Source organism: Saimiri boliviensis, chromosome 15 (genome assembly GCF_048565385.1).
Source record: "Saimiri boliviensis isolate mSaiBol1 chromosome 15, mSaiBol1.pri, whole genome shotgun sequence".
In the NCBI taxonomy this organism is placed as follows: Eukaryota; Metazoa; Chordata; class Mammalia; order Primates; family Cebidae; genus Saimiri; species Saimiri boliviensis.
In genome coordinates this window covers 24208158-24280246 of record NC_133463.1, presented here as the reverse complement: position 1 = coordinate 24280246, position 72089 = coordinate 24208158, and the positions used below count along the sequence as shown (strand labels likewise).

General features: G+C 35.5%; 1 protein-coding gene across 1 annotated transcript; it reads left to right on the top strand.

Moving 5' to 3' along the window:
* Positions 1–17265: 17265 nt before the first annotated feature.
* On the top strand, positions 17266–67588 carry LOC101034299 (transient receptor potential cation channel subfamily A member 1). The gene is made up of 27 exons (XM_003942617.4): positions 17266–17547; positions 19135–19276; positions 21724–21899; positions 25502–25609; positions 27741–27849; positions 28347–28492; positions 29481–29617; positions 31893–31941; positions 33511–33610; positions 34272–34372; positions 35383–35552; positions 35638–35802; positions 37367–37481; positions 38464–38630; positions 40689–40782; positions 43536–43595; positions 44133–44231; positions 51432–51502; positions 52119–52281; positions 53310–53399; positions 54920–55089; positions 56453–56582; positions 56918–57100; positions 60721–60789; positions 63438–63551; positions 65934–66031; positions 66680–67588. The coding sequence occupies exons 1-27, from the start codon at positions 17437–17439 to the stop codon at positions 66888–66890; spliced, it is 3348 nt and encodes a 1115-aa protein (XP_003942666.1). The 5' UTR covers positions 17266–17436; the 3' UTR covers positions 66891–67588.
* The last annotated feature ends 4501 nt before the right edge of the window (positions 67589–72089 follow it).

Here is a 72089-nt window from a genome sequence, read left to right as displayed (position 1 = left end):
AATACAACCACAATTTTCCATTCTACTAATTCCAGTTTTGTTAATTGTCTACAAGCTGTTCTTTATCATTCAGAGTTTTTTAAATGCATATAAAATGTCAGCTATTAAAATGTTTAGCTTTGACTAATAAATAACTCAATTATATTGTTATCACAGAAGTTGGCTTCAAAATATCCTTACTGATGCTACATACTTTGAAATTTTGTTGTCACAAATTTCACAAGTCATTACTCTTGCTTAGAGTGGGATTTTCTATCATTTTAATATTGAAATTTTAAAATTATTATTGTAAATTTCAACATTCAGCATGACATTTGAGTAATAATAACCTTATGCATTATTATCATCAAGATTCCCAACAGAGATGAAAGCCCTTCCTATGGATAAGTATCAAAGTTAGAACTCCAATAGTTCTGTACTAAAAATCTTTTTTGTATGTTGAAATCATAACCATATTCATTTTAAACTTTGCCCAGTATCACTGTGATAAATATTAAAGCCCTTTCGTCTCTAGAACTAAATCACTTAAACACTAGAGTAAGCTAACACATTTCTGGCATGATTGTGATGCTTTATTTTTTCCAATGTTGTTAAAATGCTTACTATTAATCAATAAATTTAAATTCTCAAGTTGCACTTAGCAAGTCATCAGTGAGATTCTAGTTTCCGTATTGAAAAAAGACGTTTTAGTCTTCATTTTCTTCACCTTTTTGCAACTTTTGCAGTTAATATTTTTCTACCATTTTAAAAGTCTCATTTCATGGTTTTCTCAATGACTGAGTCTTTTTCTCCTCCGCCTCTGTACATACCCTACTTTTTTCTCTCTCTGCACTTTCCTTAGATCCTACTTACACTCATCCCACCCTCAAATTGTCCTCCAAGTTCAGTCATGTCTATATCCTAGAGGTCTAATAAATCCTTCCCGCCCTTAACTTCCACCGCCACAGTTCAAGACTTCAACATTTCTTAGTTTATGACTTACTGATTTTACTGACCTTACTCCTGGTCTGCTTACTTCACCACCTTCAATTCGAATCAGGTGATCTAAAACAAACAAACAAACAAAAAACAAATGGAGTTTTAAACTTTACAAAGTGGACAACTCCATTACAAAAGCATCCATAGTCCTTCATGCTCTCCTTTCTTTCCATTCCTTCATGAGAACCTACATTGCATTTTCTTCGTTTCATCATACTCTTTCCGTTCCGTGATCTGCACATGCTGTTCCTTCTGTCTACAGTGATCTTGCTCGCATTGGTTTTCTTTGCTACTCCAATATTCTCCTCCTTAGCTGTCACTCACCAAAACCAATACAACATGGACATCCCTTTCTTCAGAGAGCCTTTCCTCACCAACTCTCACCCACAGCTGTGGTCCCACAGCACCTGGTAGAGAACTGTTGACAAATATGTTCCCTTTTCCTCGTAGGAACTACACTTTCCAACCTCCCTCATAGTTATTGTAGCTACACGGCCACGACCTGATCCAAAAAAATGTCCTTAGGACTGCTCTATGTTCTTTCCCTTCCATAGTTCAATACAACTGAACATGATGACACAGAAAACCATGAATTGAAGATGAAAGAGTTACTCTATGGTAGAATGCTCGGTCTCTGAACCATCACTTGAAAAAAGTCTCTGGCTGATTAAGAATACTGTTTTGAACTTTGCATAATTGAGATATCAACCCTTATTGCCACAGTAAGTGTACATATTACACTCTGCACATTCTGCTGTGGATAGCTACTTCCCTTTCTTATTAATCTGGGAGTTTCTTAAGAGATCCTAATATACCATGTTGTATATAGTTACTACTCAATAAATGTTTCTGAATTAATAATTAAGAGTGAATAAAAATGCTTTAGGGACAGAAAGTAGAGAATGCATCAGATGAGGCATTTTCAATCAAGTTGTCATATTTGATGTCTAAAGTTAGCTTGATTTAGCAAAATGTTACAGTTTTCACAAGATAATTCATAAACTACTTTCTTCAGAAGTTTATGTTTCCCTGAATTATGTATCTGGGGGGATACAGATACATGTTTGTGGTATGGGAATTTGCTATATTTTATTTTGATACATTCACTTGGATAGTTCAGTTTTGTCCTCAATTTACTGATGCATAACAGATTTTAAGAAGTAAATGACAATGCTGCAGTTCTTCATTTACTCTTCTTGATCATCTGTCTTTTATTTAGTAGTAGGATGGCTATTAGTTTTCCACAAAGGCTATGTAATTCTCCTATGACTACTACTGTTAAATATAGTAGTCATCTTTTTTTCTGAGATTTCACTTTCTGCAGTTTCAATTACTGTGGTCAAGTGCAGCCCAAGCATAGGTGAGTAGAGTGAATAAGATGTTTTAAGAAAGAGCACATTCACATAAATTTTCTTATACATTGATAATTGTTCCATTTAATTAATTTTGTTGTTAATCTCTTGTGTGCCCAATTTATAAATTAAATGTTTTCATATGTATGTATGTGTGTGTGTGTGTATATATATATATATATATATATATATATATGTACGTATGTATAAGAAAAAGATAGTATATATAGCGTTCAGTACTATCTGCAGTTTCAGGCATCCACTGGGGGGTCTTGGATAGTATCTCTCATGAATAAGGGTAATCTACTGGACTTTGGTTTGTGGTTTTGCATTACAAAGGAACCATGGTAGGTGAGACAAACTTGTAAGCAATAATTAAATTAGGTGATTGGTTCTGAGTAAACAGTAATCAAATTTCAAAGTTCAAATTATGAATACATAGTGATCTCTCACTATGTAGTCTAATAAAAAGGCATAATATTGACTCTTAGAATGAACCTCCCCTTATATAATTATATGAGACTATAAAAGTGGGTAAAACCTATTGGCTGTGTGAGGAAAGGAACAGTTCTCCACTTGATTATTTATGCCTGTGTAACATCAGAAACAAGATGCCAATTTCCTTGAGGAAAGGTAAGCATACCTTTTCTTTAATATCTTGTAACTTTACAATTTTTAAAGGATAGTGCATGTTTTCACAGGATAAGTCCAGGTTTCTGATATATAAAATAAGTATAATGATTACACTAACATACACTTCTGAATGCTAGTTTGGGTTTCAACTGTAAAAAAAAAAAATAAGTTCTCCTTTTATACTTAATGTTATTTACTTTCAATCTGACATAGTTACCACCATGAATTATGTGAAATAAAAACTTTCTTATACATCTAATTTTATTTGAATGTTTTGAGCTATGGTTGTCTAGAATTCATTGAGAAACTTATGACTTAGAATCTTAAAAGGGTTTTCCCTAGACTGGGATAAATTAATATATTTTTGAAACAGTCAAACTAGACTGTCTTTATAGATGGAAGACAAACTTTAAACTAAAGACGTGTTTGCTACCTAAAATAAATACAATATTTTTATATAATAAATTTGCTCAGTATTCTAAAAGTTCCACATATAGCAAAATTATTAAAATAAACTGCATGCCGAGCGCGGTGGCTCAAGCCTGTAATCCCAGCACTTTGGGAGGCTGAGGCGGGTGGATCACGAGGTCAAGAGATCGAGACCGCCCTGGTCAACATAGTGAAACCCCGTCTCTACTAAAAATACAAAAAATTAGCTGGGCATGGTAGCTCGTGCCTGTAATCCCAGCTACTCAGGAGGCTGAGGCAGGAGAATTGCCTGAACCCAGGAGGCGGAGGTTGCGGTGAGCAGAGATCGCGCCATTGCACTCCAGCCTGGGAAACAAGAGTGAAACTCCGTCTCAAAAAATAAATAAATAAATAAATAAATAAATAAATAAATAAATAAATAAATAAACTGCAAAGATTCTTTATGAGATAAGAGCTTTGAGCTTTGTTTTGTGGTCTTATTGTTCCAGTGTGAAATAATCTGGGTATAAATTAAGTGCATAGCAAGGAAAGTTGCACCATAACGGATTTTTATAATCAATAAGTACCTTAAATTGTACTTCCAAATCCTATGAAGTATTATTTATACTTGGAGAACTCTATCATCTCTCTCATTCACTGGCAGATATCATGAAAACATATTTTAAATTTTGGCCACTGCTTCAGGTTAAATAGTTAGAATTAAAAACTCACAACAGAAATATTAATTTCATCATCTGAATAAGTAACAAAATATGTGCACACAAGAATTTAATACAAATAAGATACATGTATATATCTTATTTTATTCTAAAACTTGAAATACTATTTGCTCTAACACAGATGAATCTTAGCAAGATTTCCCTTGTCTGGAGGCCAATTTAATTAGCTTTTTTTATATCTCACATTTTAAATACTCTTATCAGATTTGGCTTTTCATTAACTGCTTCAACAATAAACCATGGTTGCCAAGAGTCTGGAGAATTATGCTGCTTTGGGTAACCTGTGTACATCAGTTCGTCTTCCGGGAAGTAGAAAGAGCAAGATATGTTTAGGTTTCTCTGATTCCCAGTAAAAAAGAGCATTTCACAGATGTCAAAGTGGTGTGTGGGTGTGGGTGTGTAATTTATCTTACTACTTACGCATATTAAACAAGATTTTCCATCTGGAACTCATTTGTCACCAAACTAAAGACATGGCTTGATGAGTAGTAGACTCAATGAACATTAGTTCCTTCCTTCCTCCCTGACCCAATACTTTTCTAATGTCATTCAAATATTTCAAGACAGGCTACAAAGTTCTTTTCTTCTTTCCATATGATTTGGAAGAAACAGAGTAGAAGTTTTTAATTACAAAGAAACTAGATGAAAACAACTGGATTGAGACTGCTGTCTAAACACACATGTCTACCTTTGTTCCCATCTGAAATCCTATAAAATTTGAATAAAAAGTAAATCCAAAACAGGTTGAAAAAAAAAAAAAAAAAGAATGCCACCAACAGACTAAAAATGTTAAAGGATTCTGGAAAGATGGATAGTAGATAGGATCGAATATACAAATTTATTAAAATGAAGCAAAGCATGAACTAAACATAGGTAAAAGAATGCTGTGATGGGAAGAGTAAAGGTGGAGCCCTTAACACAAAGTCACTTGCTACAGGATACAAAGACATCAACAGCTTCAAGCATGCATCAGCAAAGTTATTAACTGAGTAATGAATGTGAGAGCTAGGCTGGCAAGTGCCACTCCCCTCTTTGATCTGCACTAAGCAACAGGAAGCAAAAGTGTCTGCCCATAGGCTAAGGGAGAGTATGGCAAGTGGGCCCTGAGGCAGAGCAATGCTCCAGGGAGGACAAGGAGCTGCTGTTCCCAGAATGGGAACTGAGGCACATAGTGCCACCGTCCTAGCAGCACAGCCAGCCTTTGTCATCAGAGGTCATCATCACCTTGGTGACTAGAGGAGGCAAGTGGGCAGAGATACTAAAACACAAAAATGAGCAGATGGAAATTATTGAATATTAGAAGGAACTAACACTATTATAATGAGAAAATAAGGTTAATAGGACAAGCAAAGCAGGACTTTAGAATAAAATAGGATTAAAAATGTGAGAATATGTTACATCGACAGAGACTCAATTGGAGACTTTGAAATAAAAATTACTTCATTAATTTAAAAATATATATATTTGATAGAGCCATATAACTGAAAAACAAAACAGTGAGCTGTAAGATCAAAGGATATTCCCGTAACACAATGTAAAAGGACAAAGAAGAAAAAAATGTTAATGCTAAGCTTAAGATGCAAGGAAATGGGTTAAGAAATTTTAATATGCATTCAGAAAAATCAGAGAAAATGGAAAGTATAGAAGCATCTATATATTTAGCTAGAAATAGACATTCAACATCTTTTTTTTTTTTTTTTTTTTTTTTTTTTTTGCCAATAGCATACTTCAGTTTCCTTCAGGGCAATGGAAACTATTCTTCTCCCAATTTCAATCCATTTTCAGTTTACTCAAATCCAATTTGGGTAAAGCTGGCTCCATGCCTGGCTTCAACAGAGGGCATGAATCTCAGGTCTGGATAATCTGTTTTTCTGGCTATGGTGACTGGCTAAAAAATTGAATTCATAACCCAATTAGAGACAGTCAGACACCATAGAATTTTATAGAGCTGGTAGTAAATTCAGTGTTCATACCACTGGACAGAAACTTGGAAGATTTCAGCCTGAGGCTGTGATAGCTATAGAGGCGAGTTTTGAAGAAGTAGTAAAATTTCTTCCTATAAAAAAAGACATTAAGAGAAAGAGAAAAACAGCTTTAATGAGAATGAGTCCCTGGATAAAGTTTTGTCTTAAATTAGCACCATCATAGGTTATTTTAGTACTGGGATCAATTAAGTTCTCTTTTTGTTAAGTCATTTTAGTTGTGTTTTTCTATCACTTGCCATGAAAAGATGCCTGTGATATGTAGAAATAAATACTACTGCTAATATAATAGAATAAAATTTCCCAAAGCCAAAGAAAGTTAATTACTAGATCGAAATGATATTTCCAAATAATTATTTTAGAGTACAGAACAAGGTAAACAACAGAAGATCTTAATATTGAGTTGTATAGTGGTGATATTTCAGAACACCAAGAAGAATGATAAAAATCCTAAAAGATTCTAGAGAAAATGAAGTAACTTACAAAGAAATGAATTAGAAACAGATTGATATCACACTTACTCTGAAAAGTGGATATTAAAAAGTAACATCAAAGTATTCCAATTTCTGAAAGAAAACAACTTTGAAAGACTGTTGTATCTATCTATAAACAATCATTTAATAGGAGACCAAAATAAGGACAAATTCATTACAGCCAAGGACATGCAAAAACAGAAATTTTAGTACCAACATACCACTTCTGGAATAATTATGTGTGCACAGAATACAGTAAAACTAATATGAATATAAGACAAAGAATGGTACAAAAAATACAGAATATATAAATATGGATGGGAGAAGTGATCAAGGAAGATCTAAGCTTATTATATTCTAAATGAGGAAGATATAGACAATCATTAACTCTTGAATTTGACAAAAATCTTAAGTGTGATTGTTAAAATTAAGGAAAATCATAAGAAAAAGTAGAATGTGCATTCCCCAAACCAGTAAAGGTTAAAAGAAAATGCACAAGGTAAACCTAACCCGGAAGAAGAAATAAAGCAATAAAAAGAAAACAAGTAAATTTAAAAAGTTATATAAGAAGAACAAATACAAATGTATCCATGATCACCATGAATATAAATAAACTAATCTTCCCAAATTAAAAAAAAGAGCCTTTCAGATTGGGTTAAAAACAAAACAAAACCAACTCTAAGCTGCTTACATGAGACACATCTAAAGGGAAAAATAAAGTAGAGATAAATGTTGAAAATTAGGAAAAAACAATGTTAGAAAATCATCAACAAACAGAAAGATGGTATGGCAGTGTTAATATGTAGTAAAAATTAAATTCAAGAGTAAAAACATTAAAGAAGATATATATATTTCATATTGATTAGATTATGATTCATCAAGGTATGAATTTAGCAACATTGTTATGAACATTTATGTACTGAAAACATAGTACAGGTATGTAAATAAATAACTGATTATATACATAAGTAAACTATCAATTCCACAACTATATTGGAATCCCTTACCATAGATATTTGCATATCAAATGAACAAAAAATAATGAGGTAGAAGACTTGAAGAACAATTAATAAAATTTATCTAATGAATTTATGTAAAATTTTATATTAAAAAATACTGCCTTAAAAGGAACTTCAGTCATATATTGGACCACAGAATCTCAACAAATTACTAAAAAGGGTAGGCAATATAATAACTGAGCACTATCAATAAAATCACAAATTAACGAGAAAAAGTTAGTTTAAAAAAGTCCCTAGTCATTGAAAATTTAAAACATCATTTTCAATGTTTGTATTGAAAAGGAAATTATAATCCAAATGTTATAGTAAGAAATAACTCTTAAAAGCATGTTTTTTCAACACTGATAAGACAACAAAATGATTCTCAAATAACATTTTATCACTTTAAGTGCACATATAAAATGATATAAAAAGGATAAAATTAAGAAAATTTTTAGAAAAATGTCAAAATCAATTCTCAAATAATTTCACATGAAAAAGAAGCTAAATAGCAAGGAAAAAAGCAGAAAAAGTTTCATAAGAAACAAAAAAATAGGAAATATAATTACTAAAACCAAAAGTTGTTTCTTTAAAAAATGAAATCTCCGAGAAATAAGAAAAAAAAAAATCTTACAAATCACAAATAAACATTAGAAGCAAGATGGGTGAACCACAGACACAGGAAAGATTTAGGAATTTATGAAGATACTATGAATCCCAATATATTTTTTTAAATGTTTATGAAATGAATTATTTTCAAACAGGAAACTAAAAATTGATAAATTTTACTCAAGATGACAGAAAATGTAAATAGACAGTAACTATACAAAAATCAAAAATACAATCAAATGCTGTGCCCTAAAATATCTAATATTTTAATGGTATCATAGATGAGTGCTTCCAAAACTTTAATAGATTATAACTTACACAGTTTTGTAGCCTAATGAAATTTCAGACAAATAAAATTTAAAATGACTGTAAGAATAAGAAGCAGATGAAATGCCAGATATAAGTGTAGTAGGGATGGAGGCAGTAAACCACCTTGCCATGTATATACCTATGCAACAATCCTGCATGATCTGCACATGTGCCCCAGAACCCAAAGTATAATAAAAAAAAAGAAAACAAAAACAGATTTTAAAAAAGATACATTCATCTATAGAAATTTGTCAGCTTCATCTCTGTGACTATGATTATATGTTCAGCTCTTTTAACTAGTCCCCAGCTTTCAACTCATTGAACAATAAAAACGCAATTATTTTACTTAAGAAATGCACATGAATGTAGACAATTACCCTAAGAATTCAGGATAAATATAAATTTTAAATTAAAAATATCTGAACAGAAACAGAAGTAGCTACAAACCACATGGGAAACAGATTCTACAGTTTAAGTCCAAGAAAGTAACGGAAAAAATTTTTAAAAATTAATCAAAACGTAGAGTTGCTACAATAGTCATCTAAAATGTCTAGTTATAAACAAAAATATTGTAAGACTAGCAAAGAAACAAGTCAGGATAGCCCATACTCAGAAAGAGGAAAAAAGCAGCAAACAGAAATGAATTCTATTTGGTCTTAGATGTTAGATTTAGAATTTGAATATTTCAAATAAGCTTATATAAAGATGTTGAAAAATAAAGAGAATGTTTTTAAATAATTAAATGAAAATACATTGAGAATGATAAAACAAGGGAATTTTAATAAATATAAACTAAAAAAAGAACCAAATGGGCATTTTAGAGTTGAAAAGGCAATAATATAAATGAAAAATTTACCAGTAGGCTCAATAGCAGATGTGAACAATGAAGAATTAGTAAACTTGAAGACAGATCAATAAAAATCAATCTAAAGCAGAGATAAAAAAGATTAAAGCAATTGAACAGAAACATGGACATTAAATTTACCAACATACACATAATGGAAGTCTCAAAAGGAAAAGTGCAACAAGAGAAAGGAGAAGAAAAATTATTTGAAGAAATTATGGCTGAAAACTGTTCAAATTTGAAATAAAAAAGTATTAATCTACAAATTCAAGAAGGTCCATGAACACTAAAGAAGTTAATTTAACACAAAATGTCACATTAACACAAAAATGTGAACACATGAATACCTTATAATCATGTTGCTGAAAGACAGAGAAAAATCTTGAAATCAGAAAAACTATTTATCTCATTGAAAAAAAGTAAGATAATTTGTTGACTTCTCGTTGAAAACAATGTAATCACTACTCTACGAAAATAAATTTAAAACATCTAAACAATCTACCAACGAATTTCTACCAAAGAAACAGAGTGAGAGAAAAAGACATGCTTTCCCTCTAAGATTGGGAAAAAGGTAAGGATATCCACTCTCTCCTCTTCTATTCAACAATGTCCTAGAGCTTCTCATCAGTGATTGAGGTGTTAAAAGAATTATTAGACACAAAAGAAGGCAGTAGAGAAGAAACAGAGTGAGAGAAAAGATGTGATACAAATAAACAAATATTAAAATGGCAGTACCATATCAATAATTATATTAAATGTTAATGATATAATTAGTAAATATTGTAATTAAAAGGCAGAGACTATCAACCTGTATAAAAGAGAAAGATTCAACTATATGTTATTTACAAGAAACAGTTTAAAAAACAAATAGATTAAAATTAACAGAATGGAAAAAGATTTGCCATGTGAATGTAAGCATAAGTGATCCGGCATGATGATATCAGATAAAATAGACTTTAAAATAAGAAATATTACTGAATACCATAAAGGAAATTTCATAATGATAAAAAGGAAAATATAATGGGAAGACAATAATTATAAGTATGCATGCATCTAAGAATAGAGACAACCTCTAAATGAAATAGAAACCCTGGCAGAATTGTGAGAAGAAATAGATAATTTAACAATTATAATTTGAGATTTTAATATTCTCAGTAACTGATAACATAAAAAATAGAAAATCCCTAAGAATATAGAAAATTTGAGCAACACTATGACCCAAGTAGACCCAATAACTTACTCAGAAACTTTACCAAATGATAGCAAAATATACATTATTTTCAAGTGTATGTAGAGCAGTCTACAAGATAGACCATATGCTAGGCATAAAACGTTTCAACTATTCTACGTTTAAATTACATGGATTGAAATCATACAAAGTATGTTCTTGGACCATAACCAGGTTGAATTCAATATCAACAATAGAAATAAATTTGGGAAAATCCCACATACTTAAAAAGTAAGCAACACAGTTCAAAAAGTAATTTATGAGTCAAAGAAGAAACCAGAATGGAAAACACACCAAATCAAAATTTATGAGCTGCAGCTGTTGCAAAGTTTAGAAAGTATTTTGTATCTTTAAATAATTATATTAGAAGAAAGATCCAAAATCAACAACTCAATGTTCTACCTCAAAACGGTAAAGAAAGAAGAGCAAATTGAACCCAAATAATTACAAAGGAAAATCAGAGAGAGAGAGAGTAAAATGAAAGCAAAAGTAGAGAAACAATAGAGAAAATTAATAAAATCTAAAGCTGATTCTTTGAAAAACAATCAATGAAACTGAAAAACAATTATCTAGGAAAGAGAGATGATATAAATTACAAAAATAGGAATGAAAGAAGGGGCATTATTACATACCCTACAATAAATTGATTGACTAAATTGATTGCAAATGAATTTTATGAACTTTATGTCAACAAATACATAGACAACTTAGATAAAATAGACAAACTTCTCAACAAATTATCAAAATTTACTCAAGCAAAAATATTAAATCATAATAACGCCATAAAAGATAAACATTGAATTAGTAATTAAATATCTTCCCAAAGGCCTGCAATGGTGAATTCTACTAAACCTTTAAAAAAATAATACCAATATTATACAAACTAATTCATAAAATAGAAGACAACATTTTTAAACTTATTCAAGGAAGCTACTATTCTACTGATAGTAAAGGTATACAAAGATATTATAAAAAGAGGCAACTACACATCAATATTCTTTTTTTTTTTTTTTTTGAGACGGAGTTTCGCTCTTGTTACCCAGGCTGGAGTGCAATGGCGCAATCTCGGCTCACTGCAACCTCCGCCTCCTGGGTTCAGGCAATTCTCCTGCCTCAGCCTCCTGAGTAGCTGGGATTACAGGCACACGCCACCATGCCCAGCTAATTTTTTGTATTTTTAGTAGAGACGGGGTTTCACCTTGTTGACCAGGATGGTCTCGATCTCTCGACCTCGTGATCCACCCGTCTCGGCCTCCCAAAGTGCTGGGATTACAGGCTTGAGCCACCGCGCCTGGCCTACACATCAGTATTCTTCATAAGACTAAACACAAAAATTTTTGACAAAATATTAGCAATCTGAATCCAGCACCATATGAAAAGGTTGGTTTAATATTAGAAAATCTATTAATATAAACTAATTAGTGAGAAAAGTGTGATCATCTCAATAGTCACAGAAAAAGCATCAGACAAAACTCAACAGCCACTCTTGATAAAAACAAAGTAAGAATGAAAATAATTTTCTCAACTTGATAGTTGGTATCTGTGAAAATGCTGCTTTAATGTCACATTTAATGGTGAAAGATACTGCTTTCCCTCTAAGACTGAGAAAAAGGTAAGGATATCCACTCTTTCCCTCCGAGATTGGAGAAAAGATAAGGATATCCACATTCTCCTCTTCTATTCAACAATGTCCTCGAGCTTCTAATCAATGATTGAAGTGGAAAAAAAATTAAAGGCATATATTTGTGAAAGAAAAAGCAAATTGTCTTTGTTAGCATTGTCTTATATGTTGAAGATTCTAAAATGTCTCTTAAAAGTCTACTATAATTAATGAGCAAGATTAATAACACTGTAGAAAACAAGATCAATATGAAAATTTAATTTTATTTATATAAACAACAAATCATCAGACAATAAAATTAAGAAAATCGTTTCATTTAAAATAGCTTAAAACTACTACTTAGGAATACACTTAACAAAAATATGCATGAACTGTACATGGAATACCACAAAGCACTGCTGAGAGAATTGAGATAGATCTATGTATTGAAAATATGCCATGTTTATGAATCAGAAGACTGAATATTTTTAAAATGACCCTTCTCACCAAATTGATCTACAGACTCAATGCAACATGCATACTGAGGCATCCATCAATCTACTCAAGTTGACACCTAATATTGACCATCATACTACCCATTTGACAAGGGATTAATAACCTGAATACATAAGTCAATATCATGTGGTATTTGCTTCAATATAGATATTAATCAATAGAAGAAAATAGAGGCCTAGAAACAAACCCTTATATTTATGGTTAATTGATTTTTAACAATGGTTCCAAAGCAATTCTATGAGGGATGTATAGGTTTTTGTTTTGTTTTTTTCTTGAGATGGAGTTTTGCTCTTGTTGCCCAGGCTGGAGTGCAATGGCATGATCTTGGCTCACCGCAATCTCCACCTCCTGGGTTCAGGCGATTCTTTTGCCTAGCCTCAGGCATGCACCACCAAGCCTGGCTAATTTTTTGTATTTTTAGTTGAGATGGGTTTCTCCATGTTGGTAAGGCTGGTCTCAAACTCCCAAACTCAGGTGATCTGACCGCCTTGGCCTCCCAGACTGCTGTGATTACAGGCATGAGCCACTGTGCCTGGCCTATAGTTTTTTTTAACAACTAGTAACATTTGTATATCCATATGCAACAAAAATGAACTTAGACCTCTACCCCACACCCTGATCAAAAATTAACCCAAATTTATCTAGTTAAGAGCTAACACTTCTGGAAGAAAATATTGAAGATTTTTAATTTTGCATAGGCAAAAGTTTCTATATACGGCACCCAAAACACAATATAAAAAATTAACAAATTTGACTTTTATCAAAATTAAAAGTTTTGCCTTTCAAAAGTCACCTTTAAGAGAAATAACAGATTCTGAAAAAACATTTGCAAATTATTTATCTGATTAAAGAGTTGTATTTAGAACAAAGAACTCTTAAAACTTAATAGTAAGAAGACAACCCAATTTAAAAAGACGCATAAGAATTTAATAAACATTTCATCAAGAAAATATATGAATGACTAATAAGACATAATAGCATGGACAATATCATTAGCCGTTAGGGAAATGTTAATTAAAGCCTCAATGGTATATACCACTAGAATGACCATAAGAAAAAAGATGGACAATACTCCAAGTTTTGTGAGGCTATGGAATAAGTAAAATCCTCACACACTGCTGGAGGCCATACAAAATAGTACAGCCACTTTGGAAGGCAATTTGGCAGTTTCATTCAAAGCTAAACACATGTTTATCACATGACTCAGCAAGTGTGCTACTACTATGTATCTATGTAAACAAAAGAAACAAAAATGTATGTCTACAGATTTGAATGATAATGTTCATAGTAGCATTACTTATAATGAACCCAAACCGGAAATAATTCAATTGTCTGTCAACTGGTAAACGGATAAAGAAAATATGGTATAACCATACAATGGAATACTATTGAGCAATAAAAAGGAAGAAACTACTGATACATAGTACAATGTGGTTTAATCTCAAGTGCATTATACTAAGCAAAAGAAGCTAGATACTAAAGATTACATGGTGTATGACTGCATGTATCTGAAATTTCTAGAAAAGGCTAAACTACAGAGATAGAAACTATGCTAGAAAGACAGATTGAAGGTTGCTTAGAGGTATGGGTAGGGGCGGGAATTACTGTATTTGGATTTAGGGGAACTTTTTAGATTGATAGAGATATTCTAAAACTGGATTGTGGAGATAGTTGTATAATTGTATATACATTTACTAAAAATTATCATACTGTGCACTTTCCATGGGTACACTTTATTTTATTTTTTTTTAATAAAAGATGCTATTTTCCTTAGTATGTTTATTGGGCCCCTCTTCATTAATAATATATCTGGATTGGTGACTTTAAAAATAAATTTTTTATAATTTATTAAAAAAACCTTTTTTAATTCAAGGAACAAAATTAAGGAGAATTTGGGGAACTTATATTTTTTTTCATAAAATGATATTGAGCAATATATGGATATAACTATATTTTCCCTGAGAATTTAAATAAAATTATTTATTACTTTTTATTTTCTTGAATAAAGTTCTGTGTTATGTCAAATTGTAATTTGATAATAAAAATTACCTTCAGAAAATTTCTCTGAAGGTTTCTTTTCTCTAGTAATTATCATTTTAAAAGTAAAAAAGCTTGTACTTTATTGCGATTTGTCAATAAACTTCAAATGAAATAGGATCCTGATTGTAAATAGCTAGATACCATCTTATTCCTGTCTACATTTTGCATTTTAAGACAAAGATTTGTAATTAATCTCGCAATTAGAGGAAATTGCCCTGCGTACCTATGAAAGAGATTTTTTATGAGTAGGAAATAATTTAACAATTAAGAAGGAACAGTCATGGGAATTCTGAGAGGTCTTAGGAAGACATTGCCTGAAAAGTGCCTAAAATGAACAAGACCCCCGTAATATTTTTAAAAATTAAACTAACTTTTAATCTCTTTCCTTTTGTAAGCAGAAAGCAGGAAAAACTTTTATCTATAATATTAACCATCTGTATTTTTCAGTGTTAAAGCCAGATAAGACAAATTAAAAAGAAAACATGATTTGGGAGATGTCAATGAGGCACAGAAGCAAGAATGCAGAAAGCATCATTCTGTGCTAGCAGCTGACCCCAGGGAATGTTACAAAGGAGGGGTGCTGTCCACTCTTCTCCCAGCATTCCCCTAACCATCCATTGCAGGAGTTCCCTGCAAGGGGGTGGGGGGGACTGCTCCCCACTGGCCAGCGCTACCTCCACTCCTGCTCTCCCCGTCTCTCAGAGCAAACAGGGCCATCTGATGCTTGCTGCCATGACATGCCCACTGCCCCAGCTTCCAAAATGACCATTTGAAGCTCCTCTTTATTCTCTTTTTGCCTTAGTGACCCTTTCCACCTAAGTGTTACGAGAAAAGCAATCAATCAAAATAATCAATGATAAGAAAATAAAAAGTCTTAATATTCCTGTGAGGCATTTCCATTATAAAACATTAACCTGGTATAAGGAAAATGTCAGGTAGACAGCAATGGCTCAATGAGAATTTTTCTTTTTATCCTTTGGATTCTTTCTTTTTTGGTTTGTCCAAATGCATTATCTCCTTCAACTAAATCATAGCAAGCTGTTCAACTGATTCTTATCTTGCACTCCCTGAACACAGATGCTGGAGGAAAAAGCGTGCAAGAGTGAAGGTGAACACCTATATCCTTCAGCAAACCATACTCATGGACTCATGATGTGATAAGTTCAATATTATCCTTCCAAGGAATTCCACCCCAGGGGTAGAATTGATGGCAACCTGCCATATCCATTGGAAGATTTGTGGGGACCTTTCATGGTTCCTCAACATCATCATGCCCATTCGGCCTACCCCCAAGCTCAGCCCACCGTAGCCCGTAGGTTAAGCAGTCCACACACAGTTACTGAGTACACCTCTATGCCAGGTCCTGGATCCACCAGGGTTTTGTGTTAGGTGCTGGAGATGAGCAGGTGACTATGACAATCCAGGGCCTTTAGGGAGCACAGTCTGTCAAAGCAAAAGACTGTCAAAGCCATGTTCTGTCCCGTGCAAAGTATAAACAGCCTTGGAAAGAAGGTTTCTTGCTTTCTAGCCTTGTAAATTTGAGCATACCGTCAACAGTTTTAGAGGCTCCATTTTCTGTACCTAAACGTAGAATTAGCCTCTTTGATTGAGAGAGAACACCTTTTATTCTACACAATTGACACTTAATGAAGAGCAGGCCTATAATTATAAGTTTCTCAGACAAAGCTGGGGGCAATCAAACACCAGTTAACGGTGGTTTACGTTTAACCTTTTTTTTTTTTCTTTTTTTCTTTTTCTTTCTTTCTTTTTTTTTTTTGAGACAGTATCGTCCTGTTGCCCACGGCTGGAGTACAGTGGCGCGATCTGGGCTCACTACAACCTCAACTTCCCGGGTTCAAGAGATTCTCCTTGCCTCAGACTCCAGAGTAGCTGGGATTACAGGCGGGTGCCAACGCCTGGCTAATTTTTTGTATTTTTAGTAGAGATGGGGTTTCACGGTGTTAGCTAGGATGGTCTTGATCTCCTGACCTCGTGATCCGCCCACCTCAGCCTCCCAAAGTGCTGGGATTACAGGCGAGAGCCACCGCGCCTGGCCTAACCTGACCTTTTTATCAACCACCCGTAACCACCAAAGCGTGAGGGGGATCAATATTATTATCCACAGGAAATGGGACCTGAGATTCACAGGAACTTAATCTAGTCCCTCAAACCAGTGCTAGGATTTAGCTATTCTCCCAAATGTTTGGAATGAGAAGTTTTGCTAAAAGCCTTATTTCCAAATCAAAGAAGGAGGTGCACATGGTGGGAAAGACAGGTCCACAGGACTTTAGTTGGGAAAAAATTCTGAAAACTAAAAATCTTTCCGACGTACCCAGTCATTCCCTTGTACTCTCTGACCTGACACACGTGACTCTGGGAGTGCGCTGCCGCAGCTGCAGGACCGCGGGACGCGCGGGGCGCCTTGTCCCTGCAGCGGCGAGTTCCGGGCGCAGCCGACCCCGCCGCGCTCTCCGCGAAGGCGGTCCGCGTCTCTCCGCGCTCCGCGCCGCGCCTGCGCCCTGCACTATAAGTAGCGCGGGCCCGAGCACTCCGTGCAGAAGTTCCCCGGCGCTCCGGCAGAGGGGGCTTCTCGCTGCCTGCGGCGCGGCGCGGGAGCGCTCGGGCTCGGGCGGACTCGGCGCCCGGCGCTCTGACTGCGCCCTCTCGCCCCAGGCGCCGGCGCGCGTGGGGAGCAGCTGCACCAGGTGGCGTCCGAGGTGGTGTCGATGAAGCGCAGCCTGAAGAGGATGTGGCGCCCTGGGGAGAAGAAGGAGCCCCAGGGCGTGCTCTATGAGGATGTGCCGGACGACGCGGACGACTGCAAGGAACCGCTTAAGGTACCCTGGGCGCTCGGGGGTCGGGACGGCTTCCGACCTCGGGGCGGGTGGGAGTCGGCTCGAGGTTTCCTTGCGGGCAGCCCTGGGTTTGGAGGAAGCGTGGGGGGGCCGCGGCGGGGGTGGGGGGTGCAAGCTTTGGGGTGTGTGCACAATCCGAGAGGAGACCCCGCTGAGGACGCGCCGGCACAGCGCCAGCTTTATCTGTTTTGTTTGCTTGTTTGTCCAGTCTGTTCTTGCTCCTAGATGGGCAACTGCCGTCCAGGGAAACCTGCGTCAAAAGTATCTGCATCACTTGGTACAAGATCGGGCAGCTGCCTAAAATCAGGACAGTTTGGACTCTGAGCCGTTTCACTTGGAGCATTTTGTAGATTTTGTTTAGAACCAAATAGCCGAATGACTGTATCTGACAGCCGTTGGATAACTGTTTTAAGTTTTGGGGATTGAGAAGTCTTCTGGTCTAACAGAGTGAAACAGAGAAACCAATTATCTGCACAAAAAGCTTTACAGAAAATGTACCCAGTAAAATGGAGGCAGGAGTGGCGAATTCCTTCTCCAGGAATTCAGTAGTGCCTTGTGAGCATTTGAACCTAGTACTTCCTCTAAAGAGTGTGGAATTGGGTTATTGTTGACAGCACATCGCTGAACAGATCTCCCAATCTGCTCATTCTGGCACTAGGGAGTGGGCAGCATAATCCCTTTATTCCCCAAAGAGTGTATCAAATTCAAGTGCCAGAATGGTTCCAAATAGATTTAGATCAACACTTTCTTTGAAAGGATGAGACATGGAAAAAGACCCTACTTCTGCAAGAACTCTATTTTAAATTTTTAACTAAATATGTGTAAATTTGGAAGTGGTTGGTGCTCATTTTCATATCCTGTAGCCACTAAAGTTATATGTAGCTTATATGGAATTCTTTTTTTTTTTTTTTTTTTCAGTTAAAAAGTAATACATCTCAATTTAAGAGACTACCATAGAGGAGTGACTTGTTAGGTACCATACTGTAATAACAGAAGCAAAAGCCAAAGTTCAAAAATTTAAGAAATTATGTTTTATTGTTCCAATCTGACATTTGCTAAATAAATTCTAATATTCTAAATTCTTAGTTGTATTAAGATACACTAAATAGTTTAATACTTCATTTTAACTGATAATTGCTTTCAGTAGTGAGAAATGCTCTAGTTATCCTTAAAATAGCAAACTGGAGTTTTGCCATGTTATTATGTGACATATGTAAATAGTTATGGTCAATGGTAGAATTAAAGCAAGTATCTGAATCATTTGGGGAAGAGTTCTGCATTTCCTTTGCAACAACGAAGAAAGGCCTTTATATCTAAGCATATATGAATTTATGATCATGATCAAAAAATTAAAAATTTTTATTTTATATACTGGTCAGTCTTGGGGCGTTTTCTCATACCTTCTTTGTGTCTGTAAACATTTTGTGTATTTCAAAAAAAATATTTACCTAATTATAAGGATAATAGTTTGTGATAATAAAAAGTTCTTTCAAGCTATAAAATATTTAACTTTATATCCATAAGTTTTGCATATATTTGTTTGATATAATGGTCTTTAAATATCTCTAGGTGGTTTTTGAAGGAAGTGCGTGTGGATTACAAGACTTTATATTAAACAGATGTGACAATGTGGACATCTCTTTGCATTACGCTGCAGCAGAAGGCCAAGTTGAGCTAATGGAGAAGATCACCAGAGATTCCTCTTTTGAAGGTAACAAAATATCTTCCAGAAATCATTCATCTCATTCAATTCACTGGGAAGAATGAAATGGATTGATTCTTGAGGGTAATTAGTGCCAATTATAAAGAGTCTGTGTATTTCACTTAGCAGTGTGGGTTTTCCTACACACCAGCAATCCTCAACTTCTTCTACTGAAATACTGCAAAGAATATTACAGAGATCTAGGACACCCCACAACAAGCACAGACTTTATTTGAATTTTTACATAGACTGTAAAAATACATATACATTTAATGTACTCTTTTATACTATTTCCACTGAGGTTATATTTAAATTATTATCATTAAGTAAAATTGACACTTCAAGAAAGTGTACCATCCTCCCTCAGTGATGTTTTCCAGATGCCAGCCTTGTCCACTGTACCTTGTTTAAGAAATTCAAGTGCAGACAATGAGGGAGGTAGATGCCACAGAGGTGGAGGCAGTGGGTGGTGTGATAAGACCTTTGCTACCTAAGATAATTCTGTCAATATTGTGGAAGGTGGATTAGAAGTGGAAGACCAACTAAAAAGCTATTTTGGTAATAAGGAGAGGATAAGAGTTCACCAGGGTTGTGAGGCTACAATAAGGAGACAGGGAGAGTTTCCAGAGATATTGGCATGTAAAGTCAACAGTGGGTGACAGCAGAGTGAATGGGAAGAGAAAGGAGCAGGGAGTTGGAACTGACTTTGAAATTAATAATATAATCATCCCCCAAAAGGAGGAATATGAGAAAACAGAAAAGATATGAGTGTGAAGATGTGAGCTTTGGTCACAGTGAGTTTGAAAGGCCCAGGGGACATCCACTTGGAAATAGCCAGCAACAGAAATGCGGAAGGAACGAGGCCGCCCTACTGGTGCATGATTGCATAGGAAGTCACTGAGACAGTGGAAATGTGTGAAAATCCTTCAGGGGATCACAAAATTGCTAGCAAAAGTAGATAAGAGTAGAATGCCAACATTAAGAGACAGATGGCAGAGGAAAAGCCATACAAAGATGAAGAGAGTGAAAATACACAAGCCATGGACAAAGTTACTGGGATAGAGTTAGAAGAAACTTGCCACAAAGAGATCAAGTAGGAAGGAGATCATGATAAAGCCCCTGCATTAGAAGGCCCCAGTGACCTCTGTAAAACTGATTTCTGAAATGTGGTGAAGATAAAAGCCAAATTCAAGTTACTTAATTAGTGAATGGGAGTTTTTAAGTATAGAGCCCTGTTTAAGTTTGGTGCCAAATGGAATGATGAATGGAGTGATTCTTCTTGATGAGATAGAACGGTCAAGGGATGTGTGTGTGTGTGCATATATGTGTGTGTGTGTACGTGCATGTGTGTCTGTTGTTTAGAATGAAGCACTTAGATGAATGAAATGAAATAGTAGAGAGATACGTTTTAAAAAGGAAACAGAAAACATGGCTATGTGGTTCCAAGTATCATAGATGTTCCCCAAATCATATTTATGAGCAAATTTTTTTTCCTTTCCTGGCATAAAGATATACTGCCACTAACTTACAAAGCTGATAAAGCAGACAGCCATGTCTATTTTAGAATAGTTATATGACTTTGCAGGATGAAAGGACATATTACTTACATGCTGAGCTCACAGGGTAAATAGTGCCATGTATCGTATTGTAGAAATACGTGGAAACCACATATGGCATCAGGGGCTCAAGCTCAAATTCTACTCTTGTGTTTTATTTGTGGTGTATCTTTTTTTCTCATTAACATTTTTTAAACCATTGCTACAGGCCAGGCACTCTGCTGTGATCCTTAAAGACATGTTTTAATATTATTGTCCCAGAACATTGCAGCATTGCAGGGTCTCTCTCTATATATGTATTTCTCTCTCTCTCTCTCTGTGCAGGTATATGAATATATGGTTTTTAAATTTTTTTATTTTTTACCAAGTTTGAATACAAGGAAGCTGAGGTTCAGAGAGGTATGGTAACTTTCTTACTTCTTACTAGCTCTTTGATGTTGGCAAGACTTTTAACCTCTCTGGACCTCAACATCTTACTCCTTCTGAAAATTTGTCATGGTGGTACCTTGCAGGCTGTTGGAGGCTTGACTGAAATAATGGTCATGTGAACTTAGCAGAGTGCCTGGGACATAGCTATTGCTTTTATGTAATCCCAGTATTTTATCATAATCCCAAACTCATTTAGATAAAAACATGTAGCAATAGGAGGATCTATTTCTTATTAATGCTACCAATAGAAATTTAACTCAATTGATAATGTCAGTGCCATGCTTCTATATGTTCCCACTAGGTACCCATTAAATGTTTCATTAGAACCAAAGCTGTGTTTTTAGTTTCCATAAAGAAGATGCAGCTGATTTCAGCTGCACTTGGCACTGAGTTTTGAGATGGATTGGCACTCAAGAGGTGTTGAATATAGTCCAAGCAAAATTTAATCCATACTTTGGTTTCTTTTTCTAGTGCTGAATGCAATGGATGATTATGGAAATACTCCTCTGCACCGTGCTGTAGAAGAAAACCAAATTGAAAGTGTTAAGTTTCTTCTCAGCAGAGGAGCAAACCCAAACCTCCGAAACTTCAACATGATGGCACCCCTCCACATAGCTGTGCAGGGCATGCACAATGAGGTGATGAAGGTAAGGCTACTGGCTGGCTCCGATGGGCCTGACTGGCAGCACCCATTGGACCTGGGACCCAAATCCGGCTCTTTCTGCCTGCGCCAGGAGGAGCAACTTCTAAGCTTCCAGAGAAAACAAAATGCAAATATTACATTTGCTTTACTTCTCACCAACTAATGGTGATGATGATGATGATGATTAGTTCTGCCTTTATTAAATAGTTCTTATTTGCCAAGCATTTTTGTAAGAGATTTGTGTGTGTTTGTTTATCAAATTCTCATCTAAGCAAACCCACAATGAAGTAATTCTACTAGTATTCTCATTTCCTAGCTGAGTTCACTAAGGTGCCAAAAGAATTTGCATAACTTGCCTAATGTCACATCACAAGTAAAAATGCAAGACTAAGGAATTTTGTTTTGATCTTCATGTTTTCATGAAGATCAGGCTTTATCACTTTTACCTAACTGATTTAATGACTAAAAGGAAGAAGGTAATGAGATACTCAGTGAAAACAGAAAACATAATTATAATTCGATGTTTTTGTTAGAATAGGTGGCCTGTCAGAAAGATTAGTTAGCAGAAGACATAAGGATACTACTGGGAAACAACATCTTACTGGTTTTCAAGGTATAAGAGTAAGTTTGGTGAAATAGAGAAAACTCTGGAAAATTGCTTAAGGGTAAGAATTAGGCCATCATTTTTAAACTACATCTCAGAGTCTCTCAAACACACTGGAATACAAACATGCTTAAAGAATGAAGAATCTAATTTACAAAGGGATCATGTTCCAGAAGCTCATTTATAAGGTAGGCTGTTTGGAACTTACAATAAGCTTTCTGGTAGAAACAATGTCCAATGAGAGCCTTGAGTTTCAGGCTCTCTTTAACCCAAAACCTTTCTCTTAGCCCTCTAAGACCTTGGCTCCTTTAAGTCTGGCATAAAAGGTGTGAGAGAAACCACTTTCTGCTTTCCTACTGTACCTTATATGTGACTGTATTAAAATTCTTAAGAGGTGATACTGGAATCAAATGTTTATGTGCTTTTCTTCCATACTGGCTAATTATGCTTGAGGGAGGAGCTGTGTCTTACTAATTCAAATATCTCTTATTCCTCAGCACGTGCTGTTAAGTGATGGCTATTGAATGAGTGAATGAGTGATTGAATATGACTATGAATGAATGAGTTAATGGGAGCTCTGTCTGAGAAGAGGGGAGCTGAAGTCTCATTACCTATGAGATAAGTCAGGGTGGCTCCCTGAAGAGGTTACTAGAAAGTCCTGTGGCAACAAGCTGTTTTTTTTTTTTTTTTTTTTTTTTAAATCTGCATTATTCATGATCCTAGTGCTGTTTCTATATCATCTGGGTTGGGCCACTAATGACTACAGGAAATTTTCCCAGAGATGTCACATATTTCTTCACGGAGCTCTGTGCTCCCTTGGAAGGATCTTTTCAAGAACAAATGCCTATTAACTTAATAATGGCTCTGAAAGTGTGGTTTGGAATTCGAAGGCAGGTAACTGTTGAAAGCCTATTGTTAATTAGAAAGCAGAAATCCCCAGACCAACAAATACAGAAAGGTAGTATCACATAGAAATAGAAAATAGAGATCCTAACTGAGTCATAAACTTGGTGGTGGACATAAAACAAATTTTCCTGGTGACACCGGAACAAGCAGAAAAGTAGAGTTCTAAGTAAAATGGACTATTGTGGCTGGTAAGACTTGCTTGGTCTTACCAGCCACAACTATGTCTGAACTATTTTCAGATGACTCTGTTTCAGCGGAAATGACAGGAATAGAAGGAAGAGAAGGTGTTTTGGAGTATCTCCGCTCATGCTTGCAAACAGCAGTTCTCTCCACCTGCCTCTCTCAGTTATGCCCGTGGTCCGGCCTGTATCCACCCAGCCTCTATCAGTTTAGAGGCTCCTCCATTGGCTGCTCCACTAGCTTTCCCCCAAACTTTCCATCCACTGCCTATAATGGTTGTAAAGTTAAAAGAAAATTGTCATCTGTACATCACTTCAAGTGTTTGAACAAATAACCTATGGGATATTGTTATGGCATAATATTCCCTGGGACACCCTGGCCTGGGGATTAGGAGGTGGTTTTGTTGCTCAGTGCCCTGCAGGCCCTAGTCCTTTGGGCTTCACTTCAAAGTATCCAGTTGTTTCACCCCTCCATGAGACTTTCCAGATTCTCATCAAAGGGCCCTGCAGAGAGCTCACCTCTGAACCTTCCAGACTTGCCCAGTCATGACTGCATTTGAAATAGGTGCACAGCTTAGTTGTTCTCTCTGGGATCCCTGCCACATATAACTTAACACAGCTTTTTCACAGATTATGCTTTTGGTCGTACAATAATGGCCCAGTAAATGCTACAAATTTATGATCTATGATTCTAAGGAAAAAAAGAGAGAAAAATACCTTCATGTAGACTTTGGTAGGTTATTTTTCATGTGAATCTAGAGATTCCTAAAAACAGAATGTGATGGTGCCTGAATTCCATAGAAGGAATCTTATGTTCTCATTTGCCTTAATCCATCAATCATTTCTCCACATATTGTTATGTACTAAACTCTGAATTTAATTTTCTTTTACCAGCACAGCTAATTAGTAAACCTAATTCATTTGCTGACACTCACATAGGGCATGCTTTGTTAACAAGATGTTCTGATAGGATGTTGTATACTTTTTTTTTTTTAAAGAAGTCAAGGTTTTTAAGAAACATTATTTAATACATTCTTGTAACATTATTTAATTATAAGGATATGTCATCATTTATCATAGTCTTTCTGCAAGTGGAAAAGCCTCTAGGAGGCCAATTCAAAGATTTGATAAGACATTTATATGAGATAATTTTGTTACATTGAATATAAAAGAAAGACTAGTCAAAGATCTATAGACTCTTGGGTAATAATCATTGGGCAGTCAACCAGGTGAGGAGGTAACAGCTCTTCAGTGAAATTCCATCAAAAAATTACTTGACCATTTTTTCAGGACGCTAATTTCTTACATTGTAGAGAAAGTTTCCATTCCAGACCAAATATGAATTAAATGAGTTACACCATTTACAAAACTTTTCTTTATTAAAGAGAATAGAGTTTCCACTGACATTTCCCAAGATTCTTGTCATCCAGGTAAAAGAAATATAACTAGAAGAAAAAAAAATCCCCTTTTGCCCTTCTCTCTCCCTCCTTCTTTCTCTTTTACTTTCTTCCTTCTTCTCTGCCTCTCTCCTCCTTCCATCATGAACCCATTTTAAACGGCTCCACAAATTTATTTTCCTGAAAATAGTAGTTAACGTAACTCTACTTAATACAAGTCAGAAATATTAAGTGAAACTATGATAACTAGTATCTATCATTCTTATTTTATTTACAATTCCAGAATCAGTATTGCCTGAATTATTGTAACACTGAAATCATGATTATTTCATCCAATGGAGAAATTAATTAGTACCCACAATGTGCAAGATTTTGTGCCAGGTTGTGTGAGAGAAGGATGAATAAAAGATAAACAGACATGGTCTCTGGCATTTGAGAACTGAAAATCTAGTGAAAGACGACAAGTACCTTATTTGGAAATCTGCAAAAATTTTCATAATGATTCTCCCTTTTTGTGTAGGTCTTGCTTGAGCATAGAAGTACTAATGTTAATTTGGAAGGAGAAAATGGAAACACAGCTGTGATAATTGCATGCATCAAAAATAATAGTGAAGCACTGGAAATTTTGGTTTGTATATTAGTCATGTCTTTCTGCTTTCTTTATCTTTTCATGAACACAATATGAATTATTATTGTTTACAAAAGCGCTTTTCTCCCTAGAAAAATGTAAAATATAAAAACCAAGTCAGAAAAAAGTTGTTCTGTGTATTTTTGTGTATGTAGTCGCTCCTTAAGTGGATCTGAGATTGCTTATAGAAGATTAATAGTAAAGCAGTAAAGAAAATTATGAGAAAATCAAAGTGAAAAGAAAATATAGCCAGGAAAAATTGAGATGAAGCTGGTGGTCAGGATAGAATGTAAAATACAAAGTGCATGGCCTGGATCTTATAAAGATGGATTGTACGTATGATTCTGAGCTTCTGAATAGTCAAAGGAAAGATGAATATAGTCAGTTGCAGACTTACTGGGCCCACAAAAGAAAAGGCAAAGAAAACACAGCTCCCAAGACATGAAGAAATTATTGCCATATGTTCTCAGAAACGGAGCCCTGCGTGATATAATGACAAAGGTTCTTAGCTGCATGCCTGAGAGTAGAGCCAGCCTTGTCTCTGGTGAGGCTTCCTGGCATGGTCCAGTGAGGCGATGGAGATGCCTGTCTACATGACTTCCTCCTGCTTCTGGCAGTGTTCTGAGTGTGCTGTTAGAATCCCAGCAAGCTGCCTTTTTTCAAGTATCCCTTAATCACTTTCATGTTATTCAGGCCAGGGTCTTCACCATCCCAGAGAGTAAGAAAATAAAATTAAATAATTTAAAAATATTTGCCTGATGTTTAAATGTGCCATACAAATATGTTTTAGCACCTTTACTAGATAGACTTAGAGACAGGTTACATCCTTTAAGCTGTCATGATTGGACCACAAAGAAAATAAATGACAAAGAGAATAATAAATTAACGAACACTCAAACCAAGAATTTAGGAAAATTAAATTAACCAAATTTAAATTAACCAAAAGAAAATTGGAATAAAGAAATAGTATTGTTGAAAATACTATAAAAAACAATATTTTTAAAAGTCTGGCTTCCTTGCAAATTTAATTTATGTGTATACTATATGACAACATTGTTCAAAAAAGCTTTTACTTATCAATATTCTTAAATAATATGATTTTATAAAGTACATTTTCAATTTCTGGACTCTCTATATATGTAATTTCTGCATGATTACATATAAAGTAAACTGATACTGTCTCTAAAAGCTGAGATTACAGGTAGTATTGGCTGCTTTACACTTTTCTACTTTTTCTTTTTCTTTTTTTTTTGAGACGGAGTTTTCGCTCGTTACCCAGGCTGGAGTGCAATGGCATTATCTCGGCTCACTGCAACCTCCATCTCCTGGGTTCAAGCAATTTTCCTACATCAGCCTCCCGAGTAGCTGGGACTACAGGCTGCGCCACCATGCCCAGCTAATTTTTGTATTTTTAGTAGAGACGTGGTTTCACCACGTTGACCAGGATGTTCTCGATTTCTTGACCTCATGATCCACCCGACTTCACCTCCCAAAGTGCTGGGATTATAGGCGTGAGCCACCGTGCCCGGCCTCTACTTTTTCAAAATAATTTTTTATAGTAATTAGATATATTTAAAACCAAAGGCTAATGATTTACGGAAAATGGTAGTTTAAAATGATTGGATCAGATAAAAAGGTAAATAACATTCAGTTCTTCTAACATCTTTATAGTTAAGAAACTTCATTAGTGAAAATATTTGATTATCATGGTTTAATAAGAGTAGTGGCACATTCATTTATTAATTTTGCATAAAGGAAATAATCTGAGAAATATTATCCCTTTATTTGCATCAGAAACTGAAAATGGTTATAGAAGTAATGATAGTGCCTATAAAAATCTCATCCATCCCATTGAAAAAATGTGTTGACTTTATTTGCTGGGGTATCAAGATTGATATTGTTGTGTTTACATTGTTACTTCTTTGGAAAATATAAAATGTCTGTATTTCAGAATCTTAGCCTACTTCAAAATTACCTTCTTGCCTAGATTTTATCCCATATGAAGCTCTCTATGTACTTTTACATAGACATACAATAGTAAAATGATATGGGAGAGGCACGTCAATTCTCATACACCCTTGTGATTTGGGGTTTAACTGGTGTCATTTTTCATTCTATGCTTTTCTTCCAGCTTACCAAAGGAGCTAAGCCATGTAAATCAAATAAATGGGGATGTTTTCCTATTCACCAGGCTGCATTTTCAGGTTCCAAAGAATGCATGGAAATACTATTAAGGTTTGGTGAGTAGAGGCTTTTCCATGTTATATACTAGAAATAAGTCTATTCTGGTGGATGCTATTCATTTGATTTTTTTTTTTTCAGATGGAGTCTTGCTCTGTTGCCCAGGCTGGAGTGCAGTGGTGCGATCTCGGCTTACTGCAACCTCCGCCTCCTGGGTTCAAGTGATTCTCCTGCCTCAGCCTCCTGAGTAGCTAGAACTATAAGCATGTGCTACCACGCTGGCTAATTTTTGTATTTTTAGTAGAGATGAGGTTTCACTGTGTTAGCCAGAATGATCTCAATCTCCTGACCTCATGATCCAGCCACCACTGCCTCCTATAGTACTGATATTACAGGTGTGAGCCGCCACACCCAGGCTAATTTGAAAAATATTTAACAGAATTAAACCCAAGCTTTTATGTGTCTCAGTGCCCTTTCTTTTTTTTTTTTCTAATAAAAAACCTCCCTATTGTTCATTTTATATATTTGTTATGTTGAATGTTATTTTCTTCTAAAGGTGAAGAGCTTGGGTACAGTAGACAGTTGCAGATCAACTTTGTGAATAATGGGAAAGCCAGTGCTCTCCACCTGGCTGTGCAAAATGGTGACTTGGAAATAATTAAAATGTGCCTGGACAATGGTGCACAAATAGACCTAGCGGAGGTAAGTCTTCATATTCTCTATGACACTTTTATCTTAGAATTGTCATAACCATATAAAATGCTTTACAGCTCTTTTACAGTTAATTTCAATTGAAATACATACAAGAAATATTATATCCTTCTGCTTATAAAGAAGCAGAACAAGAAAATACCCCAAGTTTCAATCTATGTAAAGAATTTTGAGAGCTCCCCAAAACAATTGCAGACACAAATACAGACAGAATAAAGAATATATATCTAGTGCCATTGCCATTAAATCAGTTAAAGCCTACCCTCAGAAGATGATAACGTTCAGCCAGGAACATTAAAGCCCAACTATGAATGTATTTGGTTTTAGTTCTACTCAGAAGAGCTATCATTTTTTAAACTAAGGATCACTTAACTAATTTCTAAGGATAGGTATGTGAAAGTGTTGACTGTGTTTGGGATCCATCCTTATGCCACGCTTCTCTTACCAAAAGTGGAGAGTTTTGACCCTTTTTCCTTCAATGTCTGAGTTTTGGGTGGCAACAAGCTCCTCTCCAGGATATTGTAAATGCCTGTGTTTTCTGGAGGAAGAGAAGATTGGTTATTAATCTAATGTGGCTTCTGAACACTGATCCTAAGTCCCTTCAATATGGAAATGAAGAGCTGCCTTGGGTGGTATGGAGTCTGAAGTCACCTCATATACTTACAGCAATGAATGAGACACTGTTCTCATGTTCCTGGGGGAAAGAATGGCACCCAGACAAAGATGGAGGAAGTATATGCCAAGAGTTGTTACATTAGAAGGAAGCTCAATTGTCAGCTACAATCTGGATATGGATGCTTGTCTTTGCAGGTCCATAAAATCAAGAAGTTTCTGCCACAATTCAGAGGATTAATGGTGATCAGTTTGATTGATACTCCTTGATTTTATGAACCTGGGAAGAAAAAGCTCACAGCTCAATATAAATTATATTCTTACATTGAGATTTAAACATTGATTCTAGTATTAAAACCCTTTACAGAAGGGGAGGTGCACAGCCCTTCATTTTGCTGCCACCCAGGGAGCCACTGAGATTGTTAAATTGATGATATCGTCCTATTCTGGTGGCATGGATATTGTTAATACAACCAATGGAAGTGGTGAGACCATGCTTCACAGGCAAGTTTCCTATCTGTCATTCTGTATACAGATTTTTTGTCTTCATTTTCCTAATGCCAGGAAAGATTTTGTGGTTCAAAAGAACAAAGCAAAGATAACAAAGATCCTGTGGATCAGCTGGAATCTCGTATGTCCCTTGGGAATAAGAATAGAATCTTAAAGAAATTTCACAGAATAAAGTCACCTGGGGTGTTTTCTGATTCAAGTCCAGTGGATATAGCCTCAAGATTAATTTTCTGTATGCTAAAGATGTCTACATACAAGGTCTTCCAAGCCATTTCTAATCTGTTCCAATTTCTCATATTTATTTTACCCCCATTTTTAGTGACAAAAATGGAGCAGATACATATGTTTATTTCACCTTTCCCACACTAATCCTTCTGCTAATCCCCAAATTATAGATAAATGATTTCAAAGGATATAGTTTCAGGAAATTATAACCAAGTTGCCAAAACAATAACCAGTTGATTTGAAGTTTAACAGAAATATACATCAAGCAAAGTGTATTAAAACATAGGCTTACTAGGTTCTGGGACAGAAAACAAGCAGTGTAGACTGGAAATTCAATTCTTGTGGAAAGACAAGTACCAGATGGTACCCATGTGAGTGAAAGAGGTGTCTGAAGTGAGCCTTCACTCTCTTGGTCTCTTACACACACACGCGCGCGCACACACACACACAAAGACACACAGAGAGAGAGAGAGAGAGAGAGAGAAAGAGAGAGAGAGTCAGAGCCCGATACATTTTTAATAAGCAACCAGACCTGGAAATCTACAATATCTCTTAGAAAAAAAGAAACTCTAGCTACCAATACAAGATCTGTTTCTAATAAATGTACACACTAGCAAAACCACGAGGCACAATAGGATATGTTTGAATAGAATGGAACTCCCACTTAGGATGAATTTGCAAAGTAAAATTTTACAGCATGAAAGTAACAAAAAACTATGAAATTAACAAAAGGCCAATTTATTTCCAAGAAAATAGAAATAATAGGTCATTCCAAAAAGAATTTTAAAATAAAGATATTTGAGACCTTAAAATTTAAAGGAAGGAATAATCAGTTATGTAAAACTAAATATATGAAGATAACATAAGATTGTGAAAAACAGATTGTCATATATGAATCCAGTATTGGTGATAAAAAAGTGATTTGGTAAAAAAGAAGTTAAAAAGGAGTCATTAAAATAAAATGAAAACTCAGTAGTAGGTAGACTAACCTCTAGACCGGAGATTCTCAAACTGTTGCATGTTAGAATCATGTGGGCAGCTTATAAAATCCCAGTGCCAATTGATAACCTAGAATATATCAAAATCTTTGGGATGAGTCTCAGGAGTTAAAGAAAAAAAATTGATTCCAATGTGTCACCAATTTCCAAACCCAATGATTTGATTATTATTCAAATGTATCTTTAGAACACAGTCTTAGTATATTAATATGCATAACAAGAAATTGTCTTAGGAAAATGGGGCCTTATGTTAGAATTTGTTCCCTAAAATTACTAAATATAATTAACGTATTTTAAATGTAATGCAACCTCTGGTCAATTCAGGGTGAAAATCAGCAAACCAATTCTGAAATTTATGTATAAAAGGCCAAGAATAGCTTGAAGAAAAGAAATGAGATTTGTGATGGGAAACACAAAGCTTTTAATCATTAGTATTGACATTTGTTATGGTGGTGCTTTAATATAGATTGAAATTTTTACTTGCTTTGTAATTAATGTTATCCTTATGACTGCCCGTGAGATGATACCAAAATGTTTCAGTTCTTTCCGTAATTATTTTTGGCTTCATAAAAACTCAGAAAAGCCAACATTGCCTTTTAACCTTTGCCAAAGAGGAGTCCCTCAAAGAGGAGGTTTTGAACCCTGCAGACGAATTTGAGGCACACCTTACATGTAGCTGTTGCTGTTCCCCAAGATAATAGCAATACCAGGGATTCCCTTGTCTTTTCTATCTTGGGACAAATGTTACTACTCACTTCATAACGTCTTCATGGTGATTTTATAGGAGAAAATAGGTTTACTAAAGGATGAGGAAGAAAATATTGTGATGTATTTGGTGTTTCCCTATTATTATTACTTTGAAAATGCTACCCTAAATCAGAATCAAATTACAAATTTTAAAAGCTTACTAATTCTCTAACATTCTATCATGTTATTCTATAATTGGTTAAATTCACTTTTCGAATATAGTAGCTTTATTAAATACATCTATATTGACATCAATAATACTTTAATTATAATATTTATGATTTTGTGTTTTTTTTCAGAGCTTCATTATTTGATCACCATGAACTAGCAGACTATTTAATTTCAGTGGTAACTATTCCATTTACTGGTTTATTTTTATTACTATTTATAGTTGAAGAAATCATATAATTACATAATAATGGATTTTCAAAAATGAATCAAATTTTAATTTCTTGCTTATTAGCAAAAACAGTGTACAAAAAGATTATTGACACACTTGGAAGTAGAGTATATTGTATATGAATACCTAACAGCCAAACATTACTGTGAAGTCAGAAGCGTCAAAGCGTACTTTTGGATATCCATATCAGTGGTTTTAGAGCAGGAAATTTGCAGGTGCATTGGAAGGAAAGCTGTTCCTGTGACCTGTAACAGGATCCTAAGGGAGTGTGGGCTTGGGCTGTGACCCTTCTTCAGCCCTGGTGGCTTTAAGATGGAGGCAGGACAGGCAGCACTGGGGAAGCTCCTATCCCAGCTACCTCAGTACCAACTTTAAAAACTGAGGAATTGTCAAAGATTTATTATAAGTGAAACTATGAAGCATGAGATCTTTTTTACTCTGGGAAGTGAAATCGGTCAGCTTTGAGTTGAATTTTAATAAGCCCTTTACATGAATGAACATTATTTAAGCCACACTGTATCAGCAATGATGGATTTCCATTTTTAGTGTTGAACATGTGTGTATTGTCAATGAGAACTGTTGAAATTATGATAATTACATAGATGAATACTGGGGAGACTCATTATATTCCATAAACTATATATTCCATTATATGCCATAAACCATAAACCATAGTATGCATGGTTTCCTGCAAAGGCTGCCATTTCTTCACCAGACAAGAGAACTGTGGCAGAGCCTCACCGACCACCATGGAGCTTGCCAGGGGATGCTGTTCCCATTGTCGTCTATATTCAGTGATTCCCCCAAAAGAATAAAGAAATTATTCACATTTAGATTTTAAGCTACTTTTATCACCCTATCTAAAATATAGAATTATTTCCATGAAATTTTAAAAGGACTTTGATTTCTTGTCATATCAAATATTATAATACATAATGGTTAACATTGACTTATTCATTTAAAAAATATATATTTAATGTGATTTTTAAATATAAATTTTCTTAAATAATGTTTGGTTAAAATTTTACTTTAGGATTTAAGTGATTTCAATTCAATTATTTCAGTTCTTCTATTTCAGATAAAATAGGATTTTGTAAAACAAGCAAATGGTTTTTTGTGACTGTTTCTTAAATCATATGTGCAGTGAATTTGGAAGGCTTTTAAAATTGTAGACTTTAAAAATTATTTCTTACAATGGAAACTAAACAATTGATCTAAGTAAAAGGATATTATTTTTATGATTCAAGTAGTAACTAGAGCTATTACCAGGTGTCTGTAAAAAGCCTAATATATGATAATAATTTCTTGTTGAAATTATAAAAGAAGTCTTTGATTTCTGTTGATACAACATATGAATTATGGAAAAATTTCAAATCATTCTATAGTTAGCCACATGCATTGGTGCTAGCCATAATATAGACACTCTATATCAGTGAATTACCATTATTTAGAGATTTCAATATATGCTGAATTATCTGTTTATAAACTCTTTGTTGAATGACTTGTTTGATTTTTAGGGGGCAGATGTTAATAGCATCGATTCTGAAGGACGCTCTCCACTTATATTAGCAACTGCTTCTGCATCTTGGAACATTGTAAATTTGCTACTCTCTAAAGGTACTAAGAGGTCTTTGGGAGTACTGCTCAATTTGGTTAGATGAACATTCATTGTGTACCAAATGAACATTCATTGTCTGCCACCATCTATTGTGTGCCAGGCCCTGGGCCAGGTGCTGTGAATACAAAGATAAGCAGAACACTTTTCATGTCTAGAATAATTTTTAGTCCAGTAAGGGAGAAATTTTTGAAAAGATAATTTCAGAACAATAGTAGATAACATTTATAAAGCAATTGTTATGCCCCAGGCATTTGCTGAACATTTTTAATCAACCTTTCAATGTATCAGTCCTATGTGATGTAGGTACTATAACTATCCCCGTTTTAGATTCTAACCTGGGCCTCTGATAAGAAAGAAGCGAGGTGTTGTTCTCTGCTATCCTCTTCTTTCTTTATCTCTAATGTGTCTATATTTATATTTTATGCTTTAAAAGGTAAGGCCTTGTGTACTAATGTATCACATATTTTCTGTATCACTGACACACACAGACACAGAGTAAGGTAAACTCATTTTTAAATATGTTTAGTTTTCTCGTCTAAACACAATTTCCTGTAAACTAAAGGTCAACAATGTTTTAAGTCAAAATTTTTTTGGTAATCCACATAAACAATGCTTTAAATAAATGAATAGAATTTATATTTACATAGTGATTTTTTTTAGGTGCCCAAGTAAATGTAAAAGATAATTTTGGACGTAATTTTTTGCACTTAACTGTACAGCACCCTTATGGATTAAAAAATCTGCGACCTGAATTTATGCAGGTAATGTATATCTATGGATTTCCATTAACTGAGTTGGGTTCAATAGGAAATAAACTAATTTTGTTTATAAATTTTGTTATTATGTAAACTGATTCTGGAATTTTTAAAATGTTTTAAAATAAAGATGACATATTTGAATAGTTACATCAGTGATGGTGGTGGTGGTGGTGAAGATGATAATTTTACTGAGATTGAGCTTTTTATCTTACAAAGGGATTTCATATACAGTAATGTATGATAAAGATACATTCCTAATTAGTTTGATTTTCTTCATTCTTTGACCATTATGATTTGCATTATCAGTGGAAATGTCAAGTATGAGAATCAATTATCAATACTCCACTATCAATTAAGAAAAATTACTAGCATACTTGATTTGCTGAGGAGAGGTTGAAAGCATTGTTTCTGTATTTATATTCACCAGCTAATACTTACTGAATGACTATCACGTGCATATGAAATATACCATATTTTTATCATAAATAAAGTTCAGTATTGTCACAGTCTTTAATAAAGAATCAAAAATACATATGTATTTGAACATTTAAAAAGCAGAATGTTAATTGATAGGCTTAGGATACTCATTTATCATTCATTTTTTATTTGCCATACATATAAAAGATAAAGTAAACCTAATGTTAACATTCAATTCGTTTTACCTAACAGAATATATTAACATGAAGCTGTTGGGTGTTATTTCGGGGTGGGAGGAAATGAGAGGAAGGGCAGAGGGAACCCATGATCAAATATGTTTGAAAAAATGTTAAGTACATTTTCCTATTTGCAGGATCTCTCATATCCTTTAATATGGTAATGTAGATTACATGGAGACAGGGCATTCAACTTCATTCAAATTTATTTTACTCTAGAATCCTTTAGATTTTTTAAGTTTTCGGCTCCAAGGAATATATATTGTCCCTTGTTGAAAAATATTTTCCTACAGAATAGTTTGAAAACCATCAAATTAGCATAATAGCAGAGTTATTTGTATAACATTATTTTTTCTATAGATGCAACACATCAAAGAGCTGGTAATGGATGAAGACAACGATGGGTGTACCCCTCTACATTATGCATGTAGACAGGGGGGCCCTGGTTCTGTAAATAACCTTCTTGGCTTTAATGTGTCCATTCATTCCAAAAGCAAAGATAAAAAGTCACCTCTGCATTTTGCAGCCAGGTAGGAGTCAGTCTAGCAAGGTATGAACATGTCTTCTTTCTCTTTAATATTTGCCTTGAAAATATGAAACCTAATTTTTTCCAAGTTATGGGCGTATCAATACCTGTCAGAGGCTCCTACAAGACATAACTGATACGAGGCTTCTTAATGAAGGGGACCTTCATGGAATGACTCCTCTCCATCTGGCAGCAAAGAATGGACATGAAAAAGTAGTTCAGCTTCTTCTGAAAAAAGGTGCATTGTTTCTCAGGTGAGGATATATGATTGGAGTGTTTATATAGTCTCTTTAATTTGCTATTTTCAGGCTATCTTTTCATTATATTTTTAATTATATTTTCTAACTTTACATCTCACTAAGTACTTTTATCCATTTTATTTTATCATCAAAACACATATAAGTTCAAAAAATACTGAAAGGGAAGTCAGCATTTTTTCCAGCTGACAAAGATTTTGAAGTTTATAGAGTTGAAGAAGCTTGTTCAAGATCACAGAATAGGAGGCTTTGTGTAGACTCTCTCAGAAACTTTGAAATAGTTTCTCATATTCTACCTCATCATGCTGCCATCTTCCTATGTAGATACGAAGTTGTGGTTGTGTATGTGTGTGTGTACATGTACACACACACACACACACACACACACACAAAACATGTAAGTTCAAATACTCTACTTTTCATTCAATCCAATGAATGGTAGACATAAAAATCTCCCTTTAAGTGACAACAGGAGACAGTAAAACATTTCTGAATTTCATTATACTTAAATGAACTCAAGCACAAGAAACAAAACCAAATTAAAATATGGAAGCATAATAAAATATATGGCATAATTAAATGATACTGTGGTAAAAAAGAAAATCCTGAAAACATTTTATAGTGGTTTTTCATTTGGTATTTTACCACAGCAGTATCAAAGAACTTAGTAGGCTAACGTTCAAAAACACATATCCTTACCAGATTATTAATGCCAGCAAAATTGGTGCTATACCTGCAAAAATGAATGTTGTCTCAATTTCTTCTGGTCTACGGGGAAACACCAAACAACTGACCTGCAAAGGAGACCCACTAGACCCAGACTAGACAGTTGTTGCTTAATTCCATCATAACTGAAACAGCAACATGGTTCTTGCACCCTAAAACATCTGCTCACTAGCACTGAAATTAAATAGTGTAGGGAATTTTTTTCTAATTCAAAAAAGGGGATAACTAATATGACAAGTCTTCATTGTCTTTACATCTTGAATTTCTGTGAAAAAGGATAAACCTTTTCAGAAACAATTGGGTAAGCATCTTTGAGAGCACAAGAGGAAAGTATTTCAGACTCGAACTCTTAGAATAGTAAGTAAAACTAAGCTAAGTATCTTATAGCCATGTACTATATTATTAGTATTATTACCAGTAACTATTGACCACAAAGACTAACACCACTTCATAAAGGCTTTTTTTGATACAATGTTCAATGAAAGAGTAAAACAAGATTTTAATTGATGGATATACGTTCATTATAGCTTTGAAAAAATTATGTATGACACAGACACACTAAGTGTACTTCTACCCCAAAGTGTTTGGTAATATGTTTATATACTTTCATATTTTAAAGCACTAAATAAAAAGTAGTGTGAATCACATTAGAAATAAGTTATTTAAGATCACTGAGCTTGAAATTAGCTCATTTATCACAAATGTTTTATAAATATTTAGTTGGCAGATCTCAGTTATACATTTTGTTGTCATCAGATTTACCTAGAACGAACCAAGCAGAATCCCATCCCACTTGTCATCTGTATGCACACATCTTTTCTTAACTCTTTACCAGTGACCACAATGGCTGGACGGCCTTGCATCATGCATCCGTGGGTGGGTACACTCAGACCATGAAGGCCATTCTTGATACTAATTTGAAGTGCACAGATAGCCTGGATGACGACGGGGTATGTACTGTGGTCCTCACACTTACCCAAAATTTCGACATAGCAGAAACTTCCAGTATTGCCAGAAAACCCTCCTAGACACCTTTTACCTTCCTTGTACCTTTTTGTTGGGTGTTTAGCACGTGGACTCCTAAGGTGAAATATGAGTCAAGGGGTGAATGAATGTTGAGGAAAACCCTAGTCTCACAAAGGCTGGTCCACAGGCCATTGTGAGTTGATGGTCAAGTTTTACTCTCTGTTAGGCCCAGATAAATGAAGGCATGAGTGAGTTTTCATTAAAATAAGTGTTGTTTTGAAGTACATTGATTTGAAATGCTGCCCTTTATTGTGCAACTATGTCCTTCCTTCTTTGGGAGAAACTATTGAAATACATATTTGTTCATAAAATGATGGAGATAGAAGATTCTTGTTGCCTTTTCATAAAAAAAAGTCTTTATGGGGGGAAACTAAAAACTGGCAAACTTCTAACAGTCTGTGATTTTTAAAAACTTTTACAAGCTTAGGAAACCCCAAGTCTATAAGCCACTGCTCTCCAAATGATCAATCTCAGGAGTATTTTCTTCTGTGTTCAACCCAACATCTTTACCCTGAAAAGCTTGCCCCTTTGTCCTTGTCGAATCATCCCATTGCAAAAACAACACAAAACAAATGCCTTGGAATTCATTCTCTCTCTCTCTCTCTCTCTCTCTCTCTCTCTCTCTCTCTCTCTCTCTCTCTCTCTCCCTCTCTCCCTCCCTCCCTCCCTCCCTCCCTCTCTTTCTTTCTCTCTGTCACACACACACACACACACACACACTTCCCACTCCTGCACACTCACTATAAATTCATTATTTTGAAGCTTGATTCTGAACACCAGTTTTAAATGCTACGTATTTTGCTATTAAATAGTTAGTGTTGCTAAGATTTTTTAAGCAGTTTAGCAGTGAAACAAGGCAGATTAGGCATTGTCATCACATCTTCTGTGTCTGTTTTTCTTCAAAAGAACACTGCGCTTCACTTTGCTGCAAGGGAAGGCCACGCCAAAGCCGTTGCCCTTCTTCTGAGCCACAACGCTGACATAGTCCTGAACAAGCAGCAGGCCTCCTTTTTGCACCTTGCACTTCACAATAAGAGGAAGGAGGTGGTTCTTACGGCCATCAGGAGCAAAAGGTACACTGTCTTCCTGCCCACTGTCATTACGTGTTCTCTGGTGTCGGGGATGATTCGAAGTCTAAGAGAAAATAAGAGAAAAGAAATGAGTTTCAGCCATTAATCAAAATTTTGAAATATCAGTTGTTCACATTACTTTTCAAAAAGTTTTTAATTTTTAGCTTTTTTTTTTTTTTTTTTTTTTTTGAGACAAGGTCTAGCTCTGTCACTTGCAGGCTGGAGTGCAGTGTCGTGATCTCTGCTCAGTGCAACCTCCACCTCCCCGGCTTCAGCAGTTCTTGTGTCTCAGCCTCCCAAGTAGCTGAGCCACCATGCCCAGCTAATTTTTGTATTTTTAGTTGAGACTGGCTTTCCCCATGTTAGTCAGGCTGGCCTTGAACTCCTGAGCTCAAGTTATTTTCCCACCTCGGCCTCCCAAAGTGCTGGCATTATAGACATGAGCCACTGTGCCCAGTCCTTTTTATTTTTAATTAGTGTGGGCAAATAGTAGGTGTGTATATTCATCAGGTACATGAGATGTTTTGATGCAGGCATGAAATGCATAATAATCACATCATGAAGAATGGTAGCTATCCCCTGAAGCATTTATCCTTTGTATTACAAACCAATTGTAGTCCTTTACTTATTTTTAAATGTCAACCTAAATTTATAAATAAATTTTTTGGATGACAACAGGCACCTCTCTGATCTTCAGTTTATATTTCTTTTCTTTTTCTTTTTCTTTTTTTTAGATGAGGTTTCACCATATTGGTCAGGCTGGTCTCAAACTCCTGACCTCAGGTTATCCACTTGCCTTGGCCTCCCAAAATGCTGGGACTGCAGGCATGAGCCACCATGCTCAGCCCAGTTTATATTTCTTTAAAAAATAAAATATGAGTACATAAAACCAAGCTTCACAGTACTCTTGTCAGTCTCCAGGGGTTCAGGCGTGTGTAGTGTCTGGAACCATGTTATTGTCAAGCAAACTTTGCACTGCCCTCCCTGAACTTGCCTGACAGATGCCAATAGAAACCCTAAAACTGGATGCTGGTCAAAATATTCCCCAAAGTAAATACACGTGGTTATCAGTGTCCTATAATGGGATGTCTCTTAACACGTAATCTTTATGGTTTCTAAACCATACTCCAAGGAATTTTAATGATGAAGTTAGAGGATAGTTTTTCTTGCTTCTCATAATAACTTTATAATATCACTTTCTATAATAATCACAGATAGATAAGCACAAGGGCCCAGTGTCACCTAGTTGTGGACACAGAGTGAACAATCTCATATTCAAGGCCAATCAAGTCAGTGTGTTTTTGAGCATGAGCAGTCTAAAAACATCTCCTACTAATCATCCCTTTAAAGCACATTTTAATAAAAGTGTTCAACCCAAACTTTTCTTTTGATAATGTAGATATACTAGATGGACTTTATTGATAGAGTGTAACAGAAAATTAGATAGAATCTAGAAGATGAATGGGTTCTTCTTTGCCTCCTGCCATAGATTTAGTTCCTCTTTGGTATGGTAAGCACCTTCTTACCATGTTCAATTGGATGGTGATGAAGAAAATGTGCAAAATTGGAATGTTCTGGCAGAGGCTATGCTTATCAATGTACTTTACAGGTGTTAGTTTGTAGTTTAACTCAATACAGCATGTACACATGTATTAGTTATTAAATTTGGGCCCAGTATTACACTGATGGTGTAGGTATGTGAATGTGGAATCTCTACCCAATGTGGTCAGCTCTATAAGTACTTACCATTTCATGCCTTCAGGAGAAAAAGAAGATATAGTCCTAGCTTCTTTGAATGGCATTTAGATAAAGAGACAGAACAATGATTATAACAGCCATCCTGAAATTTGTCCACATTCCTAATGTCCAATAATGGACAAGAATCCATTTTACTGAGTTGATCTTGATTTACATGTTGGTTGCATTGAAACCAAGGGTAAGCATTGCAGTTCATTAATAAGCTTAAGTTTAGGTTTCTCCTAAAGAAATAATCTTGAGTTTTAGCTGTTGTACAGAACAGAAGGATGACCTGTGATTATCTTACTTATTTATTTTTTACAGATGGGATGAATGTCTTAAGGTTTTTAGTCATAATTCTCCAGGCAATAAATGTCCAATTACGGAAATGATAGAATACCTCCCTGAATGCATGAAGGTAAACTCTCTAAAGCAAAATTCTTCCTGTGTTTATGCCTGGCATATATGATATGAGGATTTATTGTTGTAATCACAACCTAATAATAATAATAATTTCCATCTTTAAATAAAGCTTCTCATTTTCCATAGGCTATAAGGGAAGTTAGATGATAACTATTTAAAGAAGGCCTTCTTGGATTAAAGAATCCTACTAGTTATCATGTGTAATACAGGATAATATGATAAATTTTTTATTTAAACAATCTACACCTATAACAGAGACTAGGAACTGGTGTTTGCTGGCTGAATAAAATCTTCATATATGTTTTGCTTGGCATGCATGCTATTGTTGTTTCAAATTTGCATGAATTGCTAATATTTGAAATCAGGATGCTTTCCTGCTTTCCTTAAGGAGGAAAGTAAGATATACCAGGAGGCAGTAAGATATAGTGACACAGGGAATAAAAGACCAGATTTGGCACCTTTTGGAGGTCCTGGGATTTAATCCTCGTGCTGCCTTTTGCTGTGTTGTTTTAGGCAAGTCATTTCACTTCTTTGAGCATTATTTTCCATTTTCTTTATTTCTAAAATAATGATGCTGATACTGATCTTACAAAGCAATTACAAAAATGGGGGTAAATATATAAAGTTCTAAGGATAATGGTTCATACGTAATATACCTCCTACTGATTTAATACTGCTTATGTGGTTATTAGTACTACTAGCACTTACTGTTTTTATTTATAGAACAAAGACTTATTGTGCACTAAATATTTTGGGCATTTTTTCTTTATGATACCTAATGAAAATTGGAGCCAGACTAATATACAAATGGCATACAGAGTAACTTTTTAGGTGCCTGCATGCATCAAAGGACACATAAATGCTCAGGGTTGAGAACAATCTCAAACTTTCTTATTCGATAATTACAGTTGTTAAAGTTTGTCTTAATGAATAATCAGAGATACAGATTTTTACAGAATGCTTCCTACAACATTATTTATAATTATAAAACAATGTTGGAAACATAAACAGTTGAAATTATACCAAAATGTTAATAAGAATGATCTGTTATGGAATTAGGATTAGTTTTTAATTTCTTCCTTATATGGCTATATTTTCTAGATAATTGTCTATAATGACTTTATTTTCATACTGTGACAACTTTTCAACAAAGTAAATGAACTTAAATGTTTTAATTTAGCCTGACATCATGCATTTGAATTACTTCCACAACACTTCTGAAAAGTTCCTCTTGAAACCTCCGCAGCCCTCACCCAAGGCAGCCCATCCTTTATTTTGCTTATGTTGATTACTACGAAGTTTTCAAACCGTAAAAACCAGACCTGCCTGTTTCTACCTTGCACAGTACTACTAGCTAGTCTTGTCTTTATTTTTCATGATGCTTTTTGTGGCCCCCAGTACTGCCATCCAGTCACCAATAGAGCCTTCCTTGTAATTTTCTTAGTCCCTTTGAAACCTGAGACCAGCCAGGGCCCTATTTATTCCCTCTGGATATAGTTTGACCCTCTACTCTCGAGTTATGCAGGTGGGGTTCACCAGATACCCAAGGAGGTCATAGATGCATTGATGGGGCTATAAGAGGTATTGTGTCCAGTCCTGGTTCCAAGAGAGCATCCTGGCTAAGTGGTATTTCTTTCTCAGGATCATAAATTTGGACCACTGGATTTGGGGTGTCTTGAAATGTTTATGCAGCTCCACAAAAACATTTGTTCCCACACACCATAGGGGTGGCTCTAATGATCCCATAAGTGTTCTTTCCCTGAGTTAAGTATCTAGAGGGTCTTCATCTATTTCTCATTATAACATCTATCCCCCACTATCCTGTGCACCCCTCTCTAAACACATACTCTCTCCATGTTGCTTAGCAAATGAGTTATGGAAGCAAGCACATTACTCCAGACTGGGGAAATTCAGAAGATAGAACTTAAACTATAAAAGACTCCATTGTTAGGATGAAACATCTTGATTAGGAACAATAAGTTGTCACTGTAAGGTACTGAACAAAGGAAGTAGATTGACTTTGCTTTACCCCAACTACTTGGGATCAGAAGCGTGTGTGTGTGTGTGTGTGTGTGTGTGTGTGTGTGTGTGTATGCAAATATTCTGAAATCCAAAACACTTCTGATCCCAAGTGTGTGTGTGTGTGTGTGTGTGTGTGTGTGTGTTTGTGGAGGGGAGAGAGAGAGAGAGAGAGAGAGTATCATAAGGATACCTTAAAAGCATAGTCTGAAGGTAATTTTATATAATATTTGTAATAATTTTTATATAAAATTTGTAATAATATTTCTACATAAAACAAAGTTTGTATTAAGTACTTATGTATAGAATTTTCCACTTGTGGCAATATGTGAGTGCTCAGAACATTTTGGATTTTCGAGTATTTCGATTTCATATTTTCAGATTAGGGTTGCTCAACCTGTAGTCTATATATCCTCTAAGCCCAGGAAGACATCAAATCTTAGGCACAATTAGTAGAATATCTCTTACCCAGATTTTAGTATATGCAATTTTATTCTCAAGCACATGTATTTGTCTGAATCACTTGGTATTTCTGAGGCACGCAGAGGTATTTGTAACATTTTGTATTTTAAACTTTGTTTCTGAATGACATATATTATAATTTACTCTTGAGATGCAAGAAGCCAAGGAAAGGAAATGTGTCTTGTGTGTTATTTTAGAAATAGGATAAAATCCTTCCTAATATCTAGTGTACTGCCCAGTATCTTACCTAGATTTTCTGTTTCAAAGGTACTTTTAGATTTCTGCATGTTGCCTTCCACAGAGGACAAGTCCTGCAGAGACTACTATGTAAGTTCATTTTATCATCATAATTTGAAATTTGTTTAGTTATAATTCTTTGAAAAATATTAAAAATACAATACTGTTACTATTGCTCTGTAATCTACTGTAAGTATTGGTCTCATTTATCATGTTATTATATTATCTACCTGTGAGAGAATTTTTCTATTTTCTCCTCAGTTTTCCCCTAATATTTTAATAGTTTCTAATGGCATCATTTAGTGTCATTTCTAGTCTTTATATTTCCTTGGGTAGTTCTTCCTTAATAATGAATATCTAAGAGATCTAAATGGTTTTTGAGAATTACTCTCTTTCCATGCCTGTAAGATGTAAAGCGATTGAATAACAGTCTTTCGGTATATTTATTTTTAGAAATAATATTAAATAACAACTTCTTTTCTCCACTTGAAATAACTCAACTTTGTTCAAATCACTTAATTTTCAGCAGAATTGTAAACTTGTGTATTTTATTTTTCAAGAATGATTTTGGGGGTTCTATACTTGACTAACTGTACTTTTTAAAATATATATATGTATCTTCTACAGATCGAGTATAATTTCAGATATCTTCAATGCCCATTAGAATTCACCAGAAAAACAGCACCTACACAGGATATTACTTATGAACCTCTTACAGCCCTCAATGTAAGTTCAGTGTTTTCATTATCTAAGTAGTTTCTAGCTCGGTTCTAAAATGTTTTGATACAGTAGTCTAAAACATTTCAATACTTGATGGATGGAGAGAATTCCAGTTTTATAGTTCTATGTCTCTGTCTGCCATGTGATGCAGCCTTCTATTTTTTAATAAAGAAAGCAATCTTTTTTTTTCAATTGCTATAAAGTTCTACACTTCATTTCTAATGGTCACTTAAGGCCTGCTCCAATACAGAATAAAATAAACCATGGACAACACAGGTAACACTTGCCACCTCTATCCACCTATGTATTCAAGAGTTTTCTCCAGCGTAAACCACAGGAAAATGCAAGGGGTGATATTTCACAGCAACAGCTTCTAATTTCAGCCAGCTGCTGGGATCCAAGGTAAAGGCTGACCATTCAGAGGTTCTTAGATCTTAGATTCCAGAGGAATCACCCAATTTGAAGTAGGCTTTGAAGACACAACATTAACTTGAATTTCTCAAGAACCTTTTTAAAAAGAAGCTATTATTTAAAAGATGCTTTTATATTTCTAGCCAGTGAAGCAATGAAAATCATGCTTTTGATCCCTTTCAGTCTAAATCAAAGGTCTCAAACTGAAATAACAACAGAGAAAATAGTAACAGATGAGTAACTTAGGCTTCTGGTTAAAAGGAGAGTGACTACTAGTTCAACAAATCATTGCCATGTGGCAATAACAGCCTACACTTATGTAAATACTGGCAACAAATTAAAATTGTGTCCATGCAAAACAAAACATATTTAAGGACTGGATTTGCAAATTTTGGTCTAGATTTGTGGTATCTCATATGGGAGGCAGTAGTCATATGTGGCTTCCTAAATTAAAAAGTAGTTAAAATTACATAAAGTTAAAAATGTATTTTTCAGTCACACTAGCCACATTTAAAGTGCTCAGTAGCCTATTTGCCTTGCAGCTCTCATATTGCACTACACATGTAGAAGACATTTTCATCATTGCAGAAAGTTCTATTGGACAACACTGCTCTAGTTCAATGAAGAATTTTCATTCACTTTCAGTGAATTCATTTCTCTACATTGAAGCCTTTGGTGCAGACCATGGCAGCAGCCATCACCCAAAGTTAAACCTACAAGGCTTACTGAGTACTTGGAGTGTAAAGGATGCAGACTCATGGGGATTTTATGCTCTAAACAGTGGTGATGGCAACTGACTCACCTTTGCTGTAAGCTCACGTTAGCTCTCCTTGAGTATGTTATATTTTGCTATCAATATAGTTCATAATCGATAACCCAGTGATCTAACAGTAACTACACTATAGCTATACTTAAAAAATTTGTTGCATATGTACATTTTTAAATTATAATTTAAAAAAATAGATAATACTTCTATTAGAAAGAAAATGTATGTATTTTTGTCTCCATTATCAGAATAAGAATAGGAGGAAATAAGATCTATGTAGCATATAAAAAGAAAGAGACAATATATAACAATGGGAAAATTATAATTTAAATAAAATAGGTTCACTTAGATAAATGCAATGCACTAGGTACCAAACCAGCATGTGATTTTATGACGCCTTAATAGCTTAGGAAACCTTGCTTTAGTTATAAATGAGTTCAGTAGGGCTGTTCAAGAAGGCAGCTGGCCTGATGAAAAATTATTGTGCATAGAAAATTTGTAAGTCTAGATGGACCAAATAGAGAACATAAATCAGATGCTGAGATTAAGACAAACTGGAGTCAGTGAGAAGCTAATTCATTAATGGTGCATCCAAGAATAGAGCTACTGTAGAAAGTGTAAAGTCTGATTTACACTTTATTTGGGAGATATTTAAACTCACAATGTACTTGCATGCCTCAAAGGGTAGATTTGTTGTATTATTAGTTTAAAAGCAGAGTTGCAAGATTTCAGAAACATAAGAGGATTGTTTTAATGAAGACACATGGAAAACAAATTTCTGTATGTGTCTCTAGTATGGTGTTTTAAAATACAATTAATAGTAACATTTTGAATTACTCTCACAAATATTTTTCCATATTTTTTATTTTAGCTTGAAGAAACCATTAATTTTCAATGGAAAAAAGTCAATTGTGCATGGAAATTTAGATGAGGTTTCAAAAACAATAGTTAGATCCTGCCAGGTGCCACCCCCACCCCACCCCAGCCAGATGGCTATATATGTAGCTTTATGGGCTCCACTGAGCATCTAGCTGATAATGAATATTTGCAACAAGGAGTTCTTTAGTTCCCCCAGAATATTGTGTACAAATATATCTCAATTACTTTTTAAATGGTTGGGATAAAAATAAATTAAAAAAAAAAAAAGGTTAACCTGGAAATATTCCATTGTTGTTGTCACAGTGGTAGTTTATAAACTGCAATCTGGCTGCTTGAATCAGAATTATTGTGGTTCTTGTGAAAATGAAGTTTCCTAAGGCCCATCTTAGCCCTACTAACCAGTAATTCTTGACGTTAGTCCTAATAATAAAAAATTTTAAATAAGCTTCTGAAGACTGGGTGTGGTGGCTCACGCCTGTAATCTCAGTACTTTGGGAGGCCAAGACAGGCAGATCACCAGATCAGGAGAGATGGAAACCGTCTGGCCAACTTAGTGAAACTCCATCTCTACTAAAAATACAAAAATTAGCTGGACATGGTGGCTCATGCTTGTAATCCCAGCTCCTCAGGAGGTTGAGGCAGGAGAATCACTTGAACCAGGGAGTCCGAGGTTGCAGTGAGCTGAGATCATACCACTACACTCTAGCCTGGTGACAGAGTGAGACTCCGTCTCAAAAAAAAAAAAAAAAAAAAAAAAAGAAAAGGAAAAGAAAAAAGGACTTTGAAAAGAATTTTATGAACACTAAGATTAAGGGAATCTAATGCAGTGCTGATAAAAACTAAAAACTATAGTATAAGGTTTTTCAAAATGTAGGTGGGTGTTTAATGCAAAAACTAGAAGTTGTTTGATAGAATAATTTTGGGAAGTACAAAGTTAATAGAAGGAAGCTAAAACTAGAAATTCCAACTTCTATCTAAAAGTTATCTAGAAAGATGAACATCTTTAAAATCAGAGAGAAAGAAAATTAAAGGATAATGTCTAAGAATTTTCTAGAAATGAAATATATAATTCATCAAATTAAAAAATATACTTCCCCAAGGGCTAAGAAGACCATCTTGGCTGCATCATTTTTAATTATAAAATGTGAAACAATAGTAGTATTAATAAGGAAAGGTCTCAATAAACTATATCCAAATAATGGAATATTAAGCAGTATTTAAAAACAATGTTCTTGATGAATCTTTATATAACATTGATATGTTTCTAGGTTGAATAAGCAAATTGAAGACATAGAGTAAAAACATAAATACAAAATAATTATCCTTTTTCTCTATAACTACATGTGAGTTTTTGAAAATGGATGTTTATGTATAGAAATATAGAAAAGGATTTGGAAGGACACACAAATTAGCAATGGTGATACTACTGAGGAAATGGAGTTCTGCCCAGAACTGAGGCTTGGATGTGGTGACAACTATAGCCTATTCCAATTTTTCAGTAAAGAAGAATTTATTTGGGTATTTCTTTTTTTTTTTTTTTTTCAACTTGTGCTAAAAGCACAAAGTTAAAATTACTGTCTTAACTGTTTTCAAATGTATAGTTCAGTAGTGGTAAGTATTTTCACATTGTTACTCAAGAGATGTCTAGAATTCTTTCATGTTGCAAAGTGAAACTCTGTACTTATTAAACACTAACTTCCCCTCATCTTTCTCCCAGCCCTTGGCAACCACCCTTCTACTTTTTGTTTCTATGAGTTTTCTCCACCTTAGGTACTTCATATAAGTGTAATCTTACAGTATTTGTACTTTTGTGACTGCCTTATTTCAATTACTGTAATCTCCTCAAGGTTCATTCATGTTGCAGCATGTGGTAAGACTTCCTTCTTTTTTAAAGCTGAATAATATTTCATTGTATGTATATACCACATTTTCCTTATCTGTTTGTCTGTTGAGGACATTTGGATTGCCTTCCCTTTCTGACTATTGTGAATAATGCTATAGCAAACAGGGGTATACAAATACCTCTTCAAATCCTGCTTTAAACTCTTCAGATACACATTTAGAAATAGGCTTGCGGGATCATGTGGCGATTTTATTTTTAATTTTTTGAGGAACCTCAATACTGTCTTCTATCATGGCTGTCTCATTTTACATTCCTACCATTAGGGCACAAGAATTCCAGTTTCTCAGCATGCTCACCAATACTTGTTGTTTTTTGTTCTTTTGATAGTGACCATCCTAATGGATGTGAAGTGGTATCTCATTGTGGTGTTAAAGTGCATTCCCTAATAATGAACTGTGTTGAGAATCTTCTCATTCAATAGTCGTAAGAAATAGTGCTTATTGACTATTCATATGTTTCCTTTGGAGAAATGCCTATTTGTAGCCTTGACCCATTTGTAAATTGGGTTATTTATTGTCTTGTTGAATTGCAGGAGGTCCTTATGTATTCTGGATATTAACTTCCTATAAGATATATAATTTGCAAATATTTACTCCCATTCCATAGGTTGCCTTTTCACTTTGGTCATTGCTTCCTTTGCCTTGTAGACATTTTTAACTATGTATAGTCCTATTTGTCCATTTCTGCTTTAGTTGTCTGTCCTGTGGTATCATAGCCAGTAAATCATTCTCTCTTTTTTCCTTAATTAGTTTAATAAAATTTCGTTAATTTTGTTTATCTTTTCAAAAAACCAACTCTTGGTTTCATTGATTTTTTTATGTTGTTTTTCTATTCTCTATTTCATTTATCTCTGCTCTAATCTTTATTAATTTCTTCATTTTGCTAATGTTAGGTTTAGTTTGTTCTTTATTTCCTTGAGTTTTATAGAATTATAGATTTGAGATCTTTCTTCTTTTATAACCTAGGTGTTTACCATCATAAACTTGCCTCTTAATATTGCTTTAGTTGAACCCCATACATTTTGGTATATTATGTTAGTATTCATTTGTCTCCAGATATTCTCTAAATTTCTCTTTTATTTTTTTCTTTGACCTATTTACTGTTTAAGAGTGAGTTGTTAAGCTCCTGCATGTTTTTTGATTTTCCTATTTTCCTCCTGCTTTTGATTTCTAGTTTTATTCCACTGTAGTGAGGAGGATATTTTATATGATTTCAATCTTTCGAAATATTTAAATACTTGGTTTGTGGCCTAATATGTGGTAGTCTATCTTAGAGAATGTTCTAAGTGTGCTTGAGAAGAATGTTTATTCTTCTGTTGTGTCAGAGGATGAACTATTCTGTATATGTCTGTTAGGTAAAGTGGTCTATGCTGGTGCCAAGTCTTCTGTTTCCATGTTGATCTTCTGTTTAGTTGGTTCATCCATAACTGAAAGTCAGGTAGTAAAGCCTCCTACTATTATTGTTTTGCTGTTTATTTCTCCCTTCAGTTCTATATAAATTTGCCCCATATTTTGGGGGGCTCTAATGTGATGTGTGTATATATTTATGATTGTTGTATCTTCCTGGTGAGTTGACCTTGTTATCATTACATATTGTCCTTCTTTGTTTCTTGTCACTGTTTTTGTCCTAAAGTTTATTTTGTGTGATGTTAGTATGCCTGCTTCTTTTCACTTGAGGTTCTCATTTGCATAGAGTATCTTCTTCCATCCATTTACTTTCAGCCTGTGTTCTTATATCTAAAGCGAGTCTCTTGTAGACAGCATATAGTTGAATCCTGTGTTTCATCCAGTCAGTCAATCTTTGTATTTTAATAGGAGAGTTTACCACTTTATCTTTTTTTTTTTTTTTTTTTTTTTTTTTTTTGAGACGGAGTTTCGCTCTTGTTACCCAGGCTGGAGTGCAATGGTGCGATCTCGGCTCACCACAACCTCCGCCTCCTGGGTTCAGGCAATTCTCCTGCCTCAGCCTCCTGAGTAGCTGGGATTACAGGCATGTGCCACCATGCCCAGCTACTTTTTTGTATTTTTAGTAGAGATGGGGTTTCACCATGTTGACCAGGATGGTCTCGATCTCTCGACCTCGTGATCCACCCGCCTCAGCCTCCCAAAGTGCTGGGATTACAGGCTTGAGCCACCGCACCTGGCGCTACCACTTTATCTTTAAAATAATTACTGACAAGAAACAACTTACTATTGCCATTTTGTTAATTGCTTTTAGTATGTGATTGCTTTTTTGTCTCTTTTCCCCTGTATCTCTGGTGCTGTAGCAAGTCATGATACTGGGACACTGCCTAGTATCTGCCGGTGACACAGTATCTTCTCTGGTGCTAGACTAAGTCCCACTGATCTACTTTGTTATCAGTGATCCCTTCCTGGCACCCATTAGTGTCAGAGCTTATATTCAGGCAAGATAAAAATCATTCCATTGGACAGCCCCTTAGAATTCAGAAGTCAGTGGATATGTTCCACTCTTTTCTTTCTCTTTCCAGGGAGAAGGCAGGATTTGGGAGTTTTCTTCCAATGTGATTTGCCAAAGGGAAGAGCTCTCGCAAGTAATGGCCATGAATTTTCCTATTGTCTTTGATATGGTTCTTTTTGGCTACATGCTCACCTTGGGTACAGGAACCCCTTAACTAGGTTCTAGATTGCTTGCTCACAAAGGAAATGGTCTGTGTATTGTTTTTAATTCCATGTCTCTGTGGAGGAAGGGGGACCTGGGACTTTATATTTTGCTACCTTGCTGGCATCAGTCCCTCTATTTATATATTTCTTGAATAATTAAAAGCTGATTTTTAAGTAGATACAAGTAGTCACAAATAACTCTTATGAAAACTTATGATCTTGATTAATTCAATTTAACAGCTATATATGTGTATTCTACTGCATAAAATCCTTCTAGAAAGATAAGGCTGAATTTCTTCAAGGACAGAATGAGGGAGTAACTCCTGCTAATTTATCTTTGCTATCCTTTCCTGTTGTAACCCTGTATTAGATTAAAAAGCTTATGCTAGGTCAAGAAGTCAGAAATCTAAAGAGACAGACTGAATCAAATAATTGTAATTGTACAAAATGGTTCTTTCTAATTTGTTTTTTAAAAATGTTGATCTAATTTTTATTTTTTCAAATGTTCTAAAATAAGTGTTACTATTGCAATATCAAAACAAAGTTCTAAAACTAGACAATAAAAATATTATTTTATACTCAGTAGTTAATTATGATTGTTTTTTATTATTATTTTTATTTCTCAGGCAATGGTACAAAATAACCGCATAGAGCTTCTCAATCATCCTGTGTGTAAAGAATATTTACTCATGAAATGGTGGGTATTGAATAGTATTTCTTGTTTAATGCTGTGCCTATTGGATCTATTAAAAAGTCTTAAAAACAATTATATTTTAATGTTTTAGCTTTTGTTATTTTAATGTTTTTTACTTTGAAAAAATAAGGCAAATATTGGTATTAAAAATTCTGGCATTGTTTATCATTAAATGAAATATTTGGAGGGTGGGAGGGAATTATTATATAAGACGTGAAGAAGCTCTTTAGAGCCTACAATTTATCTGTAACATTAAATGAAATAGTTGGGGCATGGAAAGGAATCATTTTATAGAACATGTAGAAATATCCTGGACCCTGAAATTTAGTTGACAATGAAGAATGAGGTGTGTTCTAAAAAGAGCATTCCTATTGCTGTCAGATTATATGGGTTAACAGATCAGCTCTTTCATTAGTTTTTAAGTCATAATTTGCTTAGAACTTAAGATTAGTTCTCTGAATATGAAAAAAAGTGAATTAGAAGATGTACTTCATTCTAAGCTTCAGTGAATTTATGAACGAGATTTCTGAAACAGATTATAACCGCTTTTCCCCCAGGTATCTTACATAAATATTTTTGTTTAAAATGACTCAATTCTGGTTTGCTTATATTTTTGTAGGATGGCTTATGGATTTAGAGCCCATATGATCAATTTAGGATCTTATTGTCTTGGTCTCATACCTATGACCTTTCTCGTTGTCAATATAAAACCAGGAATGGCTTTCAACTCAACTGGAATCATTAATGAAACTAGTGACCATTCAGAAATACTAGATACCACGGTAATTTCACATTTTAACTTTTTAAAATAAAGGATTATAAAAATGTATTTCTTCTTAAGACTACTAAACTTATAATAAATCAGACATATCAGGACTTTAGTATAAATAGTCTGTAAGAATTCATATATGATACTAATTTCTCCTAAAATCCTTTGTGGAAGGAGAGGAAATGTAAACAAACAGGTCAACTAATGAATTTGTAAACTAATTTAAAAGGAATTGACATGTGTTAGATGCTAGCTTAAATACTGAGGTGTAAAACTTTAAAATACGTGTCCAAAAAGGCAGATTTGTGGTTGCCAGGGACTGTGGGACATGCGAAATGAGGTGAGATGCTTTGTGGATATGTGGTTTCCATCCAAGATGATGAAAAAGTTATGGAACTAGATAATGGTGATGGTGGTATAATACTGTGAATATACTTAATACCACTGAATTATATATTTTAAAATTTAAATGTACAGGTAAAATTTAAGACTTTTAAAATGTAAGTTTTATGTTACATGTATTTTGCCACAATAAACAATTTTGTATAGGTCTACAGATTCTTATTCTTTTAAAATTCAATTAGCAAATTTTCAACTTCACTTAACAAGGACATTCTGAAATAAGGGCGTGTTCGCCTCTAGTAAATGATATGAGTACTGGCATCAGTTAAATTTTCTGTTTAAGTCAAAGTGGACAACATATAGAAATTAAGTAAAAAAAAAAAAAAAGAACCCAGGGAGGGGAGCATCACACACTGGGGTCTGTAGGGAGGAACTAGGGGAGGGACAGCAGGGGGTGGGGAGTTGGGGAGGGATAACATGGGAAGAAATAGCAGATACAGGTGATGGGGAGGAAAGCAGCAAACCACATTGCCATGTATGTACCTGTGCAACAATCTTGCATGTTCTTCACATGTACCCCAAAACCTAAAACACAATAAAATATATATTTTTAAAAAAAGAAAATTAAGTGAAAATTATAGAAATGTTGAAGTGTTTTATATTCCTCATAAGTATATGTCTTATCCTTCTTTGTTTTAGGATTCATATCTAATAAAAACTTGTATGATTTTAGTTTTTTTATCAAGTATATTTGGGTATTGCAAAGAAGTGGTCCAAATTCTCCAACAGGTATGTAATACATTTTATATCTCTAAAGTTGTAAACATTTTAATATGCAGAACATAAATTAATTGACAAGCCATTACTTGAGATATTAAGTCATAATAAAATTACATAGCTTGACTAACTTATAGATTAGAAATACCAAGCATAACTGTTTCAAAATGCAGAAATCACATGATTTTAGGTAGTCACTGTATGTTTGATATATCTATGAGAGATGTTCCACTTTTACTGGTCCATAAAGATCTGTGTGGCTACAAATGGTCATTATGAGTGACCTTTCTGTCTTTTCTCTTACATAGTTTTAAAGATTTTGCTAACATAATAGTTAGATTTTGAATTTGATAATTTTAAATGTAAATGTTTATAAAGAAGTTATCTGGCTTAAGACTCCATTTCAAATGGGTCATTCTTTGAATTCCTTTACTAACACAAATGCTTTTCTTGATTAAATAAACCTCCAAGTTTTAATACAATTTTGGAACTTTTTATAGCAAAATTTTTACTTTATATTCTACCATTTAATGAGTGAGCCAAGTTCAGATCACAACCAAGTATGTAAATTATCTGCAGCTTGCCCTTCCTTTGGTTCATAAATGGATCCTTCATTTCTCAGTATGGAGGTTGAAAGTCTTTTATACTTCTTTTTGTATATGTTCATGAATGTTATTTTTATAAATCATATATCTTTTATGCAACACCTCACTTTCTGTGAAAATTTTCTTTGTTGCATCATGTAAGCACATATATGTTTGCATTTATAAATTTGATAAAATACTTTGCATTTTTAAAATATTATACATTACAAGTACTTTGATATAGATACTTTAAGAAATTTGTCACAATTCTGAGAGTTACACTGTAATGTTTCATTTTACCTTAAGCAATTTAAGGCATATTCCTTAATCTTTCTTGCCATTATTTTCATTTTCCAGAAATGAAAATTGCAGATTGTAGTTTAAATTGAGCTATAAAGTTATATAAATTTGCTTTCAGATTTGGTCTCTACATTTTCTTATTGATATTTAAGTAGTCTATTGGAAATTTAATACCCAATACATAAAAAGTTTGAAAATATCATTATTATTTGTTTTTATTTCCTAATTAAGTCTTAGTGCATGTCTCAAACCTTCTTAGACAAGCTTTAGTTCATAAAGATAGCTACACATTCATGTTCTTATACAGGTAGAAAGGCCTCAGGAATTACTAAACCAACTTGCAATCCCCAAGAAGTTTTCTTAATATGAAGTGGACTCCACAGGGAAAACCCAGCAATTTGTAGGATTTCCTTATGCATAATTCCCAGAACACCAGGTTAACAGAGGACTCTGGGACATCTCCAACCCCGATCCATACCCCAGGGGCTCTGAAGTCAATCCAGGATGGCATAATGTTGCTCCTTGGTCCTAAACTTCTCTCCAGATGGCTGTAAAGCTAGAAAAAGTTTATTACTGGGTACATGTATATAGCCATCCATAGATGCTAGGTCACTATATGTGATAATTTTTTATTCTTTTCTACCACAGAAAAGGAATTACTTTATGGATATAAACAATATTATCGAATGGATTATCTACACAACAGGCATCATTTTTGTGCTGCCCTTATTCATTGAAATACCAGCTTATGTGCAGTGGCAATGTGGAGCAATAGCTATTTACCTCTATTGGATGAACTTTTTATTGTATCTTCAAAGGTAAAACAAGCTTGAATAATTTCCACATCCTTTAAGCATTTTTAATATCAAGTGAAAAACTGTTATAAGTGGTATAAAGTTAAAACTGGATTACTCCTTTTCCAGTTGTTTCAAAATGTGAAGAACTTTTTTATATTCTGTTAAGGGAAAGCTGGAGCATAGTTTCAGAGTTCAGAAGGTAGAACAGGGTTTCACAAACTTGGCACTCTTGAACTTTATGGCCAGATAATTTTTTTTCCTCCTCCTCCTCCTCCTCCTCTTCTTCCTCCTCCTCCCCCTCCCTTTCTTCTTTCTCCTTCTTCTTTCTCTCCTCCTCCTCCCTCTTTTTCTTCTTTCTTCTTTCTCTTTCTTGTTTCTCCTTCTTAAGAACTTTCTTCTTTCTCCTTCTTCTTCTGCTTTCTCCTTTTGCTGCTTTCTCCTTCTTCTGCTGCTTTCTCCTTCTTCTGCTGCTTTCTTCTTTCTCCTTCTTCTTCTTTCTCCTTCTTTCTTCTTCTTTCTTCTTTCTTCTTCTTCTTTCTTCTTTCTTCTTCTTTCTTCTTACTTATTCCTCTTTTTGTGGAGAGAGACTGTCTTATATATTGTAAAATACTTGCCAGCATTCCTAGCTCCTGTCTTCTACCCACTAGATACCAGTAGCATCCACCCCACTCCAGTTTTCACAATCAAAAATGTATGCAGACAATGCCAGATGTCCAACTCATGTGGTGTGTGCCCTGTATTAGGTGCATTCCGGTTTATGAACTCAATCTCTGCATAATCCAGCATGCAATTTCTCTCTAATTTCTTCATTAAGCATTCGGTAACTTTTTTATATATATTAAGAAGCTATTATTTTTCTCTCCTACTTCATTGAAGTAATGAGTCATCAAGTGGTACAATGATTTATGATAACACTAGGGCATGGCATGGTGACTCATGCCTATGATCCTAGCACCTTGGGAAGCTAAGGCAGGCTGACACTTGAGTCCAGGAGTTTGAGACCAGCCTGGGGATGATGCATGCCTGTGGTCCCAGCTACTCAAGAAGCAGAGGCAGAAGATCACCTAAGCCTGGAAAATCAAGGCTGTAGTGAGCAATGATAGCACCACTGCACTCCAGCTTGGGTGACAAAGAAAGACCATGTCTCAAGAAATAATAATAGATAACATTAATAATGAAAATAAAAGCAAAAATAATTTGACTAACAGCTTGAAAATTAAGAAATGACTATTCAATTAATTCTTATGTTTTCTTTTTCAATGTAACTGGCGTCAATGATCTCATCTGTGAAATCTAATACCTGATTTAATACCTAATAAATATTGTCAGTGAATGAATAAATTCTGACTGTAAAAGTGAATAAATTTTTTTTTAATTTTTATAGATTTGAGAATTGTGGAATTTTCATTGTTATGCTGGAGGTAATTTTGAAAACTTTGTTGAGGTCTACAGTTGTATTTGTCTTCCTTCTTTTGGCTTTTGGACTCAGCTTTTATGTCCTCCTGAATTTACAGGTAACACAGTTGTGTCAGTAGTTGATTTTGTCACTGTGAGTTATGGAAATATATATTTATACTGAAATATAAACAGTCTAGAAAATTCATAATTACATAAAACAGTATTTGAATAGTTTGCTATATCTTTCAAATGACTTTTATTGCAAAGAAAAAGTATAGTCTCGTTAAGTAATTTTCTCCATTGTAAAAAAGTTCATGTACAATGCAGATGATTTATTATTTATGCAGTTAACATATTTTCGATAAATATAATTTTTATCATTCTACCTCCTGGAAACACTTTGCATTGTATACACTTTGTATTTCATTTGTACCTCACCATCTGCTTTCAGGATGCCTACAGTTCTCCATTGCTCTCTATAATCCAGACCTTCAGCATGATGCTAGGAGATATCAATTATCGAGAGTCCTTCCTAGAACCATATCTGAGAAATGAATTGGCATATCCAGTTCTGTCCTTTGCACAACTTATTTTCTTCACACTATTTGTCCCAATTGTCCTCATGAATTTGCTTGTAAGTAGTTTTTTCTTGTATTGTCTTTTTGTTGATCATTTGAAACGTTTCATAATGATGATTATTTTTAACCTCTTTAACCTCCCTCCACTGGGGAGATGAGAAAGTGTCTACTATATATTCATTCAACACTCATTTGGTACCTGGGGAGCACCAGGCACATCAAGAGGCTCAGGGCGTGCAAAGATGCCTGCACTTGGCAAATACTGAGAATCTACTAAATGCCAGGAACTATTACAAGTTCTGAGAAACACTGGTAAAGAAAGCAGACCAATATTCAGTCCCAGTGTGATTACAAACTAGTCAGGAAGTTAGGTAATAAACAAATAAATATGTAGCATGATGTTATGGGGGTGACAAATGCTATGAAGAATTAGAAGCAGGAAAAGGCAATAAAGATGTAGGTGTGTAATGCTTTGGAGTTGGAGAGGGGGTCAGAGGTTAGGCAGAGACTTTTACGGAACGTATTGTCTTCATGCTCGAATTTACCATTGACAAGAGATTCAAGTGGGGAAGTCTCTCATGCAGAGGGCATCTGTGACATTCAGATGCCACCTTGAACCCGGTCAAAGCCTAGACACTATCAGCAGACATGAGAGTGCCCTTCCACGTGGAATTCTTTAGAGAATCTGCTAAAGCCATGAGCATGTTGGCTGATGCAGGCAGAGGTGTATCCACTGCAGGTCCATGGAGAGCCCTTATTGGCATTTTTGTGCTTGTTTTTTCTTTATCCATTTATGCACACATGCACATATTCCACACACTTTCCCTGAGTCTGACTATGTACCAGAGACTTTGCTAGGCAGTGTTTCTGGAAAAAAAAATACGCAGACTCGTAAGTATTTTGATCCACTTACTTGATACAACTCCAGAGTTTTATTTTGGTGACCTAGAAAAACAAAGGCTGGGACCAGGAATACTGGGGAATGACATAAGGCCCACATTCTTCTCTTATAACTGTTTATGTTTTGGGAGAAAATTGTCCAGAAGAGAATTGGGCTTAGCAGTAGTACAGGCTGGCCCCATGCTGAAGATCCGCACATCTGGCACTCAGTGTGCATCTCTACCTGGATGTCCTGGAGGAAAATCAAAACCAGCAGAGCCAAGACTAATGTTATCTTTCCTTCAGAATCTCCACTGCCTCTCAGTAGGATCTCCCAGCCATCTTACTCAGATCATTGGCAGATAGTCTCTATTTCACTCTCCCGCTTTTTCCCTCAGTTCTTTCAATAATTCTTTGGCTTTCACATCTGCTTCCAGTTGGCTTGGACTATCATGGTTCCTCATCCAAATGGCTGCAGCAGCCTCAAGAGCATCTCTACCTTATCTCACTGCTTTGTCTATTTCTTCCTACAAATGGTCACCATAGTGATGCTCTGATAATGAAAAACTAAATGCATCAATGGCTCTTTTAAATGTTTTTCCATGCCTCTCAAAAGCTTTAATCCAGTCCAAACCCATCCATAGCAAGCAAAAGTCTCTGTGAGTTGGATCTTACCCAGATCTTTTCCAGTGCCCCACGGTTCCCAGGATTTACCCATAAAAGCACACTCCTGAGTGTGCCACACTTTGCTTCATGCTGCCTAGACTCTGTATGGGCTCTTTCTTTTGCCTCGGAAACCTCCCACCATGGGTTAATGCTACGCTTTCAAAACAGCTGAAATATTATTTCTTTGGGCCAGACTTCCTTAACCACCACCCCCTTCCAATTACCTTACTCTATTAGGTGCTCTTTCCTTGTGTTACCATAGTTTTGAGGATACAAACAGATAATAAAACCCACTTCCTAGATTATTGAAAAGATTAAATGATGTAATAAAAGGCATTTAAAACAGTACTTGGCACATAAGCATTTAATAAATGTTAGTGGCCATTAAAAGTTAATAATTGAGCTCTTCTATGGCTTCTAAGCTCAAATGTCTTCGGAGCCCAGGCAAGTCTCTAAAATATGTGAAGCAGCAGGTATGAGATGGTTAGTATTTTTTTTTTTCTTGAGACAGGTTCTCAGTCTGTGACCCAGGCTTGAGTACAGTGGCGTGATCATGGCTCACCTCTGCTTCCACTTCTCAGTCTCAGCTGATCCTCCCACCTCAGCCTACCTAGTAGCTGCTACTACAGGTGCACACCACCATGCCCAGCTCATTTTTGTACTTTTGTAGATATGGAGTTTTGCCAACTTACTCAGGCTAGTCTTGAGCTCCTGGGCTCAAGTGATTCTCCAGACTAGATTCTCAAAGTGCTGGTATTAACAGATGTGAGATGCTGTGCCTGGCAGAGATGCTTGGTTTTGATGGGGGTCATTCTAAATTGGAGAGAACACCAGTCTGAAAACTTGCAAGTTAAAAACCAAAACAAAATAATCCTGCTCAGCAAAACCTATTTCCTGACTGTATCCAGTTCTCAGCGCTAGTTTGCAAGTCTTAGAATATAGTCTCCCACTCTCCATTCATTCTGTGACTGTTTTGTATACCTATTATGTTCCCTGCTCTATACTAAACACTGGGCATACAGTGGTGAACTTGATAGATCTTTTCCTCACTGAATTTACTGGACTTTAAGCTCCTCAAGAGCAGTCACTGGCTTTTCCTTTCTGGTGCAGCATGCAAGATGCTGGCTCAGCAAAGTCAGGAACTAAGTGCCTGAAAAATAAATGTGTGAGTGAAATGAGCTAATTTCATCAGATTGAGTAGAACTGAGCTAACAGCTTCCCCTCACTTAATTCTATCTAGTCATAAATTTCTGTTTTCTCACCAGAGATTCCACCACCCCTAGGGTTTATCTTTTCCTTCTGAACATACATAAGATATAAAAAGGATCATTCTCTCAGTTTAGTATTCTTTCCACATTGTCAAATCACTCTTGTCTACCTTAGTTACTAAACTCCTTGAGTTTCCTACCATGCTGTGTGGATACACCCAATTGCATCTGATATCACATCATCCCTGTCCTCTCAAAAAATAACAGATTTTTATCTTAAATGAAATGAATTTTAGATTAATTTGTGTGTCTTAAGTTTTCATAACACTTAAGAGTACTGAACCTCTGAATGTGGCCATCACTGTTGCAGAGGTATATAGGCCTTGTAGCTTTGTATAAGGTGTATTACCAAAGTATTCTGCAGCTACTGCTAGTAGATCATATGTCCACTCTCCCGTTTTACCCCCAGAGACCTTGCTATGGTTTGAATTTTTATATCTCATCCAAAATTTATATATAAAAATTTATATATATATAAAAGCCTAATCACCAAAAAGATGGCAGTAGAAGGTGGGGCCTTTGGGAGTTGATTAGGCCGTGAGGGGAGAGCCCTCATGAATGGAATTGGTTCCCTTGTAAAAGAGGTGTGATGGAGCTTGTTAGCTCCTTTGCTCTTCTGCCATGCGTGAACATAGAGAAGGTGCCCCCTTTGAGCAATGGGCTCTCACCAGAAACCAGTTCTGCCAGAGTCTTGGTATTAGACTTTCCAGCCTGCAGAAATGTAAGCAATAAATTTATGCTATTTATAAACTATCCAGCCTAAAATATTTTGTTATAACAGTCTGAGTGGACTAAGACAGAACTCACAAGCATTTTTAAGTAGATGTTAAACTGCAGTGATGAAATGTTGTGTCCTACTTCAGATTGGTCTGGCAGTTGGTGACATTGCTGAGGTTCAGAAACATGCGTCACTGAAGAGGATAGCTATGCAGGTAAGTACCGTGCTTCCCAACTTATGAGAGTGTTATGCTCTAGTAAACCCACTGTAAGTTAAAAATATTGTAAGTCAAAAATGGGCATTTTGTAGGAATAAGCCAGTTACAAATTTATAACACTTACACTGTAAAGTATGGGCTGTTTACCTTCCTAATCACGTGGCTGACTGGGTTCTGTGGCTCACTGCCACAGCCGGGAATCCCAGGAGAATACCACACACCTAGCTAGCCCAGAAGAGATCAAAGTTTAAAATTCGAAGTGCAGATTCTAATGACTGTGAATCACTTTGACACCATCATGAAGTCAAAAATCATGAGTCTAACCATCCTAAGTTAGGTATTGTCTGAATTACATTTATTTAAACTTACTGAAATTAACACCATTATAATTACTTCCTTTTCTGAGAGCACAGTTATTGAGCATGGATGTTTTCTTGATCCTGAGGAGTCACATTCTGTTTGTATGTTTTCTGGTATATCTGCTCTAATCAAAGATGATGAAAAAAAATGTCCTAGAACAATCATAGCAGAGACATTGAGAAATTGCCTGAGCATCATTTTTGTTATGTTAACACATGGCCAGCCAGGTAGCTAGCAGCTGGATCAAGAGCATTACTGGCATCGTAGCCCCTCTATTCGAATTAGCTCCTTCTATTTTGTGCAGGGAATCACAGGGTTCCCACAGCATGATTTATGTTGAAGTTTTAACTGCATCCATGCAGTGTTGTTCTCGTGTGACATGTCTCCTTTTTATTGGCAATTTGATGCAAAATTTCGTGTCAGAGGTTCCTGGCTAGGTACTTGGCTATTGAATCTTTTGAAGTACTTTTCTGCCATACAACACAAAGTTATTTTCATGCTCTTGACTGGATTATCTTTAAATTTCAAATTCAAATGGGCATATTTGAGGCTTCAAGGATATCTGGTGACAAGTTGACTATATGCATTCAGAAACTTTGGCCAATTTGAGAGACAGAAAAATCATTTTACAGTGTAACTTTCTATTCACTCTGTCTCCTCGTCACTTTTATGTGTCACAATTCTTTCTTCTCTGCTTTTTATACACCCCTTTGTATCTGATGTATAGATATGTTTAGTGTAACTACTATATAGTGAGATTTGCTTTCTAAGGCCAAATACTTTTCAACATCTGAGCATTAATGTGATTTATAGCCATAAAGAGTGAAATGGTAAAGAGTTTTCCTGACACCACTGCTTAAAATTGTGGCCCTTCCCACAGCACTCCCACATGAGTTTTTCCCTATGTGGCTTTCTTGCTATTTTTCTAGCACTTAACACTATTTAATATACTGTGTATTAGTTCCAGTTTCAGAAAAAGCTATGTTTTTTTTTGTCTTATTAATAATGCCAGTTAAATATTTTCACTGATTTTCTATGATAATTTCTGGGGTTCCTTTTTTACCCTTGGCTCTTTAAGGTGATATGACTTTCCCCTTCCCATACATATAGTTTTAGAGGTTGGGATTTAACAGGACATACATACCATCCTGAAAGGAGGGGCCAGCAGAAACAAAGGGCCACATCAGAATTGGGGAAAATGGCCAAGGCACTGGCCCAAGGCCTCCTTTCTTGGAAGGATCATTCATGTTAGTAGGTGATTAGATTCCTCCACATGATGGGGGTGTTATTCAAAACCAGCAGAGAAGAATCTTAGCAAAGGGCAGTAAATGATGAAGCACTTCCAGCTATTTTGTAAATTAGTGGAGAGTTAGTGTTAGCCCTTCCACAATGAAAATGGTGTTAATAGTGATCTGCTATTATCTTGGTTCAGAGAGGAAAAATCGAAGGCAGGAAGAGCTAATGACAGGTTATCACTGTCACAAAGATGGTGTGTAGGACTCCAGGTGAGTGAATATGGAGAGGAGATGTATAAACCTCCTGGCAGGTATGTCAGTAATACCTCAGAACTGCCCTGATAGCTCTTTAAAATAACTTGGGGAATAAATAGAAAGAATAATACAAGCAATAGCACCAAATAAAATGTGTTGGGGAAGCTTGCTCAACTACAGCGTCAGTGGGATTGAGCTGAAAATCACAATCCTATATTGTTAACTCTGCTCCCTGAAAGTAAACAGCACAAATCCTAGTACCTCCATGTTATCTGTGCCTTGTTTTGGATCAAAAACAGCATCAACTGGGAAACCAGGAAGGCTCTGTCTCTCCTGCCCTAGGCGTATATACACACACACCCACACACATGTGTGCACGTACACACACATTCGCACTGCCCAGTTGTGCACATTTTGTAGTATTGCAACACCCCAAGAGTATGAACTATCCTTTTCTTCTTTAAAGCTCCAGCATTGAACAACAAACATCAGGTGACTATCCCTGAACAATAAACAGCAGGTGACTAAAATTGAATTCATTTTTTAAGCAACTTCCCCCTCTCCTTCTTCTCTGGCTCCAAGACAAATTTCTGCCCTGTATATGGGTGAGGTGAGACAAGGAGGCAGGTGACTGTGAGCTACGTGATAAGGAAGCCTGGCCAGCCCAGCTGTGACACAGAAGTCAGGACACAGAAATCAGTTTTCATTTTGCTGTAATAATGATTGCCTCTATGCCATATAAAAATTCCAGATTCTAATTAATGATTCTATCAATAAATCCAAAATGTGCTTTAGGTGGAACTTCACACCAGCTTAGAGAAGAAGCTGCCATTATGGTTTCTACACAAAGTGGATCAGAAATCCACTATCGTGTATCCCAACAAACCCAGATCTGGTGGGATATTATTCGTAAGTACACATAACAACAACATCAGTAACGTAACACTGTTTGACATTCATTCATTGTGTTAACCCTGAGGGGGCCCTTTTGTAGATTTTGAGTCTTCTCTGCCTGTGGGAAGAGAAATTGTGCTTTAAAAAGAAAAAGGATATGATTAACCCAAGATGTGAAAGAGCTAGGTGAGAGGAGGATGACATTTGCTCTCCCATTTCAGGCATCCATAGTATCTGTGCTAAATACACACAACATCTGTGCTAAATACGAGCTGTCTCTGTGAGAGAAGATGGGCGGGGGACCAGCCATACCCCTTCAGTGTCTTTTATACAGTATAGGTATACTTTATTTGCTTTTCCTAGTCACATGTCACTTACATTTATGTGTAAATATATATGTGTGTATATACAGTCAAGTGTTTGTAATACACAATAAAGAATACACATGTATACAAACACACACACACACAGATACACACTGTATTAATCTGTTTTCACACTACTATAAAGAACTGCCCAAGGCTAGGTAGCTTATAAAGGAAAGAGGTTTAATTTACACTCAGTTCCGCGTGGCTAGGGTGACTTCAGGAAACTTGCAATCATGGCAGAGGTGAAGGGGAAGAAAGGCAGCTCCTTCACAGGCAGCAGGAAGGAGGACAAAAGCACAAGGAACTACCAAACAATTATGAAACCACTAGATCTTGGGAGGACCCACTCACTATCATGAGAACAGTGTGGAGGATACTAGCCCCATGATCCAATTACCTCTACCTGGCCTCTCCCTTGAAATGTGGGGATTATAAGGCAAAATGAAATTTTAGTGGGAACACAAAGCCTAACCATGTCACACACACACACACACACACACACACACACACACACACACATACACACACACACACACGGAGTGTCCACTATAGAAAATTAAGTAATCAAAGACTAAGCAAGATCATTGCATTTTAAGGGAAGAGAGACCATATGAAGAACAAAAATAACTGGGTGCTGATCCTTAGCATGCCTTGGCTCCCTTCATCTCTACAACTGTTCTTTCTAAGTTCTTTTCAGGTTAATTTCCCCTGTGACATCATAAAATGATAAAGTTGCCCTGAGTATCAGTCTAGAATTTATTCTAACCCCACAGTATCTCTCCATCTGATTTCACTCATGTCCGTGGTTACAATTACTACCGAAACACAGAATGCTCAGCAGCTAAGTTCTCTATCCTAGAGCTCACCCTTGAGTTCCTGGCCCCTACATCCAGCTGCCTACTTGACATCTCCACTTGCATGTCTTAAAGGTGCCTCACATTCAGCAGGTTCAAAACCAAACTTCACTGCTTTCATGTTTAACCCTCTCCTCACATATCCCCTACAGGAAAAATAGTATAAAAGTCCCGGTCCTGGCCGGGTGCGGTGGCTCAAGCCTGTAATCCCAGCACTTTGGGAGGCCGAGGCGGGTGGATCACGAGGTCAAGAGATCGAGACCATCCTGGTCAACATGGTGAAACCCCGTCTCTACTAAAAATACAAAACATTAGCTGGGCATGGTGGCGCGTGCCTGTAATCCCAGCTACTCAGGAGGCTGAGGCAGGAGGATTGCCTGAACCCAGGAGGCAGAGGTTGCAGTGAGCCAAGATTGTGCCATTGCACTCCAGCCTGGGTAACAAGAGTGAAACTCCGTCTCAAAAAAAAAAAAAAAAAAGTCCCGGTGCTTTTTTAAAGTTGCCCCTTGCAGTAATGTCAGCACCGTTCATTAGCCTGTGCAAGCCAGCCACCCAGGAGACATCCTAGATCTGTCCCCTCCCCCTCCTTCTCTTCTCAATCTGGTCCATTTGACTTCTTGGGTGGCCTTTGCAACTCACCATTTTCTCTTGCCTGGACTCTTAGAATTACCTCATTCTTGATCATTTCACATCTGCCCTTGACCCTCTCCAGTGAACCTATGGTTTAAAAGATATTAAATTAAATCAAAATATATTAAAATAACATTCCAGAAATTTCTCCAGGTAAAACTTTATTGGTTGGTTGAGTTGTACTGGATAATGCTCAGTGCAGTTTTAGATAATTAACAATGAATCTCGTATGGAATACCACCTTCCGTGATGGGCATTTCTCATGAAAATTGTATAAAACAATTCAGCTAAGCCCCCTTCTAAATAATTTCCTACCCTAATTTACTCCTCTTCTGTTTTATTTGTACATGTTTTATTTCTCTCTGATAATATGTATGACTTCACTTCAAAACTCTTTCTTCACATGTCTGTTTCTCCTGGCAAATTGTGGGTTCCTTGAAGGCATAGCTATGCCTTATACATATTTGTACCAGTGGTGGTTGAATTTTGGCACAATTCCTGAACTGAATTCAATTTCAGTAACTACTATTTTTTTTATCCCACAGCATATATTCTGTTTTTTATTTTGCACTGGAGAAATAAGACAAGAAATACCAAATGCTGACACATCTTTAGAAATGGAAATATTAAAGCAGAAATATCGGTATGTATTTTCTTTCTATCTGCACTTGAGAAATTTAAAACTCATGAATAATAATGTACAGTGTAAAGTTATTTTTTATATTGGTGTTTATTTGCTTTATATATTAAGTCAGGCTTTATTGACAGCCATAGCTAGTATATTGAGAGTCATGAGACATGTTTTAGAACCAACAACATATTTGCCACTATTCAACAATCAGTTTGCCTTCCAATAATAAGTGAAAGATGCTGATTTTCTTTCTCTTGGAGATAGTATCATAAACTGTATTCTTCATCTGAATTCATAAAGCAAAGCTCCAAAAGCTTTTGAAGATCCCTGGAGTAACTATGTGGTGGGCAGTAGTTAAGCATGAAGGTTTGACAGTTAGTTAGTACATGAGTTCAAACCCCTATTCAACTAGGTACTTAATAACTTTGACCCTGGGCAAGCTGCTTAACCTTTCTCTATAATAGTTTATCTGTAAACTGAACAAAAATAAACTAGCCATGAACTAACAGTATAACTTTGGGAAACATTGTTTAAACTTCAAAAATATGTGATTCCTGGAAGGATATGACTACCGTGAGGTTAAAATCTATGTCTTCCTATGTTCAGAAGGGCTAAAAGAAGAACTGAATATAAACTCATGAGACATGTATGTCCTTTTAGGCTGAAGGATCTTTCTTTTCTTCTGGAAAAACAGCATGAACTCATTAAACTGATCATTCAGAAGATGGAGATCATCTCTGAGACAGAGGATGAAGATAACCATTGTTCTTTTCAAGACAGGTTTAAGAAAGAGCAGATGGAACAAAGGAATAGCAGATGGAATACTGTGCTGAGAGCAGTCAAGGCAAAAACACACCACCTTGAGCATTAACTTCTCAGACCTTCAATGAGGCTTCCAATGGAGGGTGCATGACTTGCTAGTTTCAATTTTCAGTTTAAAGAGAGTGAGGAAGAAGCAGAAATCAATTGATTTCACTACATGTGAATTCATGGTTACTGCATGCTTTATAAAAGTAAACTATCTTTTATCCTCTATTCATATTTTCTACTAATCACTATGTATTGGGGATATCTTTGCAGATATGCTTAAGCTGGACTTGACTTTGAAGAGAGATAATCTCATTATTTGAAAGGTAGAAGATGAATTTGCTAAAACACACATTTTTAGTAAAAAGGAGTAATAAATGTAACTATTAAGCTAGAATGCAAATGTCAGTACTGAATTCCTGCTTGCTAATTACACAATATGTGATACCCTAGAAAATAGTCACATTTGTGACTATTACACTTAGTAATACCTTAGATGGTAGTCTTAAATATTAGGTTGAGGTCTACCAGTTGAAAAACTTCTTTGTGTTGGAAGAGCCTGTGGGTGGCACCATGTGTATTCTTTTGTTCATACTATGATGAATAGCCCCACCCTTCTTGATGTCCCCAACAGCTGATGTCACTTTGAGCCATATAGTTGAAGTACAAATTAACAGACCTTGTCATATGCATGAATTTTACCATAGATAATATGTTGTTTCTGTTTTTGTTTGCCAACGAGCATAATAAATGTAAAACCTATATAGTATACCTGTCATTATTGTATGAGCCTTTGTTTTGAGATTTGAAAAAACATGCCTCCATCACATATTCCCTCTTTTCTTTTGATGTCTACTCAAATCATGAATTAATCACATACCTCATCATTCATCTTTTCAAAGTCTTTCTCTTGTTTTGTCTGATATTCTCTATCATCCTGATTCACATGTTTATTCCCTCACTACCCCCAGGAGACATTTACTCTAATGAATATGTCTTTGGCTATGTATGTGTCCTTGTGTTATACTGGACAGTGTTGTTTTGAGTTTGTTATTTACATAGATGTTACTATGTTAATAGCTTTTATTTCTGTTTTTTTTATTTCTGTCATACTTCTCACTTATTTCTTATATTTTTACTCATTTCTGTTTCTTACTGCTTTTCACTGGACATGATGTTTACAAGATACAACTGTGTTACCGTATTCCATCTAGCACAGGGCCTTTGATGTGGCTTACTATTTCATTGTGTACCTACCATACTGGTCTTTTCTAGAGATGGACAGCTTGGTTACCGCCACCTTCCTGCACACATTCTCAAACATGCTGATGTTCATACAAACCAGCAGAGTGCTGAGGGACAATTTTGTGCTATTACAAAACCAGACATTTTTATATTCATGGTCCAACAGAGCACGTGGCCTAGAGGCAATGTTGTATATGCCTTAATCTTTGATGCAAAGAATATCTTTGTTCTTTATATTTCTTAAAATAGAAAGGCTGGAAAATCACAATACAGGATCAATGACCAAAGATCTCCTGGTCATAAAGACAAATAGTCTTTTCAGTCTTCACTCTCCTCAAACTTTGTGTAGCATTGCACGATATAGACCTCAGTCAACATTCACCAAGTACTAAGAATGTGAGAAACATGGTACCATGCCTGTTATGGAAAATACTTAATTAAGCATATTGTCTTACAACAACCTCACTCTCAAGAAGCTTATAGTTTAATGGGTCTTCATTTATTTTCTGCAGTTCTTTTCTCCTTTACCCCCAAATATGGAACTGCTTTTCCACTGTTTCCACTGATTGCTTCTTTTCTCCTTCCCCACTGGCTTCTCTCTCATGCCAACTAACTCCGTGTGTCCCTCCCTGAGGTCTGTACCGGCTCTGTTTCCTCTCTTTCCTCTCTTCTGCTGCTTCTCCTAAAGTCCAGTCCATCATTTCTACAGTTCTTCGAATTAAATACATATAAATCTGAAGTTGTTGGTGAGAGAAACAAACCAGCTCCTCCAGATTTCCTATTTTCCATCAATGGTACCAGGATTCTCTCAGCCTCCTAGATTCGAAAGGAGTCAATACACTAAGTTGAGTTAATCTTCCTAAAGTAGAGCTTTAAGCCTTCACACCCATGTTAAAAGCTTAAAGGTTTTCTTTTTCTTCATAAGTAACCTAAACTTCTTAACCTGCCTTCTCAATCTAAATTAGCCTTATCATCCAAATTGGAAGACCATTGCTTCATGAAGACACTATGATTTTATCTCCCCACCTTCAACTCTACTCTCTCCAACTCTTAAAGCTCAGTTTAAACAGAATTCTACACCTTGAAGTTTTTTCCTAATGCTCCCCACTCATTATGCTTCTTGCCTCCTCAGAACTCACACAGACTGCACCTCTCTTCTGGTACTGAAGCCTATTATGGTGACTCTGACTTGCCATACCCTTCCCCAACTAGAGGGTAAACTCCCTGAGCTTTATGGTTTATTATCACCAGTACTCTCAAAGGAAGCAAATAATTACATCCTATTTCATATTTTTTTTCATCTCGTGGAGCTTCTATACTGTGCCTTGCACATAACAGATGCTCAACAAATACATATACACAAAAGACAAAAATCAGTGAAAATAAATACCATAGGCTGGAAAGAGACTGCAAGAAAACCAGCTTAGTATGCCTCAGAAAAAGTAGTTTAGTGTTCTTTTTCTGTTGATTCTCTGTCCTAAAGAAGTTGAATGATTTGCCTCTAAGTGGTGGAAGAAGCATTAGACACCACTTTTCTGCCTTTTTGTTCCCACCGCTTCAATTTGGGCTATTGTTTTAATGGTTGTTAGCTATGGTTAGCACTGGCAACTGAAAGGTTTGTGCTTTGCAAGAAAACAACTTGTGCCTTCATACTGACTCTACTTCCTATTGGTTGACTGACTCTGGACATGTTTTCTCCTCTCTAAAATGGTGATTATAGAATGTATTCTTTATGGTATTGGTAGAATTGGACAATCACATGCATACAGAGTACCTAACTCAGTAAACACTATTGCAATATGTTCAATAAAACTGATTTACCTGAGATAAAGGGGGGTACAAAGCACTAGGATTTTCATATTATACCAATTACCCATGGAATTTCTTTGGAGGTTAATTAATTAGTAGCCTGATATAAACTGAAGCTCCCAGATACTTCTGAATCCCATTAGCCAAACAAATCCTGGAATGTGTATACTACAATAAAAATTTTACATTTAGGTAAAATTTTGATTAAACTATTCCCACACTTTTGTCATCTTTATTTTTGCTTTAGACTCAAATCATCAAACACTGATGGAGTACCAACTCCATGCTAGTCAAAGTAAATCATCACTGAATATATTTTAACCATTTTACACATTTTGATGTGAGTAGATTAAACAATGGCAAAAAGAAAAGGCTTATGAGGTTTGCTGTGTATCAGGCACTGTTCCAAGCACTACGTACTAACTCATTTGATTGTCAAAACATGTATGTGATAGGTGCTATGATAGTTATTATTCTTTTTTTATAAAACAAATCATGACACTTCTAGGCTGAGTAGCTTGTTCAAGATCATATTGCTGAGATGTAAACTTAGGCAGTCTGCTTCTGGATTTTGTATTCTTAAAGCTATACTATCTCTTAAATAAAAACCAGGTGAAATAGCATCCTTTCTTCGTTGACTTTATACTTAAGACGTTACTGAGTGGATATTTGCAATATAACATTCATAGATAAGTACATTTGAAGGTTAAGAGGTATGGGACACTACAAACATAATGAAAACAAGTGCACAGGCACTGAAGTCAGGAAGCCTGCCTGAGTCATAGAAAGTCTAACTGCTATCTCACTGTGTGACTTTGTTAAACAAGATACTTAAACTCTCTAGTAAATGGGGTAATAAGAGTACATACCTCCACTGGGTGCAGTCGCTCATGCCTGTGATCCTAGGGGTTACCTGAGGTCAGGGGTTCGAGACCAGCCCAACCAATACAGTGAAACCGTGTCTCTACTAAAAATACAAAAATTAGCTGGGCATGGTGGCATGTGCTTGTAATCCCAGCTACTTGGGAGGCTGAGACAAGAGAATAGTTTGAACCTAGAAGGTGAAGGTTACAGTGAGCTGAGATTGTGTCATTGCACTCCAGCCCAGGCAAGAGAGCAAGACTCTGTCTGGAAAAAAAAAAAAAAAAAAAAAAAAAAAAAAAAAAAAAAAAAGAGTACATACCTCATAGAGTTATGCTAAAGATTAAATGAATTGATATGGGTAAAACGCTTGGCACATAGCCAGCACTTAGTAAATATTAGTATGGAAGACTAAATCATTTGCAAAGATAGGAAAGAAAAATCATTTATTTAAAGCATTTTGTTCTTTTTATCCTGACTGAGAAAAGTAAAGACTACACAAAGACTATCTTAAAAATTTACCTATCATATCACATTTCAAAAATTTTTCCAGTTTGGTTCCAAAATTTCTCAAACAATTGAATTCATGTACTTAATATGACTTCACTATTTTTATGATACCACAAGTGACATTTTGTAAATCGTAAAAACTCAGACATACAAATTGCTTCTTTTAATATGGCTAAAATAGTCATTGCATACCTAGCTACTCCTTTTACCTGTCAGATATATTATTTCAAGTGATAGTGATTTATAGGAAGGCTATAAAAATAATACATCATTTGAGAACTGGGTATAAGCATTATTACTCATAAGAACTCCTCAAGTTCTCTCTCTACGATATGCATTTAGGCAACACATTTATTTCAAATCCTGATTTTTAAAGGTGATGAGATTTAAACGGCAGTTTGGAAATTGGTTGCACCTTTCCAAAACAAAGAACCACTGGTCATGGTAGGAAGTGATTTTTTTTTAACCTATCAAAGTACATCTAAGAAATAGTTAACATTAAAAATCATTTAGCCAGAACATGCAGCTCATGCTGGCTCAGGGTCTGGGAGCTGGGGCCAGTAACCCCAGGACGCAGGAGAGTCAAGCACAGCCTGATATCGAACCCAGCTTCAAGATCCACTGTGCTAGAATGGGGAAACTGCAAGAATTGGGAGCTGAAAAACTTCCTAGTGATGTTATGAAAATTTCGCACTGAAACTGCTCTTGCCTGAAGGTACATTATTATCAAAGATGTTGTCAGACTTCAGACTTAGGATACAGTTGTTGAAGGTACAGCTGAGTGAAGTTTAACCCATCATGAAGCCACAGAGTGAACTGAACTGGGCTGATTCCTAGA

Bases quoted from the DNA above. Each gene is read 5' to 3' on its own strand.
- LOC101034299 (XM_003942617.4), top strand. From the start codon at position 17,437: ATGAAGCGCAGCCTGAAGAGGATGTGGCGCCCTGGGGAGAAGAAGGAG. The intron at 55,090-56,452 runs GTAAAACAAGCT...TAATTTTTATAG, and splicing joins TTTTTATTGTATCTTCAAAG to ATTTGAGAATTGTGGAATTT. The intron at 66,032-66,679 runs GTATGTATTTTC...ATGTCCTTTTAG, and splicing joins ATATTAAAGCAGAAATATCG to GCTGAAGGATCTTTCTTTTC.